The following is a 70,740-nucleotide window of genomic DNA, read 5'->3' on the forward strand; positions in this document are numbered from 1 at the left end:
CAAAGCAAGAGATGCCTTAAGGATCCTGCAGAGAGAAGCTGCATTAGGGTTCTTTGCCTCACGTTCTAGTTGCGGATTCCATCCTCACTTTCTTTTGCTGTAGCTTCTTCTCACTGACAACTCACTCTTTCTATGTCTTGAAAAAGGTGGGAGTGTTGGCAGGCTGAGCAGGGAATTGGACAGCTTGAATTCTCAGAGTAAATGCTGGGTCTGGGTGCACACTCATCACTGAGAGAGAACTGGTGCTGGTTTGGGGCAGGTGAGGGAGCTTGGCCCCATCACAAAGAGAGAAGCTTGCAGTGTTCAGCAGGGCTAGGAGTGGGCATTTTCAAGGCTGCAGTCTGGAATCTGTGTCAAAGGGAGCTAAGTGACGATTAATTCCTCACGCAGCTTCTGGGTGAGCTGTAGTTCAGATCATAGAGAGCTCCACTCCAATGCCACTTTGATCCTGCCAGGATCTTGCCCCCAGGATCATGGCCTGCTGGGTGCCTGAATGGATATTTGTGTCCTTGCCCAGGCTTTCCCTACACGCAGCGCTGCCGCCTCACCAACAGCTCCGCGGTGCCCCTGACGTTCCAGCTCCGCATGTCGGACGATGGCACGCAGCCGGCTGTGGACAGCGTGGATCAGATCCGCAGGGACACCGACCCGGCCTGGAGCAAGGGAATCCATTTCCATGTGGAGCCCAGGGAGTTCACCATCAATCCCAGCGGAGGCACCATCCTCCCCCAGGGACACCGGGACATCGAGGTACGGCAAGAGCCCAGCCACAGCCGCTGCAGCACCAGGGCTGGAGCTGCACTGCAGGGTGGGAGGGCTTTAGCTCTGGTGCCAGCTTGGAGCATGCTGGCACGGAGAGATCTGCACTGCTGGGACGCCTCTGCTGGCTGGCTTACTCGGGATGTTCCTCAAAGAGCACTGTTTGCTTTCCAAAATCATATGCCTGAGCTCACAGACCTTATGGTCAAGGCCTGAAACCATTCTTGTGTTTTTGAGAGCGATTGATTTGATTGCAATGGGGCAGAGCAAGGATGAGGGCAGAAGGTGGCTGTTAGAGAGATGTCATTGTATCAAGCAGTGAGCTTTTCTTTGTGGTGTCATTTCCCCCCTCCTGGGCAGCAGAATGATTTGTGTTCACTGCAGGAAGCTCCAGTGGAGACAAAAAACTCTGCAGCCATGTGTAGCGGTTCAAATTTATTGTATTGATTCCTTGTTAAGTGGTTTGTTCTGTGGTACCCCGTGTTCTCCCTGAGTTGGTTTACCCTTGGGTTTTACCCTCCCTCAAAGCTGTCCCTCATGCCATTCCCTGCCCCTTGTTCCAGCTCTTTCCCTGCCTGTCAAACCCAGCCCCTTTTGTTCCCCAGCCTTCTTTGCCAATTTAACCTGGAGCCAATCCCTGTCTGCAATGCCCCTTTGGAATTCCCCTATTCCTGGAGGCCCCATTGGCCCATGTGAGCCATCCTCCCCACCCTCCTACCCAAAGTGGCCCCAGACACTTGATGTAATCCCCTCAGTGCTCCCCTGAGGATTCCCTTTTGGCTTGCTGTTTGTATTCACCCTCTGATTTGTATCTGTACAAAAGCCCTTGCACGGGAGTGTCCAGGGCTCTTTTGGCTTTGACCCTTTTGCTTGGAATAAACCCTTCCTTGTGGAACTTCAAGACAGAGATCCTCCTCCTTTCTCCTCTGCCTGGTCCCGTTGGTGGCTTGTCTCTTGCGGCGTAGAGCAAGAGGCTCTGAGGGTTCTGCCTGTGGTCAGTGCCCACCCTGGGGCAGTTCTGAGGGTTCTGCCTGTGGTCAATGCCCACCCTGGGGCAGTTCTGAGGGTTCTGCCTGTGGTCAATGCCCAGCCTGGGGCAGTTCTGAGGGTTCTGCCTGTGGTCAATGCCCAGCCTGGGGCAGTTCTGAGGGTGCTGCCTCTGGTCAGTGCTCACCCTGGGGCAGTTCTGAGGGTTCTGCCTCTGGTCAGTGCTCACCCTGGGGCAGTTCTGAGGGTTCTGCCTCTGGTCAGTGCTCACCCTGGGGCAGTTCTGAGGGTTCTGCCTCTGGTCAATGCCCAGCCCGGGGCAGTTCCCCACTCCTGGCGTGGGGCCGGAGTTCTCAGAGCCAGCCTGGGGTCAGGGTCCAAGGGCAGCCATGAACTGCCCAGCACCTGCTGGGCCACACTTTGCCCTCAGCCTCCTGCTGTAAAGCTGAACTCGTTGTGGTCGAGTCAGATTTCCTCGGCATGGATGTCTTTGTAGTCAGATGAGAAATTGGCCCCTTAATTTGAATGCAGTGTTGCATGGAGCTGTAGTCTAATGTTTTAACGTAGCTGACCTGACATAGGAAGGGGACCAGGACACCAGGTGGTTCATCACAGGTCCAGTTTATTGAAGAAAGCTTCAAACACTTATACAGCAAATAATAAGCTTATGAATATTCTGTAAGCCAAGCAATCTATTGGTTAAACTATACCATTAACTCTTCCTCATTCCTTAGGGGTTACATCTCTCTTTTCTCATGTCTCTCTCACTATTTGTTATCCTACTACAGCTAGGCCCAAGGACACGCTATCTCACAGGTGCAGGACTTGGAATTAGCCACAGTCTTGTACTTTTCCATTCTCTAGTCTCCTAAATTTCCCAACACTGACCTGTGCCCTTATAGCAAGGTGTGTTTAACAAATGTGGTATTGCCAGAAGGCTTTTGTTACTCTGAGACTGTGCTCTACACATGGAGCAGCAGAAGAATGAAGGGCAAATCCTCCCTCAGGAACTGGAGGTTATCACCCGTGGGTAATGAGCTTTTGTAAGGAAGCATTAACAGTTCTTCTCTTCCACCAGGTGACCCTGTGCTCCAACACGGTGATGGAGTTCTACCGGAGATTGCTGGTGCACCTGGAGGGTATTGGCAAGGGAGTGGCATCCCTGATCATCACAGCCAGGTACCAGCCCTTGCCTGGCCTCCCCCAGGCACTGCCTTGCCCAGGCTGTGCTGGCTGCAGCTGCCAAGGAGAAGTGCTGCTGAATGTCCTCATGTTGTGCCAGCTGGACACGAGAACAGCAGTGCTTGGGCAGCAGCCCGTGGTGAAAAGCACGTTTGCTCACAGCCCAGCACGGTCCTGGGCCCTCTTCTAAAGGCACCAGGAATGATATCATTGATTGGCCTTGTTTTTGGTGCTTGAGGTGGAACAAATTTCCTGAGGGCCTCCTCTCCTTCAGGCTGCAAGAGGTGGAGTTGTGCTGGCTGTGAGCACGGTGCACTGGTTTGGGCCACACCAAGCAGCTGCTGAGAGTCAGGCTCTGCCTCTGTCCATGAGGGCACATGGCAGGGGAGAAGTGGCTCCCAGCAAGAGTGGGGAGGGCAAGGTGTGACAAGGGGAAAGCAGCCCTTGATGTGGCAGGTCAGCTCCAGTTTTTGTCCTTCCCTCTGCTTCCCGTTTTGAGCTTTAATGTTGTCAGAGTTGAGAGCAAAAGTCGTTGTTGCTGCAGCAGAATTCCATGCTGCTGTGCTGCTGTGGGTGTCAGTGTGATGCCCAGAGGGATGCAGCTCCCTGGTGCTGTTCCCTGTGCCAGGCAGAGCCATCCAGGCAGTGCCTGGGCTGCCACTGTGTACAGCAGGTGGAGCTGGGGCCAGGCAGTGCCTGGAGCTGTGCAGTGAAGGAGCCAGGGAGCTGCAGGGCCTGGCAGGGGCTGATCAGCCCCTCTGTGGGGCAGCTGCTGTCTCGTGCCCTCCAGGGCTGGGGCAAAGAGCTGAGTTCTCAGGCAGGGCAACAGCACAATGGCAGAGAAGGGAGTCAGTTTTACTGAGACCCTGGAGCTGTGTGTTCCTTGAGCCTTAGGGAGCACTGATCCTTGTTGGGAAGGCTCCCCCAGCGCTCGTGGGTCACTGGCACTGTTGCAGGAGTCCTTGCAAGCCTTCTTGGGTAAAGGAGGGGCTGAGGCAGCTGTGGGGCAAAGTGCTCTGCCTGGGGCGCTTGGCAGCCTCTGGCTGCTGCCTCTCAGGGTTTGCCCCTCCTTGACAAGACATGTGGGAATGGGAAGAGGTAGAAGGCAATTTATCCCTGTAGGGCTCTTCAATGTGCATTTGACAGTGACCAATGGGTTCTGCTCCATTTCACAGTCTTTGGGGGTAGGCATTCTCCATTCTCTCAGTATCTCTGATTGTCCTGGGGTCATCTCTTTGCCCAGATGTCTCGTTCCTGAGCTCCAAGTGTCCTCCCCAGTGCTGCTGTGTGATGAGTGCCACCTGAAGGTGCCCTACGAGAGAAAGATCCTCATTAGGAATCCCAGCCACCTTCCTGGCTGCTACGGGCTTATTCCCCAGGTTTGGCATCACATCCACCTCCTCCTGTCAAATATTCCTGAGGAGATTATTAGGGGAACAAAGGGTTTGGATAAGACCTTGCTGCTTTCTATTCAGTCTTAAAGATCTGCTGAGAGCAGGATCCTACCAAACTGTAAACTTTAGGAGGCAGTTTAAGCTCCTGAAAAAACAGTTGATGCTCTAGTCCTCAGGGTGTTTTCCTGTGGGAGATCTTAGAGGGTTGTGAAAAGCTGCTGCACCCACAGACACCAGTGCCTTTGCTGGCAGCCTCCTTGCAGGATCCCCTGGGAGTGCTAACCCTACAATTCTTGCATCTTGTTTGTGCCTTTGACCTTTGTCCTGGGGAGCTTTAAAGGTGTGTGTAAGTTTCTGTTGTGGTGGATGTTAAGGAGCCTACAGTTTCTTGAGAGGTCCCTCTGAATCTGCGTTTCATTGTGTCCCTTCCAGAAGCGCAAGGAGGACTCTGCTGTGCTCTACTCCAGCCCCAAGCCCTGTGGGATTGTGCAGCCCCAGAGCACAGCAGAGATCCCAGTTGTGGTGGCAGTGCAGGCCCTGGGCACTCATCGCACCAACGTTCTCATCGGCGTGTTCGGGGATGAGAGAAACCCCCTGGTGAGGGCAAGGGGAGATGTGAGCCTGTGTGCAGCTGCTCCTGGCAGGGTGCACAGGGACAGGGATTCTGCCGGGGAAAACAGGCACAGGCTGCTGGGGAGAAGGACAGGAGGGACGGGGGCACAAACAGCTCCTGCCTTAGAGGTGGGAATCTCAGTGTCTGACACAGAATGGAGTTGGGCTCAGCTGGAATCCAGGGGGCATTTGAGGTCATTATTCTTTCAAATGCTGGTAACTTTGGAAACATCTGTTTGAAAATGTCATCTCTCTGAGCGCAAGAGAGGATGTCAGAAGACTTGTGGGAACCTTGAGCTTTCTGTAAAAGAAAGGAAAGCTGGCATTTGAAGAGTGGTTGCAAGGACTGAAACTTCGATTAAAACATATGGAAATGGCAATGCCAAATTCCCCGGATGGCACCAAACATCTGAACCCGGGCCGTCGTGGCACTGCCTGTAAATCAGTGAACAGGAAGGAAAGGCAATGCAGGCTGTGCCAGGGAGCCTGAAGTTTGAGCAAACAGTTGCTTTTAACTATCAGGCTGCTTCCCTTAAAGAGGAGGGTTTCTCCCCACCAGAAGAACCAGTTGTTTAACCGTCAGGCTGGTCTTACCTAGAGATTTCTTGCAAAGATAAAACCTTTCGGACAGTAACTTTTAGTTTGAAAGGTTCTCTTAGCTTAATCCTTTTCAATTTGGAGGTGAACATTTAATTTTCTTTTTCCCCAAAAGCCCAGCATTTCAGCTGGAGAGTGGTAGCTGTCCCTAAAGAAATAACTTGAGCAGGGTTGAGCTGTTGAAGGTTTTTTAGGTTTCTCTGTTGTGGTTTGTTTTGGGTTTTTTAAAATCTTTCTTGCTTAATTCCTGGAACAGAGAGCACAATTACGGAGCTCAGGACGGCTGGCAGAAATCTCCCCAAGCCCAAGGCTGGCAGAGCTTGGCAGGATCCCAGCACCACAGCCTGTGTATGTATGGATGGAAGGAAGGATGGATGGATGGATGGGGAATGCGACCTGAGTCACCTGGGAGTGTTGTAAAATGTCAACCAACCCCCCAGCGGTGTCAGGGGAACATTCCTGATAAATCCCTGGTGGAGCTGCAGAGTTTCTGGCCTTGGGCACTGGGTGGGCTGTGCTGGCTGGGCACTGGCTGGGTCTGCCCCTCGGTGTCTCAAATCTCACCTTTTTGCTGCCTTCTCTGTCTTTTCCTCTCCCACTGTGCTTTTTGCATCCCCACCAGGTGTAAATGCCTGTTCTCTGTAATTGCTCAATGCGAGCAGTTGCAGCTGCTGCAGCACCTCAGTGCCATCCCTGGGCTGCCTTTAGAACAGACCTGCCCCAGCCTGGATTGGGAAGGGCTGGATCAAACCATTTCTCAGTCCAACGAGCCAGCACCCAGCCAGGGGCTGCATCCTGGCCAGGAGCTGCTCGTGCAGGTGTCCCTCCCTCCCTCTCTCCCACTGCAGGTCCCTGTTCATAGTTATTTATTTTCCAGAGATGAGCTCCACCCACCTAAATTCAAACCCCAGCCACCGAAGGAGAGGAGAACCAGTCTGGATTGTGCGGCAACTCGATGGAGGCACTTCAGGACTGGACAGGAGGAGGCAGCCAGAGCCCTGAAAGAAGTGCAGGATTTTACCCACTCTTCAGGAGCAGAGGTAGATTTTCTTGTACACCGACTGCTTGCTTTGCCTCCCCAGCCTGCCAGCACCAAGTCCTGCTCATGCTGAGCTCCCTTTTTGCTGCCCTGCTGTGCTGTGCCCTGACAGTGGGCTGGGCAGCAGGGCACGTGGCTGGACATGGGCTGAGGGGGAGGGAGAAATAGGAGAGTTTTCCTTGGAGAAGCTGGCTCAGATCCTACAGGCCTGTGCTGAGTGTGGGATTTTTTTGCCTTGTTTCCTTCCCAGTGTAAGATGAGGCTTTTCTCTGCATCATCATGGTAACACCTCCAGCTTCCCTCACAGAGCAAGCTGGGATTATGCTGATCTCCATGGACCCTCTTCCCAAGGCAGCCAGACTCCCTGTTTGCAGGGCTCTGCTTTCACCCAGAGCTGCTATTGCACTGCTGGCCCTGGAGCTGTCTGACAAAGGCAGACTTTGCAGAGGGGCTGTCTCTTCCTCCCAGCACAGAAAATGGCTTGTTTTTTGGGTGCCAGCACCAAGTCCTGAGCACCCTCACCTGCCTCGAGGCTTGGAGGGATTCAGGTGCTCCCTGGACGTGGCGCACACTGCCCTGGGAGCAGAGAAGGCAAGAGGGAATCTGACTCCCTTGCCCATTGTCAGTGTGGCAAGCAGGGCTGGAGCTGCCAGTGCCACTGGGGGCCCTCAGCATTGGCCACAGAGGGGCCTCCCATCCCTGCAGGCCATCGCAAAGTGCTGCTGGAGCAGCTGCTTGTTGGAGAGGCCGTGCAGGACACGTTGCAGGGCTGCCCAAGGATGCTGTGCAGCACCTGTGGAGGGCACTGCTCCCCCTGGAACTCCTCAAGTGCTCCACAGGAAATTGTTGCAGGAGCTTTTGCTGTAGCACCTTGAGAAAGAAGCATTTAAATCAGAGAGAGAGGGGAAGAGCCTCAGGAGTCAGATGAGCTGGGCTGGACTCCTTCCCTCAGCTCCAAGAGCTCTCACTCTGAGTCTCCTCCTTTTCTAAAAGCAGGAGGTTTTGAAACTTTGTAATGGCAAATTGTGCATCAGAGAGAATTTCTACTGCCAGGAGACATCCTAGTTCACTTTCATGTAATGTACTAATTAATGCATTGTGCTGTGAGTATGGGAGAAGATTTTCCCCATGGTCCCTGCACTGGTCAATGGCATGGATGCATGATGAGGTGAGGGTGATTCTGGCAGTGTTTGGGGAATAGGCCCCTCTGGCTACAGCTCCAAGATGCTCTTCTGCATCCATTTCCATGCTCAACACCTCAATCTCTCTTGTCTTCCATCCAGGCTTTCAATATCCTGCCACTGCCAGGTGTGCTGCAGCCAGGAGAGAGCCAGCAGGTCACCTCCACCTTCTCTGGCCACCTCAACACCACCTGCAATGTCCCGGAGCTGTGCCACATGGAGGGAGGCTCCACCTCTGAGGTGCTGGTGCCCAGGGCGGCCTCACGTGTCAGCTCCTCCCTGAGCCCCCAGGAGATCAACTGTGGCTCTCAGGCCTCTCTCAGGGACAGGTGAGTCAGCCTTCCGTGGGTTCCTGCTCTGCCACGGGTTATTGTCCCTGCAGGGCTTCCCTGCTCCAAGGCCTCTGAGCTCAGAGGAGCTGCAGAGCAAAGGCCAGCAGCAACATAGGGATGGCCACTCTGAGCTCCCTGGCTGCCAAGAGAGGAAGGACCTTCTTCTGTTGAGACAGAACATCATCTTCTCTATTTGAGTGCTGAGCCCTCCTGGCTTAGCTGCTCTCTGTGGGGAGCTGGGCTCTGGGCCTGCCTTGGCACCGCATTTAGAGGTGTCTTGAAGTCCATGGTGTTGAGTGGCATCTTCTTCATCATCTGCCTTCTTCACCAGAACAGTGGGATTGTGGTATGGGCAGGCGTGGGGCACAGAGCAAACCTTGCTTTGGGTCCTGCTCCTGCCACAGATGAAGTCCTTGCACTGCTGATCTGCCAGGGTTCTCCTTATGGTGGCATAGCAGCCAGAAAAACTCCTGTGCTTTAGGCTCCCCTGCAGCTGCAGCCGTAGGCAAGCACAGGAGAAGCTCAGCTCCAGCAAGGCAGCCCAGCTCAGGACACACAGGCCAAGTGTGGAGCTGGGAGTGGAGGTGCTTAAAGCAAGCCTGTGCATCAGGACTTCTTCAGGCCAGGCTGAAGTTGGTTTCATGGGGAGGAGACGGACGAGGCTGCTTCCAGTGGTTTCCATGGCAGCCAGCACTGGTTTGCTTGGTCCCAGCTGGGTTCCAGCAGGAAATCTGCCCGACAAGAGCCTGTCTTGCAGGAGAGGAGTTCCTGCAGCCTTTGCTTTCTGACTGATAGGATTGTTCTCATGAAGGAGCAGGCTAGGAGTCGTTAAAACCGAAGATCACGGGCAGAGACTCTCTAACTAATTAAAGTTAGACAGTGGGATGTTTATTAACACCGGCGGGCGGCACCAGAGCCGTCCCTAAAAGGCGTGACCGCGCTGTCCAAGGTTCTTTGCCCTCTCTTTATTTCCCAAGATCTTACACACAATACATCTGCACAACCCCAGCACCTCCCATCCCTGCTCTGTATTCAAATGAGGTCATTGGTCCTTTACTCCTGTGCAATTCTTCCCTTGAATTGGGTTGGTGTCTCGAATTGGGTCAGTGGTCTTAGGGGATGAAGTCAGGAATGTCTTCATCAGGTCTCTGTGACCCTCTGGCACCATCCAAGGTCCCCTGCTTAGTGATTGATTGACATCAAGCCCAGGTGCTAACCATTGTTCTACTGGTTTCAAGATGTTCTTATAACAGTTCACTTCCTCCACTTCCCTCTCCTAATGGTAAACAATAGAACAATCTGCTCCAGCTTAAGCATCTCATAATCATTAACCTATGGTCTGCCTATCTAACCTACATCCTGATCAATGGGAATTGCTTCTAACCCTCAGCTGAAATCTGAACTCTTTAAAATCATGCTTCATCTATGCCCAGGGAGAAGGGGGCTGAATGAGCTGAGTAAGAACTGTAGGAGAGCTAAGCAGATGTCAGCAATCTGTGCTCTGCTTTAAACTGGGAAGCCAAGAGACAAAGGGCGTTTCCAGGCACCAGTGCAGAGAGCTGCTGGATCAGCCTTTGGCAGGGGCTGGAGGGGTCTGGCTGTGCCTTCAGAGGGAGCTTGCACAGTCAAGACCTTATGATGGCAAAGCTCAGGTTTGGCCGGTCCTGGAGGTCCCCTTCCACCCATGCCCTCACTTGGGATGTTCCCAACCTCTGTGGGTTGAGGAGAATTCACGGAAATGGCCTCAGGGTCAAGGAATGAAGTGCAGGGCCAGCCAGGACGAGGGAGCCCAAGGTTCTGGTGGGACTCTCAGCCATATTTTCTGTTTTGTCTGCAGAAGGGAGCTGAAGGAGCCAGCTCAAAAGGTCGAGGAGGAGGCAAAAGCCTTAGAGGAGGAAGAGAGGAGGAAGGAGGAAGAGAGGCAGAAGAAGGGAAAGAAGAGTGTCTCTGTTGGCAAGCAACCTCCAATACCAGCAAAGGGGAAAACCAAGACCCGAGAGAATAAGGAAACCAAAATTCCAAAAAAAGAAACCAAAATCCCAGAGAGGAAGGAAAGCAAAGCATCAGAAGGGAAGAAAATCAAAGCATCAGAGAAGAAGGACACCAAAGCATCAGAGAGGAAGGAAACCAAGATGCCAGAGAAGAAGGAAGACAAAGACCCAAAGAAGGCGGAACCCAAAGCTCCAAAGAAGGGAGAACCCAAAGCCGTCAAGAAGGGGGGAACTGAAATCCCATAGGACTAAGCTAAGATGGAGAAGAACTCTTTATTCTTTATTCATACAACTCATTTTACACAGTTTAACAGACCTTGTGTGCACCTTTAGTTCATTCAAAGGTTTCTTATCAGTTAGTCGATTATTGGTTAATAAAATAGATTTTACTTGTGCATCAAATCTCTCTATTGTATTGTTTACCTCTTCACTGATTCTCACGGGACAAATTACTTTTTATTGCAGGTGCATTTGTTTTTCACCCTCAGAATAGAATGGTCACAAAGTCTCATTCTCAAAATAGCTTCACATGGGAACTTGTAACTGCTTAGTTGCACACAGAAGAGATGATAGGCCAGCTATTGATGTGGCTGAACAAGGCTTCATTTCAAAAGGCTTTTCTGTCGCAGACATTTTTTCACAGAAATCCTTTCTTTCAGTTTTCTGTGTCTTCTGGAAGGCTGAGGCCTCAGAGGAGAACATAAACAATTATTATCAGCTTCTGGGGAATGCAACAGGGGCACCTATTTTGATTGGTGATTGGTTCATGTTCCCATGTTTATAATTAAGGGCCAATCACAAAGTGTAAGCCAGGGGACTGAGTCCTTGGCCACAGCTTTGTTGGGATTCTTTTCTATCTCTTCCTAGCTAGCCTAGCTGCTCTGCAAACCTCTCTCCTTATTCTTTCTAGTATAACTATAATGTATTATATCTTATATTAATAAATTCAGCTTTCTGATTCAAGAAACAAGATTCACCGTCTCTCTATCACCAGCAGCGCCCACTCAGGCGCGGTAATATCTGGTGACCCGACGTGTCAGAGCAAAAATTAATTTAATAAGACCAGAGGAACAAAATTGCTGCACTGGGTAAAATCCTGTATGTGTGGCATTTGATGGTTGCTTTGAAGTGACCAAAGAAAGTGGATTCAAGCCAGGAGCTGAAGAACTGAAGATCCTGATTTGGACAGAGTTCACAGCCAAGGCTGACCACAACAGAACCTTCTTCTGGAAAACCATCAGGAAAGATGATGGAAAAGGGCAGCAGACCTGTGGAGCTGGCCAGAGCAAGCTGGACTCTTTTAGAAGGTACTGTGGGCTTTTCTATCCCTGATGAACCAGCCCTTCATAGCTTGTGGCTGTTCGTTTGGCAGACACATGCCTTGCCAGAAGACATTCAGTTCTCCGCTTCAGAGGAAAAGCTTATTGCCCTCTGGAAATATTGGTGCAGAGAAGATGGTTGCTTTTTGTCAGAAACAGATATCTATGGGTTCTTTCGATGGGCAAAGCTTTTTGGGTTTTTTACTGATGTCCTGTACGCTTTAGATGTTTTCGTCTGGGAGTGCATGGACTCAATTATCCAGTGCGTCTACAGTCAGGGACGCGTGTTGCCTTCTATCTACCCAGCATTTATAAAGCTTTTCCCAGTCCTGAAGCGCAGAGCAGCTTGTTTTCAATGGATCTCTAACTGTTATGGACAAGCTCCGTTTCCACCGCCCTTGGCAGAAGACCCCATGGGTGATGACTTTGGGCTTTTCGCCCCCCCCGCTTCGCGGCGCAGGGGGCTGAAACTTCGCGGCGCGAAGAAGTTTTTTTTACTCTTGCTCCGGAGCATGCTCAGATGGAGTGTTGTCCTCCCCCCCCTTCTCTCTTTCCGGGGGGATGGGAGTGGCCGCTCAAGCCAGCGCCGGCCTCTCAGACTCCGCCTCCTTCACACATCGGAGCGGCACCAGTCTCCGAGGCTTCCTCCACGCCCCTGCTAGAGCCGTCACTCCAGGAGGTCCCGCCCGCGGTTTCACCGGCCTCCCCGCCCCCGCCAGAGCCTGTGTCGGAGAAGGCAGAAGAGAACAGCACTTTCGGCGATTGACCTGTTGCTAAGCAACAGCGATGCCCCGCCGCTTCTCCCGGCCCCGCTGCTGCCTGTTTGCGCTCCGAAGGAGACTGCGACTGCGCCTCTGCAGCAGACCCCGGAGTCAGCGGCGGGGCACGGCGCCGGCCCCGTGTCGTGCCTGCCGCTGCTTTCAGGGCTGGGGGACGCGGCGGAGGTGGGTTCTCGCGCATCCCCGCCGCTTCAAGCCGAGACAGTCCCAGAGTCAGCGGCAGAAAACGGCGCTGAACCTGTGGGACTCTCGGAGCAGCCCGCGGCTGATCCCACGATCAGCGTGATTCCCTCCTCGGCCGGCTCCTCCGTGGCCAGAGTCACTGCCGCGTTCCAGGCCAGCCCCAGCGTCATCCACAGCCCCGTGGGCCCCCACCCTGGCCCAGCGCCCCCCATGGCCGGCCCGCCAGCCCCGGGCCCGCCCCAGGAAGCGGCCCCAGAGTCTGGTCTCTCCTTCAGTGGAGCGGGGGCTGCCCGCCAGCTGACTCTTGCGGCAGTCCAGCTGCCGGCTTTCAAGCTCGGCGGTTTGGGGGGTGGTGTTTCGGTTGCTGTCCCATAGAGGCTGCCATCTCTGCCGCCCATCTTGTGCCCTAGCGGCGAGGGGGAGGGGGCTCCCGAAAGTTCTGCCTCTGGTCCCCAGCCCGGTGGGGGTGGTGACATGTTGCTGTGGGAAACAAACATTCCCAGACCCGAGATGAAGATTCTCGGGGCAGCTTCTATTTCCCTGCTGCTGGCATGCCTCAGTGGTTTAGGGGAAAGGAAGCGTCTCACTACCCGTGCTGCCATTGTGCTGGCAACAAGGTTCAGGCCTGCAGGAATGCAGAGCCTTCCTCATGGGTTTGGCCTGGGCCGTTGGGCTCAAAAAATTCCTGGGCTGGTCCCACTGCGTGGCCTCCTTATGTTTTTGGGGACTCTGGTTTCTCCTACCGGTCCTGGTCCCCCTTTGTGAGCCAGTTTTGGGGTTCCTGGTCCAGTATGGGCCAGGGCCCCCAGGGCCTTTCCTTGTCTGGCACTGCTCTGCTCAGTTGCTGCTCTTTTGTTTTTCAATAAAAAAAAAAAAATTAAAATTAAATAAAAAAGATTGAAAACAGCGGGCAGCAGCTCTGAAGCATTGAAGGGCCAGAAAGGACATTCCACAAACTGTTTAAAAATTGTGTTATGACTGTCAATGGTTTTTTGATAACTATTGATGGGATTCCTTTTGCAGCAAGTTGTTTTCAGGACCAAAAAGGACTCTCAGATATTCCAAGGGAAACAACTTTGGCTCTTGGACTGTTCCTGAAACTCAGCTGCATGGACTCAAATTCTCTTTGCATTGTATTTTGCATTTTTCTTATATTGTAGCATTGTTCTAGTGATTTGTTAGTTATTGTATATTCTACAGGTAAAGAAATTTCCTGTTCATTCCACATCAGCATTTTTTTTTATTTTATACAATTTAGAAAAGTGAGATGTCACAGACATTTTTTCACAGAAATCCTTTATTTCAGATTTCTGTGTCTTCTTGAAGGCTGAAGCCTCAGAGGAGAACATAAACAATTATTATCAGCTGCTGGTGAATGCAACAGGGGCACCTATTTTGATTGGTGATTGGTTCATGTTCCCATGTTTATAATTAAGGGCCAATCACAAAGTGTAAGCCAGAGGACTGAGTCCTTGGCCACAGCTTTGTTGGGATTCTTCTCTATCTCTTCCTAGCTAGCCTAGCTGCTCTGCAAACCTCTCTCTATATTCTTATTAGTATAGTCATAATGTATTATATATAATATCTTAATAAATCAAGCCTTCTGATTCAAGAAACAAGATTCACCGTCTCTCTATCACCAGCAGCGCCCACTCAGGCGCGGTAATACTTTTCTTCTATCATTATTCTACCTATGACATCCCCCGGTGTGTCCTTGGACCCACATTGTCACAACTGACCCACGGTTCCATGAGGTTCCCCTGTGTCACCATGGTCACTGTCAGAGGCTGGATGAGATCAATGTCCTGAGACACTGTGGGATGAGCTGTCAATCAGTCACACAGTGGGTACAGTGCTAACCCAACCTGATTGCCTGTGTGATCAGAAATCCCACCTGGGGGAGGCTCACAAGGGCCTGGGGGCTTAAAATATAGAGCACAAGGTGAGCCCCTGGTATGGACTCTGCCCTCTCCTGGGGTTTGTGTCTCACCCACACTGGAACCCTAGGAGCTGTTAGTCATATATGTGTCTTTCTATAGAGCTTCTGTCTTTCTGTCTCTCTCTCTTTCTTCTTGTTCTAATGCTCTTTATATGGAACATTTTTGGATACCCTAACAGCTTACGTGTTTTAATGTTTCCAGGATAAATGGGCTAAGTTAATGAAGTTACTGCTATGATTAGTGTTTTATGTGTAATTTGATGTTGCGTTAAATCCTATTCCAAAGTTCTTGATTTTTTGCACTTTGCCAGTAGAATTTTGTGTCATTTTGACCTCTTACAAATATCTGGCTGGTGTTTTTCCTGTGCACCAAATTTGAGTAAAGGTGGCAGATGAATTGGTGAGTTGGCACGCAAGCCCTGAATGGAGCTCCGGGTGCGTGGAGGATCGGGGCAGTGTGAGTCGCGCACAATCCCTGCAGTGGGGGGACACGGGTCCCTAGCGGGGTTTAGGGTGCCCCGAGTACAGCGGCAGCACTGAGTAGAGCCAAGAGGGCCCCAGTGCCCAGGGTGGAACGGCGGTGCTGGGGGTTCAGGGTGCCGCCCTTCAGGTAGAAACCGTAAACCCACTGAAGGCCCCTGAGGGGATTGGGGTCACAGGGCAGGGCAGGGCTGGGCTTACAGGGCAGGGCAAGGCTGGACCTGCCCCTTCCTCCCCCACACACAAAATGTTTAGAGCCAACAATCTCCTCCAGTCTGTCAAAACAGGCAGTGTTGGAGGTGAAATCCCAATTGTGGCCATGGGCACCTGGCTGAGAAGGACAGTTCTTTTCCATGGGAAGGAAAGCACAGAGCCTCAAGGTTTGGAAGGCAAGTGAGAGCCTCAGCAGGCCAAGGCCAGCTAGATTGTCAGTAATTGCAGAGTTTGGATTTAGGGAATTTTGGAGGTGGAAACCCAATCTCAGCCATGGGCACCTGGAGAAGCAGGACAGTTCTTTCCTTAGGAAGGAGAGCATGGAGCCTTTCCCAATGTTTTGGGGACGGATGAGAGGTGACCCTTGTGAAACCACTGCCAGACAGACTTGTCCTGGCAATATTCCTATTGGAAGAATCCCTGGATATAAGGACCTCTGGAGGTGAAATCCCAATTCTGGCCATGGGTGCCTAGAGCAGGAGGACAGTTCTTTTCCATTGGGAAGGAAAGCACAGAGCCTCAGTGTTTCAGCAGCAGATGAGAAGTGACACTCAACATGCAAAGGTCAGTTGGACCAGTCAGGCAGTCTATGGGAGGCCAAAGCAGCCAGACTTGTTTTGTGTTCCCTTGGTTTTGTGGGGCTCCATATTGTCACAATGGTTCCTTGGATCCATGGGGCCCCGCAGTGTCAGAATGGTGACTTGATTCCATGGGTTCCAGCAGTGTCACAATGGCCCCTTGATTACAAGAAGACCTGCAGTGTCACAAAGGCCTCTTGGTTTCACGAGGCCCCACAATATCACAATGGTCCTCCCAGGATCACAATGGTCTCACTGATTCCATGAGGCCTCACAGCGTCACAATGGTCTCTGCGTTTCCATGAGTCCCCTGAGTGTCACAATGGTCTCTGTGTTTCCGTGGTGCCCCTCAGTGTCACCATGGCCCCTTGGTTCCATAACACCCTAAAGTGTCCGAATGGTCTCCATGGTTCCATGCAGACCCACGCTGTCACAATGGCCCCTTGTTTTGATGAGGCCTCTCAGTGTCACAATGATCCCTACATTCCATGGAGCCACACAGCGTCAGTACAGTCCCCATGGATCCATGAGGCCCAGCAACGTCACAGTGCTCTCCATGATTCCATGAGGCCCCACAGTGTCACAATGGTCCCTTGTTGTCACAGGGTCCCACAGTGTCACAATGGTCTCTTGGTCTCACAGGGCCCCACAGTGTCACAATGGTCTCTTGGTCTCACAGGGCCCCACAGTGTCACAATGGTCTCTTGGTCTCACAGGGCCCCACAGTGTCACAATGCTCCCTTGGTTCCATGCCCGGTGCTGCTGCATTCCCCCCTCCCCTTCTCAGGCCGCCCTGCCAGCTGAGAAATGCTCCTTGGGCCTCAGCCTTGGACAACAGCCCTGGGCTCAGCTCCTCTGCAGCTCATCACAAACACTGTCTGCTCCAGGCACTGCTGCTGCCCAACCAGCTCCTGGTTCCTATAGGAGCAGTCCTGGGACCTGTTTGTGTTCCCTGAGCGGCACAACATCCCTGTTCTCACACTGCCAAAGAAAGCTGCTGATGCCAAGTGCGGCCAGGATGAACCATTGCTGGGACTGAAGCCCCTCTCTTGGGGCCCTGCAAACAGCGCTCCAAAAGGAGCCCTTGGAGCTCTCCTGGGCCAGCCACTCCCTCTGAGTGGGGCCTCTCCCAGCCGGGAACTCTCCCGTTTGCTGCACTCAGGGATCCCGAACAACAACAGAGCCTGGGCCGATCCCCCCACTCCTCCAGGCTCAACCCTTCACCCGCTGGGGAGATGCCAAAGGACCCACAGTGAGCATTTCCTGCCCTCAGGGGAATTTCTTACAGGTGCCTTGCACTGACTCTTTGTGTCTGTGTGCACACAGGAGTGCCTGTGCTGGGGAAATGTGGCAGAAATGCTGCACTCTGAGGGGCTTGAGTGCCTTGGATAGCTGAGTCAGTCAGGCCTGTAGGGAAGGTTAAATCACAAGGCCTAAGTGAAGTTAAATGCTGCTGAGAGGTTTTCTTTTGCTAAGCAGTTACCTTTAGTATAAGTTTTATGTTAAGTTCAATATTGTTAAGTGTTATTCCTCTGTTAAATTGTGAAGTCATAGGTTTAAGTTAGGTTACATGCTGTTATACTCTGCTCTTTTGCTAAACTGTGAGGTTGAAAGTATCAGTTAAGGTTAATGTATAAGTAAAGTCCTGTTAAGTTTGAGCTCTGTTAAGCTTTCAGGCCATGTTCCTTTTATCCTTGCCCTTGCTGTCCTTGTGTCACTCACACATGCACACACAGGGACAGTTCCAGGTTAATTTCTGGTTTTATTGCCTGGATTCTGTTTGGTTTTGTAGTTGCTTTGTTTCCTTGGTGTGCCTGAAGTGTCCAGTCAGGAGCACAGTGACTCTTGCCAAGGAACTTTGTGCTGCTGTCCCTTAATATTAAATCTGGTTTTGGCTGATCCCTTGCCGGGGGTTTTTCAGCGCTCTCAAGGCCTCGTTTGTAACAGGGTGAAGGAGCCCTGGCCCTTGCTCTGGCCCTGGGGGACACAGGGACGCTGCCTGTCCCCCTGTCCCACCCCCAGGACCCCGTCCCCCCGTCCCCGTGTCAGGCTCTGGGGTCGATCCCATGGAACATCCTCTGGGGGAGGCTGCGGGGCCGGGGGACCCGGGGGGACAGGGGACCCCGCTGTGCACGAGCAGGGTTGGACTGCTCTGGGGGGAACTGTGAGGGGGGCCGGGGCAGAGTGACCTCCCCAGTGACCTCACACAGCACCTGTGATGTCACATTGCCCCTGTGATGTCACACTGCCCCTGTGATGTCACACAGCCCCTGTGATGTCACATTGCCCCTGTGATGTCATGCTGCCCCCATGATGTCACACAGCCCCTGTGATGTCACACTGACCCTGTGATATCACACTGACCCTGTGATATCACAGAGCCAACTCTATGTCACCCTGTGATTTCATACAGCAGTGCTGTGACATCGCAGAAGACTGATGTCACAAAGTCACCCTGTGATGTCACAATCTGGTCTGTGATGTCACAGCCTCCTCTATGATGTTACACAGCCACCAGGTGAGGTCACAACCTACTCTCTGATGCCTCAGAGCCACCCTCTATGAGAGCAGACACTGCTCTATAGCCTCACACCCTGCTCTGTGATGTCACAGCAAGCTCTGTGATGTCAAAGCCAGCTTTGTGATGTCACACAACCCTCAAGAACCCTTAAGAACTCAGTTCTATTGAAACACTGAAGTTTCTTGTATTTTGAAGAGATCCCTGTCAGGGACACCACAGGGAAAGTGTCCCCAGGCCCCAGGCAGAGCAGAGAACTGGAGGCAGTGATGACAGGTGGGGACAAAGAGAAGCCAAGTCTTGGTGCCCTGGGGCACAGCAGGGTCTGTGCCACCAAGGGCTGTGAGGAGACACCTTGTCCTGAGGCACGGGGGCCTCCTGGCACAGCCCCAGCCAGGCTGGGCACTGTCAGCCCCTTGTCCTGCCCTCAGCATCCTCCCCTAGCCCACATCCCATGGCCTCAAGGATCTGCTGGAAGGAGTCCCTGCGGAGCCTTGCTCAGGAATGGTCCTGGGGGCTCCTTCATGCTTCCAGGGACTGCAGGTTTTTCAAAGGACTTTGGGTTTTGCTTTTGCCTTGGAGTCTCTGAGAGCTTTGTGCAATCATGGCCTCTAATTATGTGTTGCAATTAGTCCTTAGAGAGGCTTTGTCAGTAACACCACTCAGTGGGGCTCATAAATGCTTCAAGGTACTTCAGTTCTTTTAAGGTATTTGGTGTTTCCCTTGGGATAGACTCTGGGAGATATTTGTCCAATCATGGCCCCAATTATCTGCGTTAATTAGTCCCTGGAGAGCTTTGTACTGACACGAAATGGGGCTCATTAATGCTTTGAGACACTCAAGGTGTTGAAGGTACTTTAGATTTTCTTTTCCACACTGTCTGAGAGGTTTTTGTGCCATCCTGGCCACAAATTCTCTCCTCCAAGGAGTCCATGAGGAGCCTGTGTTGGAGAGGGACCTCAGAGGGAGCCATGAATGCCTGGAGACACTTGGGGTGTTTCCTCTGCCTTTGACTCCTGGCAAGGTTTGTGCAATCTCCTCCCAGGCCCTGAGGTTCAAGGGCTCACTCCAAATGCACAGTGAGGCTCATGAGGATCAAGCAAGTCCTGACAAACCCTGGCTCTGCCTTGATTTCCCTCTGCTCCCGTGTAGTTCATTAGGAGGTTTTCCTTTGACAGTTATGGAGAAATAGTTCAAAGAGCTTCCAGGAAATATGTAGTCCTATTTTAAAGGGTGTCTTTTTATTGCTGTTCTTATTACACAAGAGGTGATTGCAGCATTCAGTGACTGATATTGATCCAGGGACTCTCCTAAGGAGCCCTGGCCTCCTCAGAGAAGTGGTGCCTTGAGCTCTGAGCCAGTGTGGACAACCTTGCTTCATATTCCCCAAGCCCATGGTCTCTCTCCTCACTCACCTGGAACCTGCTTTGCTTGGAGAAGTGGCTGCACACAGCCAAAGAGGGATTTTCCTTCATTTGTTTTTGAAGCAATCTAAAACTCCTGAGTTTCCCCACTGCAAACAGACATCCTCCTCAACTGTGTGCCAAGCCCAAGCTGCCACCAGAAGCACTCCAGACCTGCCCTGGGCCAGCTGTGAGGGTGCATCATCATCCCAACATGCAGTGGTGCCATTGCAAGGGACTGTTGCCATGGACACTGCAAGGACCCCACTGCTGGGTTTGGGTGCCATGGCAACCCCCATCAGTTCAGGTTTCCTTGGAAACCAGCCCAAGGAGCCATTTCTGCAGCCAGGTTCCATGGCCACTTGCCTGCAGAGCTGTTGCTGCCCTTGGCTGCCATGGCAACCCTGGGACAAAGCAGTGCCAGGGCTGTTCCAGGTACAATTGCAGTGACACTCGTTGGTGCCACCAGGTGCCATGGCAACGGCCACGGGGACCGGTCCTTGGTTTGGTGCCATGGCAACCAATGCCCAGAGCCGTTGTGATGGTTGGTGGCCATGGAAAGCTGCCCTGGGCCCTTGCTCAGGGCTGGTGTCAGTGCCCAGAGCCAGAGGGGATCCCTTGCTGGGGGCTGTGCCATGGCCACCTGCCCTGTGCCGCGCTGGCCGCTCTGGCACCAGGAACCAGCAGCCACCGGCACTGCCAGGGCCAAAGGCCAGGTCAGCCAGACAGAAAGGGGCAGGGCTGGGCACTGTTTCCATGGCAACCGGCACTGGGGGGACACCTGGGTCACCTGGCCTGGCAGTTGCCATGGAAACCCCCGGCAGGGACTGAGGGCACAGCCCCTGGCACTGAGACACTGCTGGGCCGGGTGCTGAGCACAGCGCTGAGCACGCAGAGATGGTTTTGTTCTTGCTGAGCTGCAGCACAGCCAAGGCCTGTCCTGCCCCTCGTCCAGCCACGCTGGGGAGGGGCTGGGGCTGCGGGGGAGCTGGGCAGGGGACACAGCCAGGACAGGGGACCCCAACTGAGCCCGGGCATAGCCCAGACCAGAGCACATCATGCTCAGGGTATTGGCAGGGGGGAACAGGGAGGAAGGGGGGAATTTTGGAGGGAGGGCTTTTGCCTTCTCAGGTAACACTTAGGCAAAAGGGGGCCCTGTTTCACCAGTGGGCAGGGTCACTACCAAAGACACAGACACCAAGTTAAGGAATTGTGTCATTTATATCATGCACAGCTGCAGAGATTTACAAAAGGATAAGCTCAGCAAAGCACATCATCATTAGCAAAGAATTATAAAGGAAGCTCAGCAATCCATCATAAGCCATCATTACATTTTGATGACCAATCCCTTGGTGAAACACTAGAGGTGTTTGTGGCAGACAAAGATTCTGGCTGACTATCAAGGTACACCTTACAGACATCAGCAGTACTTTAGTGACACCGTTCTTCATTTTTTTTTCTCAATCTCATTCGAGTTAGGAACAAGAATTCTGTTGTGCCTGGAGCTGGCACCTTTTTAATTCCAGAATAATGCCCCCAGGCCCTTTGCTGTTCAGCTTTCCCATGCTGTCTGTGGCTAACAAGGCTTGGGGGGCCCTTTCCCCTCTGGCTGGAAGGGGCTGGGTCCCAGTCCCTGAGGGGCACCCAGGCTCCTGGATGGAATTGCTGTGCAAGTCCCTCAGTGTCACAGCAGCCTTCACATGGAGCCCCGTGGATCAGAGCATTTTCCACAGGGGCCCTTAGAGCAAACAGGGAGATCTGGTCTGGCAGGATGTGTCAAACAGTATAAAAAATATATACATATTTTTTACACATATGTGTATACACATATATACCCACATATATATGTGAATATATTAATATATATATATATGTCTTTATATACTATAAATATGTATATAGATATTTATTATATCAATATTTCACTTGTACAAATGCATATTAGCTCAAGATTAAAACCTTCTGTTGCTCCATGTGGGAGCATTCCAATAATCATTGTTCCTTCTGAAAGTGCTGTTTCCTATGTACTCTCAACAAATTCATCTTTGTCTGCCCAAACCCACAAGGTGTTTTCTTTTTCCATTTGCAATTTTTGGATGCATTTGAAGCCATCCAGGGGTGCAGCTTCTTTTACCCGACTGCCCCACTGCTCACAAGGGGCTCCGACCTCAGCCCACTCCAGAGCCAGGGAACTCCAGGGAAGGGCTTCCCAGCTGGCAATTTCTGATGGGACTGATTCCTCACATTTACACTGAACAAGTGACATTTTGTTGGCATCTGGCCAGACTGTGCCCGTTTTGTTTTACCAGTGGGCAGGGTCAGCACCAGAGATACAGACTCCAGCTGAAGGAATCAGTGTCATTTCCTGCAGTTCAGAGCAGCAAAGAATCACAAAAGGAGCAGCTCAGCAATGCACCCAACCATCCCCACCAAAGATTGCCTGCAGTGATTAACAAAGATCCAGCAGCATTTACCCTCAGCCTTTACCATCTCCCAGACCCACACAGCAGCTGGGGAAGCTGTCACAGCCAAGGCTGCAGAGCCACTCCTGGACACTGGGAATTCCTGCAGGTGCCTCCAGCCCCAGGTGAGGCTCCAACCCCGCTGGGAGAGGGCCCAGCTCTGACAGTGCTGAATGAACAAACTGACAGCACTGCTAGTGTGGCAACATCTGCTTTCATCCTCCTCTTGGGTCCCTCCCAAAGCCTGGCCAGGGCTCAAGGAGGAACCAAGGGAGCTGACTTTGACCATACAGCCCCAAACAAGGCCAGATGTCAGATTTCATGGCCTTGTCTGGCTTCTAAATACACAAAGGTCAATACATGTTTCACTAAGGAGTGGCTACATCTATCACAGTGCTAATGACCATGCATATTTCATCAGGGAGCAGATACAAAGAGAACCTTTGCTTGGAAGGTTCATCCAGAGGCCACCTTTGGCTCAGGGCCTGCTGTCCAGGCCTCACTCAGGGCTGGTGTCCAGGCCTTGGCACTTCAGAGACGTGGTTTAGTGCTGGGCTTGGCACTGCTGGGTGACCGGCTGTACTGGGTGAGCTCAGAGGGCTTTTCTAACAGAAAGGATTCTGTGATTCCATTATTATATCCGCAGCATTCAGCTGGGGCTATTTTAGCAGCATTCCTTTGCTCCAAAAGTTCCCTCTTGCCCAGCTCCTGTGGCCTGAGGCTTCAGCTCCTTCAGCTCCTGGTGCTGAGCTGCTCATGCTGAACGAGACGGCTCGGAGAGAAGAACACAGTCCATGCAATCCCTTCTGGGACACGGAGAGGGGAGGCTGTGCAAACAGGAGCATTGTTTGCTGTGGCCTCCTCCTCTGCCCTTCACACCTTTCAGCGCTTTGAACCAGCCAAGAGCTTTCTCCAAGAGTGCAATGGAGCAGCTGCTCCTGCTCCCAGGCCTGGCTCTCTCCAGTCTCTGCCCTTGCCTGCTTCTGTCCCTCTTGCTGTGCCCTCTGTTCCCCCAGGGCTCGCTGGCTGCTGCCCAGGACTGTGGCACTGGCACAGATCCAGTGCTCCAGAGCCTCCTTTCTGTGCCCTTGCAGCTGCCTGGGCACAGCAGCCTTTTCCATCTGGAAGCTCCCCATGCACAGGGAGTGCCCAGCTCCGTTCCTTGCACAGCCTCCAGGAGCCCAGGGCTGCCATCTCCAGTCCCTGCTGGCCCTGGGGGCTCCCAGGTGCCTCAGGCTGCTGTGACACCGCTGCACACGGGAGGGAAGAGGGGCAGGGGCTGTGCTCAAAGTCAGCTCCATGTGCTGCTGCTGCTGCTGTGGGGTCATTTGTGCAGCCCTGGCCCAGAGTCAGGGATCAGATCCTGCCAGTCTCTTCCAGCCCTGGATGCTCAGAGTTTGGGCCTTGGAGCCCCAGGTGGCCAAAGGCAGCTGCTGCTGGTCCCTCTGTGTGCCCGTGTTCAGCAGTGCTGCTCCATCAGTCTGTGCCCAGCAACGGGGAAAAGCCTCAGCCCTGCAGGGCCAGGAGCTGCCGGGCTCTGCCTGAGCAGCTCAGCCAGCAGGAAGGGAGCTGCTCCACATGGGAACCAGGAGCAAAGGACGTTCCTTTGATAGGACATGTTTTCTATTGAAAGGAAAAAAAAGGAAAAAGTAATCAAAAACTATATGAAATGTGAAAGATAAAAAAAAACCCCAAGTGTGCAGTGAAAAGTCATCTCTAACTTTGAATTAAGAGGCAACTGATCTTTTGAAAAGAAAAGTTATTTACTTTGTAAATGTGCTGATGGCATGGATCCATCTTACTGACCTCAGCAGTCTTTTTAAAAAGTTTTTGGGGATTGTTTCCAATATTGTTATTTTAAATTGTGGTCGAGGCAAGAGGAAGTTTCTTTGTGCCCTTCCAGCTCCAAGCAGGACTGGGAATGGAAACTCTGTCAAAGCCCAAATCCTTTACAAGACGACCTTCCTTCTCAGCCTGGGAATGAGCGGAACATTCCCATTGAAACTTTCAGGGATTTCTTAGAGTCACAAAGTCCCTCTGACAGCTTTTTGCTCTGGTATGGAAGTGCAGAAGGGCAATTCTCCATCCACCAGCTCCAGACTGCACTGCCTCAGGAGCACGGCCCACTCGCCAGCTTTGGCCCACTCGTGGCACTTCTAGAGGAGGAAGAAAGTGCAATTGCACAATTCCAGCCAATCAAGAAGGAAGAATGGGACAGACAAAACACCCTGTGCAGATCCAGGCGTTCAGCTGGGACTGTGGAGAGTTTGGGTCCTTGCCAGTTGGATGTGTGTCCCCAGCTGCAATCTCTGGGCCTGCAGCAGAGTCTCACTCACCTGCCAAAGCAGAAAGCTCAGGCGCTGTGCTCACAACGGGCTTGTCTGATGCAGAGCTGTCAGAGCAATGTGAGGGCAGAGCCAGCCCAGCTGGGCCCAGGGCTGAGCCCAGCTGAGCCCTGGCAGAGCCCAGAGCAGCCTCAGCACCCGCAGAGCCCGGCTGCAAGGAGAGAAAGCAGAAACCGCCCGTCAGCTGAGGGCTCCTGTGCCCTTGTGCCAAGGCCTGCGGTGCCCAGGCCATGCTGGCTGTGCCCAGAGTTGCCTATCCCTGCTGCCTTTGGCACAGAGCAGGAGGGCAGCACATGTGCCCAGCCTGCAGCCAGCCAGGGCACATCCAGCCCTCAGCAGCTGCCCAGAGCCAAAAAGCAGCTGGGCAGCTGACTGAAGAATTCATTTTATCTGCCCCAGCAAAGGGGGAACCTTTGGTGCCCAGCTGTGCCATGCCCAGATCTGGGAGCAACCCCCTGCCTATAGACTCACCTGCAAATTGGACCTGGAGCCTGGCTTTGAAGAAGGTGCCAGAATCCAAGTCCATCATCTTCAGCTGGCCAGGCCAAGGAAGAGATTATCATCCTTGAGGTTGTCCTTGGTGTCTCCAGCACCAGCCCCATTTGGAACAGCTTCTCCAGGGGCTCCTTCTCCTTCCCTGGGGTCAGACCAGGCTGTCAGGGCTCTGCCCAGGGCCCCAGCCATCCTTGAACCATACAAACAAAACCAGGGGGATGGTGGCCACCAGTGCTTGTCACACCGGGTCTCCAGCTCAGCTCCAGCCCAAGAGCTGCATGTTCCCTTCTGCTGACCCCTGCTCAGAGCTACAGGCAGGACAAAACCAGCCTGGTTTGCTTTGCCACTGATTGCCAAGAGATGTGTGGAGCTGGTACCTGCCAGGCCCCTGGATCCAACTGTGCACGTGGATCTCTTCAGTCTTCTAGGGCAGGGGAACACCCTTCACCCAAGGATGACAGAAAAGCTCTTCTAAGGATGGCCTGTCCGAGGGTTGCATGGACAAACACCTCTTAATAACATCTTGGCACTCTGGGGAGAGAAACCAGAAATCACCAGTCAGTTGGAGAAGTTGCCCTCCTGTTCCCATGCCCAGGTCATGCTGGGTGTGACCAGAGCTGGGCCTAAACTTCCCCATGGATGCTCTGTTTGGAGGACAGCAGGAGAGCAGGACATGTGCAACCTCCTCAGCAGCTGCCAGAGTGGTTTGCCCATGAGCCCGCTGCTGTCTCCCAGCACTGGTATTCCCCCCGTGCCCAGAGATGAGGATCCACCTTGAGAGAGCCATCATGGGAACAAGATTCGCCCCCGGATGATCTCCTGGCCCCTCCTGAATGGGTGCTTCCCCATGACCAGGTGGCACAGCAGGAGGCCCAGGGACCAGATCGTGGCTGCCTCGCCGTGGTAGCGTTGGTGCTGGATCCACTCTGGTGGGCTGTAGGACAGGGTTCCTGTGGAACACAGACACAGCTCAGCAGGGGGCTGCTGCTGCTCCCAGAGCCCGGCCCCAGCATCCCTGGGCCTGTGGGGGCCGCCCCAGAGGCACACGGGGTGAGCGCTGCCCTCTCACCAGCACTTGGGACTTGTGCACAAACTCGCGGCTGGAAAAGAAGCCACTGGACTGGAAGAGGGCAGCACAATCCCTGGGAAAGCCCAACCATGACACACAAAGGAAAAACCCACCCAGTAGTGGAGAAAACCCACTCTCCTCCCCACCTGCATGGCCCCCAAAAATGTTAATAAGCCAAGGTGAACAAGGAGAGCGCAGCAGTCCAGCCCTTCCTTGCCTGCACACCAAACCATCTGGGGAATGGGGTCAGACCCCCCTCTCTGCTGCCCCCATGGGGGTTTGTGTCAGGCTGGCTGCCCCAGCTCCAGCCCCAGCCCAGGGCACAGTGGGTGCTGAAGGCTGTCAGCAGGGCTGGGAGCTGGCCGCCCTCACACCCCACCCAAATCAACTCGGCTCTAGCATCAATTCCATCCCGGCTGCAATAGGGGGAAGCCCCAGTGCTGGACCCAGGCTGGGCCACAAGATGCCCAGGAGCACGCCCTGCGAGGGCTCACCTGCAAATTGGGTGTAGGCTGTGTCTTGGAGGAAGGCGCCACAGCCAAAGTCGATCAGTTTCAGCTGCCCGCTGGCCAGGTCGAGCAGGACATTCTCGGGCTTGATGTCCCGGTGCAGGACCCTGCAGGTGGTGCAGTGCCGCACGGCCTCCAGCACCTGGCGGAACAGCTCCCGCGCCTCCTCCTCCGGCAGAAAGCCCCGCTCCGCCAGGAAACCCGAGAGCTCCTGGCACCGCTCCGGACGCTCCAGCACCAGCAGGAAGCTGTCGGGGAACTCAAGCCACTCCAGGAGCTGAATGACACCGCCACAGCCACCGGACACCTTGGCCAGCAGCACGATCTCCAGGGGTGCGCTGGTGCCGTCGGGCTGCGGGAGGAGCACGACGCCGTCAGTGGGGCCGAGGCCGTGCGGGGCTCTGGGAGCCCTCAGCCAGCCCGGGATGCTCTGCATGCCCCGCTCAACCCACGCCCGCTCTCCCCGCAGGGCTCACGGCGGCTCCCACCGCGCCGGGCCCCGGCTCCTCCTCGCCCGGCACGGCCCGGCTGCTGCCGCTGGCTCCGCTCACTCACCAGCTCGCCCCAGTGCCGGATGCGATCCCTCGGCACGCGTTTGATGGCCACCTGCGAGCGAGGGAGAGCAGTGGGGTGAGCTCGCCGCCTGTCCCGCCGCGCCCCGACCTTCTCCTCCTCCTCCCTCCTCCTCCGCCCCCTCCGCCTGCGCCCGCCGCCGGCCCCGCCGCTCACCGGGGCGCCGTCCGAGAGCCGCGTGGCTGCGAAGACGCTGCCGAAGCCGCCGCGTCCCAGCAGCGATCCCAGCCGGTACCGCTCCTGCAGGGCCTCCTGCGCCTTCCCTGCGGGCGGGACGCGGCTGTCAGCGCTCGGCCCGGGTCCAGCAACGGCCCCCGAGCGCCCCTCACCCGCCCCGGGCCCGGCATCCCCACCCGCCCCGGGCCCCGGCGGCTCGGGGCCGGAGGCTGCACTTCCGAGTGGCGGAGCTCGGGCCGGGGAAGCCGCAGCGGAAGCGGCGGGAGCGGCCGCGCCGCGTGTGTGCTCCGCGGGCCCCGGGAGAAGCCGGGGCCGGGGTCGGGACTGGAGCCTGCGTCGGGTCCGGGGCCGGGCTCGGGCCAGGCGGAGCCGAAGGGCGGCGATGCCGCCCCCGCCCCAGGCACTGATGCCCGCCCAGCAGCGCCACCGCCAGTACACCCAGAGCCGGGCGGAGGCGAGACCGCGGCGGGACGGCCGGGGCCGGGCACGGGGCAGCCCCGCCCGGGGCCGGGGGCGGGCCGGGGGCATGGCCCTGCCCTGCAGGGGAGAGGGAGGCGGGGAGAGGAGAGGGACGCTGGGAAACGGACACCGAGAGAAGGGTGCCCGACAGCGGGAAAGAGAGAGAAAGAGAAATAAAGAGACAAAGAGAAAGAGAAAGAAAAATAGGGGAAAGCGTGTTTTAAATTATCTGTTTTGCTGCTCTCGCCGCTGCTGTCGCCGCTGCTGCCGCCGCTGCCGCCGCTGCAACTGAAGCACCGGGGCCGTTCGTCCCCGTGTCCGTTCCCCGCTCGCCCCACGAGCCCCACGTTCGAGCCCCGCGCGCCCCGGGGACAGCCCCTCCGTCTGCCCAAACACGGGAACTTTGCAGCCTTGAGCCCAAATGCAGAGCCCTGACTCCTGCACGCTGGCACAGCGATCCCCTCGCTCGCTGCTGTGCATTGTCCTTGCTGAGGGTCAAACACTGTCGGGGCACCTTCCCTTGGGGTAAGATTCCTACCTGACCCAAGCACTGCACTTACATCTCCAGTGTTGCTTCCCTGTAAAAACAGGGGAAGGAAATTTGTGTGGCTCATGGTATTTTAGAGTGTCTAAAAATCCCTAAGTCAGCGATCCTAGAGGTGAGATGCATCTGGAATTACTGGGATGCAACATAGAAAAGGGGAGCATAGAAATAAATAGAGGAAAACACCTTGGATTGTTTCTTTTATTTCACATCTGGAAAGCTGTTTCAGTTTTCCAGGAGTCTTCTCCTGTCTGCTCTTCCCAAAAATCTCTCATGGAGAACAAGGTTGAGCTTCTGTCACAAGATTTTCCATCAGGAAATTATGCCACTGGTGAAATTTTCATTGTGACTGTTTGTGCTGGCTTAGGGCAAATTTAGGGAGGAAACCTCCAAAAGGGGTCTGTCTAAAAAACAAGTTCAAGCGGCCCCTCCCCCTACTAGTTCAGGAAAAGACTTCCCTTGAGAAAAGTGAAAAAAATCTCAGTTTTTTTAACGAGTAAAGTATTCACAAGCACGAAAAATGAATAATATTAAATCAAACTTCTCACAGTGCTGAAGAGATGGCAAATTCAGGAAGTCCTTTTTGTGGGTTGTAGTTGGCTGCCTTGGTCTCTTCTAAGTCCCTCTGGTGCTGGAATGCAGCGTCCCAGAGCTCGGGGGGCCACAGGTGTGAGCTGCTGCTGTCGGTGTTTGTCTGGGTTTTCAGTCCAGAGCAGGTGTAAACAGTTCCAAGAAAAAGGAAAGTCACAGTCTGAGGAACTTCTCTTCCTAAGCTAGCTAACACCAAATTGCTAGACCTGGGCTGTGAAGGCACCGGGAAATTTCCAAATCTGGGCACTGGCAGTCCCAGCAAACACCAGATCTAGGTGGAGTCATTGCCAGCAACAGAAATCTGCCAGATTTGGGCTCTGCTGGAACTGAGAAATTTCCAAATCTGGGTTCTGGTTACATGAAACACAAGATGTGGGGGTGGTGGCAGACCCAGTAGCAGGAAGCTGCCTCAGTATTACTGGGACCTGAGTGGGTCGCTGAGGGTGAGAGATGGACGGTGAATCTTGTTTCTTGATCAGAAGGCTGGATTTATTGATATATGATATATAATACATTATGACTATACTAAATAGAATAAAGAGAGAGAAGTTTTAGATGCTGTTGCTAAGCTAAGAATAGAAAGAAAGAATCTATAACAAAGTTGTGTCCAGGGACTCTGTCCCTAGCTTGTTCCTGTGATTGGCCCTTATTTATAAACATGGGAACATGAAACAATGACAGGTCAAAATAGGTGCATCCTATTGCATTTCACAGCAGCTGATAACAATTGTTTACATTCTCTTCTGAGGCCTCTGCCTTCCAGAAGAGGCAGAAATCTGAAAGAAAGGATTTATGTGAAAAAATGTCTGCGACACCTCGGCTTTTGGATTTCTGTGCCAGCAAATTGCTGCACTTGGGCTGTGCCAGAATAGGGAAATTTCCAGATTTGGGCACTGGCAGTGGCAGCAAACAGCCCATTTCAGGCTCCAGGAAGGACTGGATCTGGATGCCTTCCTCTTTTCTTTCCTTCTTTCCTTCCTTCTTTCTTGGGATCCTGCTGCCAACAAACTCCAGATTGGGCAGTGCTGGCAAGGGGAAATTGCCAGGTTTTAGCTTTCTTTGCCAGTAAATTCTGGATATGGGTGGTGCCAGATGAGGAAAATTTCCAGATGTGGGCACTGGCAGTGCCAGCGCACACCAGATCTGGGTAGGGAATGTGCCAGCACCGGGAAATTGCCAGATGGTAATTTTCTGTGCCAGCAAATTGCTGGAATTGTGCTGTGTGCCCAGGTGGCCAAGAAGGCCAGTGGCTCCTGGCCTGGATCAGGAATGGTGTGGCCAGCAGGACCAGGGCAGGGATTCTTCCCCTGTGCTCAGCACTGCTTGGGCAGCGCCTCAAGTGCTGTTTGCAGTTCTGGGGCCCCAATTTAGGAAGGACATGGAGAGTGTGTCCAGAGAAGGGCAATAAGGTTGATGAGGGATCTGGAACACAAGAGCTGTGAGGAGCGGCTGAGGGAGCTGCTGAGATTGTTTATCCTGGAGGAGAGGAGGCCCAGGGGAGACAAGGTGGTGTCAGGGCACGGATTGGACTTGATGATCTCCATGGCCTGTTCCACCCTTGCTGATTCTGGGATTTTCTGAAAGAATACTTGGAGCAGTTGCAGGATGAGCCCTGGGCCTCCTCTTCAGCAGCTCCAGCAGCCCAGGACCCTCAGCTTCTCCTGCCAGCCCCAAAGCCCATCCTGTCAGTCCTGCAGAGCCTCTGCAGCTCCTCCTCACTGCCCAGAACAGGGAGCCCCAGAGCCAGACACAGCAGCCCAGATGTGCCCCCCTGGCCTGGGGTGCCTCTGGCAAGGGAGCAGCACCAGGCACTGCAGGAGCCTGCAGACAATTGATCTGAAGGCCAAAGCTCCTTAGTTCCTTCTGAAAGAGCAGGAACAGTTCCTCATTCCAGAGTGGTGGAATGCTGGGCACCGCAGCTCCGGGTGAGGACTGGACACAAGTTTGCTCCCACTGAGTGCTGTGATGGGTTCTGCAGGAGCTCTGGGCTCCTGTGCTTGCCAGGCACAATGAGGAGAGAAGGAGCCAAGTGCACTGATGTGGGAAATGGATTTGTAGAAAGTTTTTAGGGCCTAATAGAAGGCCCACACAGTATGAATCTGTATATAAATCTTGAGACAAGAAACACTAACTTAAAAATGCCATGGAATAGGACAGATATTGTTGAGAGAGAAATGGAGCTGGAAAAGTTCCAAAAGATGGCCTAGCAAATAAGATTTTGGAAAAACAGAGCTATGGAAGATGCATTGTTGTGGGACCCACAAAGAGTATTTTTAAAGAATTGGCTTCAAGGCATCTACAACATGGCATGGCAAAAGGCTGAAAGACCAAGAAATGCTTATAATGTATTATAATTAGGAAGTAGCTGGCTTCTGATGGTGATGGTGTGAATTATAACATCTGTATTGTCTCACCATTCTCATGAGACTGAAAATAGAATAAAAGTTTTGAAAACACCTCTCAGTTGCCCCATCTCTAGGTCAAGAAAAGAGTATTATCCAACACACTGACACACCTTTGCCTCGAGCATAGCCCAGCCTGGACCAAACACACTGAAAGGTTTCCCCTGTGGCCCATGTCTCGAAACATCAGGTCTGCTGTTTGACAGCTCAGGTTGGTTTGGTGTCAAGGAGTTCCCTCAGAAATACTGGGTTTGTCTTCCTCTGTGCCTTCCCCTCAGCAGCCTTGGGGATGCTCCTGTGTGAAGCCATCTGTCTCACACAGTTTGAGACAACTTCAAACAGGATATTGTGCAAGAAGTTGTCTCCTCTAAAGTGTGCCAACAATCCCTTTCCAGCAATAGGAAATTATTACTAATGGATGGAAGTGGAAAACCCCCAACAGTTTATTATCAAACAGAATCCCCCATGACACGCGTTCCAAGAAGGCGCTGGGGTCTCTCTCGGAAGAACAGGAGCTGTCACGGAGCAGTTCCAGCAGCTGATGGAGGCTCGGGGACGCATCCGGTGTCGGCTTTCTCCCACGGCAGAGCTCCATGGGGCGGGCAGGGCAGTGAAGCAGCTGGGCTGGAGCCCCTCGCTGCCTTGTCTCCCCGGCGTGGCTCAGCTCACAGACTCTCGGGCTGGGAGCGGGGCCGCTCCGCTCCTGCCGGCACCGTGTCCCTGGGCTTGGACAAACAGTTTCCTGCCAGGAGAGCCCTGCACACTGCTCCACAGATCTTTCATAAAGGCCCAAACCAACTCCAAACACTCTGTCTGCAGCAGCTTTGCACAAAGGGCTGCAGCAATCCGGGACAGCTGCAAGTGAGTGTCGGAAGGCTCTTGTCTTGTTCCTGTCCGCAGAATTCTTGATGATCTGATGCAGTTTTATTCAGATGTAACATGAGAGCGGAGGTTTTTTGTTTAAATATTTCATGATGAGTAACAAGCTGTGGGAGCATGAGGTACAGGACTGACATGCCAAAGCATGAGCGTATCCTCCAAAGTGGCCAGTCTAATTGTCCATTTTATTACTCTTGTATTTACTCCACACTAATAAGGAAAACCAAGCTCTGCTTGGAGGCAAAACAGGCATGGGATACACTACAGTCCCTCGCAGGCTCAGCAGGGCTGGCAGTGACAAAGCAGGCCGTCTGCTTCACTGTGAACCACTACAGAGCTGCATCCCAATCTGGTTTAAGTAGCATGGTATTATTAAGAGCTCCTTTTCTGCATGAGACATAAAAAAGAGATCCCAAATGATCTTCATGCAAGCATGCAGTAAAGAACTGCTCTTGCTATCCTAACGAAGTGTTTGCTTTGGCCATTACACTCTTCCCATTCATCTTTTGATGCAGACACGTCAGGTTTTCTCTCACACCCCTGCAAGGCTGGCAGTGTCTGTTTCCCAGTTCCTGTTCTTCCCTAGGGATGGTGCAGTGGCTGCTTTGAAAAAAAAATCCCTGAGATTGGACAGCTTGAAGGAGCATGAAATGCTAATTAAGTGCTCATATTGGTAATACCCAGGCCTGCCCTGCCCAGTGCTCTGGAGCAGCAGCAGCAGGACCATGCATCATTCCTGTTGGTGGATGTTCATGTTTCTGATGTGCAAGAGCAATGACTTTGAGGAGGGACAAAAATGCCCCTCTTCAAACAGAGGGTGTGCAAGGAGATGTGAAGTTTCACAGCCTTTTACAGGATATTTTAGAAAGATCTAAGAGAATATTGTGGCATGGAGTAGGTCCCTAATTTTGTCTCCAGAGGAATCCCCAAAGGGCACATTGACTCTGCTGCTGATGGCAACCCCATAAGCTCATGGACCAATTTTCCCTGCAACGTTCCACCCTGCCTGGGCTTTGCTAGGCCGGGACTAGACCCAGAGCCAAGCAAACACAGGCAGCCAGGTGACATTGTGTAACATCAGAAGCTGGCAACTGTGGAGAGTCTGGTTCTAGCACGGCTTAAAGAAAGAGGCCATGAAGGTATACAGTTGAGGGAAAAGTAAAAGGTAGTTGTAAAGCATTTCCTAGGCTTGATTCTATAAATAGTTAGGCTCTCTCAAGCACCACTTTATAAACAATAAGATTCTCAGACAGTCTTCCCATAACAGGCAAACATTCTGTCCTTGGGCTCTCTGAGAACACTGATCCTGTTTTCAATAGACAAACCACAGGTATTGTAAACAAAAGGAGGGGTTAGAGTTTTCTCTGTAACCTATCGTGACCTTGGATTTTGCAATATGCATGAAGTTAATTAACACTGTTATATAAAGTGGCTGATTGGCTTCCTTCGCTTTCAACAGGCAACCACAAGGACTTTGCTGCCAAATGGTTACAGTTTGCACTGGGCCCAAAAGTGTTTTCTCCTAAGGCAAAGCAAACTGAAATGTGAAGTTTAAAAGCTTCAAATGACTATGAAAGGAAACTGCAGAATAATTTCTGGAAGGGCAGCACTGTCAATGATCATGCAGCCCACCAAGAGCTGGAGCTGAATCCAGAATTGCTTCTTCCAGCTGTGCAGGAATTCATTCCATTGGCAAGCACTGGTCCACGGGAACAAATGATCCCCTAGCTCTGGGCTGAATGGCACCCAGGCTGCAGTGCAGATTTGAGGAACCCTTGTCACTTGTTATTGGCCTCCCAGGGCACTCATCCTTCTGCAAACAAGGTGCAAACAACACAGCTGCACTGCTGTCCTGGGTAAATATACATACAGGTGACTTTGCCAAAGCAGTGCATCATTTCCCAGTGAAATACATGACCTCTTCTTACCTATGGAATTGTGATTGAAGACACCTGTGAGCCAGATCAGTGGGAGATTGCAAAGGAGCAAAGCTTTGGGATTTGGGCACACTTCTCTTGGTTTCTTTGCTCAGGCCTTTGGTGAGCACAGAACACACCTAGGTAGAAAACCTTTGACTAGACAGGATCTTTTGGATCCATTGTCCCCCAAACAGGTCAATGGTGGCCCTGCTGTATTGCCAAGTAACAAAGAGCAGCACAGATGACACAAAGAAAACATGGCCAAAGAGGAAGAGGAGAGGCCCAATGAGGAAAGGATGTGGTGAGACACTGGCACATCGAGTGAGCTGCACTCCCATAATCTCTAGGCTAGCAGGTCTTGGTCTCACATTCTCCTTTTGTTTTTTTTCAATTTTTTTATTTATTTACGTTTTTCATCATCAAAATAAAATATATAGAATTAAAAATATGTCATCAAAACTTAAATACAGAATCAAAAGACATTAATTCAAAACTACACCTAAAGATCAGAACATATGTACAGCTGTAACTATGAAGCCTAATGCATCAATCCTTTTCTTCAAACACTCTTCATACAGGCGGCAGGTTCTTCCTGAGCTTGGAGGAAAGAGAGCTCTTCTGGAGGGGAGGCGAGGACTTTGTGGGTGAGGGAACATCGGAAGTGTCCAGAGAAAACTTCTCGGTAAGACTGTAACCAGCCAGATCTGCAAAATGGAGACACAAAGTTTAACAGAGAGGCAAAGTTTAACAGAGGCCTCCATGCAAACCTAAAGCATCTGAAGCTCTGTATTTCATGGGACACATTTCCTGGAAATGTCCAAACAGCTGCACAGGGAAACATGCTCCTGCTGGCAGACACTGAGGCAGGCCAGGGCAAACCCTGAGCCACTTGCCCAGAGCTGGCACAGGCCCAGCCTGGCCTCTGGGCTGCCCTGGGACAGCAGGGAGCCCAGAGCCCTGTGCTCCCCAGGAATGGCTCAGCTGCACATGCACCCTCCTGCTCCTCTGCCTGCCCCACAGCTCAGCAGCCCCACAGCTCCAGGGGCACTGGCAGCAGCACAGCTCATTGCAGGGGCACATGCAGGGCACAGCTGTTCCCTGGCAATGTGCACAGCCTCTCTGGGCTGCCACAAGACCCTTCCTGCCAGCAGAGATTGGCCCAGCTCCCCCCTCACCTCTGTGTGAGGCTGAGCCATGATTGCCTTCACCTTGTCATTAATCTGGAGTTGCTCCAGGCCCCCCATGCCATGACTAGGAAGGGCAATGGAGAGAGCGGGGCAGATGCACACCCTTCCTTAGGATTCTGTCATTTTGGCACAGCTCAAAAGGCAAATCCAGAGGTGTCCAACTCAGCGCTTCCGCAGCCTTCTGGAGAACATCTCGCCTTCACCAGCCCAGCATTTTGGAGAGGTTTTCCCGCACATGTGGAGGCTTGCTGGCAGCACATTCCTTCAGCTGGGTGCCCATCACCTTGCAGAGGGCAGAGGCCAGCTTGGTGGCCACGGTGCGGACGCTGGCGCTCCGCACAGGCAGCGCCTTGTTCTCCAGGCAGGACCAGAGCACGGGCAGGGCGTCGCGCTGGGCGACTTCAGGGCTCCTGGCATGAACCCCCTGCACAAGCACTGCCGGGACAGAGACACAGCTCCTTACCCACCAGCCTCACTGCAACAAGGATCTGCCTCTGCTTCTGCTTCTTGCCAGCCTCTCTGGCCAAGAGCAGCAAAACAGCACCCAGAGCCCCTTGGCCCAGAAACGGGCAAAGCAGCTGAGCATCCTGGAAACAGAACCACCCACCCCTCAGCACTAACTGCTCTCACCAGAGCCTTGTCCCTGCGGCAGACTTCCTACCTTTACTAAATTATTTCACAATCTCTTTCTGCATGAGCAATGAGTGAAATGTCCAATTGCCTTTGATTTCCATTAAGAAGTTGTCTAAACCCGCACTGAAGATTTGGAAATGCACCATAGAGAGGAAATGGAGAGATTTCTAATAAAAGTAATTATTCCATTTTTGTAACTTTGATGTCAAGTGCCAAATGTCTAATCTGGCTCTTCCCTGTGCTCAGTGGCACACAGCAAAGGGCAGGGTTAGAACACACCTCAAAACTCCAGCCCACCAGAGATGGCTGCTGCCTGACAGCTGGATGAGAAGCATCAGTGGCCAGCTGGGGTCTTTGGCAGAATGCTTCAGGGGCTTCCAGCAAAGACCTGTTTCAAACCTCAGGGTGTCTTAGATAATTACCCAGACCCCATTGCCTTGGCATTTGGGCATCTCCACATTTTAATGCCACTTCCCCTCCCAAAGTTAATGGCACTTTTTCTTATATGTCCACTGAAATAGGGGCATAGAGAAAGAAAAATGCTACACAGGGGACTGAAATGTAACCAAAACACGAGTGTTTTCTCATACTGTCTCTGAAATCTCTCTGCCCATTTTCTGAACTGAACTGTATCAAACACGGACAAATATTTACTACCAACAGGCTCCTTGCAACAGGCAGATTTGGCTAAGAGATGAAAACCTGAAATGCTCTGGAGACCATTCTTATTTTCTGATCGGACAAAATGTTATTTAGCAGCAATTTAGTATTCTGTGGCAGAAGAGACTTGATTTTCTCTATGCTGTTAATCCACCAGCACACATCAACATTGAAAGAGCTCCTGCAAGTACCCAAAACCAATTCTGCTAAGCAGGAAAGGGTTATGGTACCCATTTTAAAATGGGAATTCATTTGAATTAAAATGCAATTAAAGACATCAGTGACTACTGAATGTGAGGAACAGCTGTCCGGTCCTGCTAAATCTCAGAGAGAACATCTGCTTTTTCTAAAGTAGTCCTAATTTATGGTTAATTCCTTTATTTGAAAAAGAGATCAAAAGAACTGCTAAACTAAATGCCCTATTGCTGGAGATCTACTTTATTCAAAAGCTCTTTAAGGGCCTTTGACATTCCCAATTGCTGAACATGCCTTTTTGAGATTCCTAATGAAGACACAAAGTGTATTAAACCTTGCATTCAAAGATGTTGGCATATTTAGCAGTGGATTTAGCCCAGTTAAAGCAAGGCTATCAATCATCTTCTCTGCTATATATTGAGATTATCCTTTTTCCATTCCTTGGCTCTGGCTGACACAGCAAGCTCCTCTGAGGAATCAATTATCAGCTGCATTTGTAGCATTTTGGACAGCGCTGACCCAGGCAGACACTGTTTGCACACCCTGAAAGGCTCAGTCCAAGGCCACTCTGACAGCACAGGCAGGGAGCCTCAGCACTCTGCTTCTGTCCCTGTGCCCCAGAGGCTGCCTTGCACTAAACCCGTGCCTCTGGTACCTCTGTTGAGTTCTGGCCTAAGCTGTGACCCCCAGGCCCTGCACGGTTCAGCCTCAAAACTTTCCAAGAGAAAAACAAGAATTCTGTGAGGACAAAACAAACGGATGCCCTGAAACAGCATTTGCCACCATTTCCCCTCAAAGATCACAGATGCCCCTGAGCTCCCCAGAGAGGAGCCAGCTGGGGCATTTTTAGCCCTCCCTTTGCTGGAGGTGGTTCTGAGATGCCCCAGTGAGAGCTCAGCCCCAGGCCGAGCGCCGCCCCCATCTCAGGTGCTGCCCAGCTCTGCAGCAGCCAGGGAAAACCTGCCAAACCCACCTGCCTTGGCCATGGGGCAGCAGGGACACGCTCAGCACCTCCTGGTTTGGAGGAGCTGCTCTGCTGTCTGCTCACAGGCATTCCCTGTAAATGCTCCCTGGGAAGAGCTCTGGGCTCAGAAGGGGAGGCCAAGCCTGTGATACGCTCGGTGACATCCAGCAGGGCTTGGCCACTCAGGTGATTCCATTGGTAGCTGAACTCTTTCAGCAGGGACACTTTATCTACAAGGGAAACACACGTTCCTGCTCACTTTGCTCAGGTCATAGGAGAAAGGGCAGGGCCAGTCCCATTTTATAAAATAAAGTACATTTCTGTGGATTTTTGAATCCTTTTCTTCTTTCCTTCCAGCCTACTTGGCAGGGTTTTAAATTCCAAAAGAAAAGCTCTCCTCTCACATTTGTAAATCCAAACTTGTCTGCTGTAGCAGGAGCTTTGTTAAAACATTTCACATCAGGGACCTCAGGAGTTCAGTCACATGGAAGCAGTGAAAAGGTTTTGCATCCCAGAGCACAAAGGAAGAGCCCCATACTTGGGTCACAGAAAGGCACTGAGTCAGGCAGTTCCTGAATTCAGAGAGCAGCTGGGGAGGAGAAAGTGGAAGCTCCTCTTGAAGACCTGCCTCTTCAACACTCCTTTTTTCAGACATATTTCCCCACTGCAGCATTCTCAGAGCTGACATAAATGTGTGTGGCAAAGGAGTTTAGAGCAGCCCTTGCCTATGTAGTTAATTGCTGTGGCCATCTTGCCCCATGCAAAACAACACGTGGAACAAGGCACCATTGACAGCTGGGTTTATACCTGTTTGTTCTAAAGAAATGAACTTGGTGAATCACAAGTTCCCCTTTGAACATAGAAGACAAAGAAGAAAAGTGGAAAATAGGCAGCTAATGCCTCTAATGTAGAGCCTCCCAGGTGGCTGCCCTGCAGAAGCTCTGATGGGTCAGTGTCCCTTCATGCCAACACCAAAGCTGTTCATTTGGGAAGTCAGACGGGGCCCAAGCAAACTCCAAACCCCCTTTGCCCCTGAACTGTAGCAGAGCTGTAGCCCAGGACTTGCTCTTCAGACAAGCAGCACAGAGCCAAGGGCTCCTGGGACTGTTGGGAAATGCTGATCCCATTCCAGCCAGTTGGGGATGGTGCATAAGGACTGCACCTGCACAGCCTCTGGCGGGTGTCAGCTGCAGTGTTCCCCAGACAAGAGCAGCTGTCGAGGCACTCAGCGCTCTCTTGTGCAGGAGAGACAGAGACGAAGCTGAGGAGAGTCCCTGCCAGGGCTCAGCCTGACCCAAATGAGCAATGGATTCTCCCAGTGCTTTCACAGCTGCCCCACGAACCCTGGGATCCTTTGAGTTCAGGTTCTTTGTTATTCTTTCCACCAAACCAATGATCACCGGGTTCAGGGCATCTTTCAGGGCCCCTGTGATTTCAGCCAGCACATCCAGCACCCTATGCTTCACTTTCTTGTGGCTGTCAGATATTCTCAGGACAAAATATTCAAAAATCAGCGGGCCGTGGTACCGGGGCAGCTGGAGCGCCGGGCCCAAACCCGTTGTGGTTGATGCCGTGGCCGATGCGGGTAAGGGGCAGGGCTGGAGGCTGCGGCCGCAGGAGCCACACGGCTGACGGCAAGAGGCGGACAGTGCTGGAAATGGGGAGGGGGGCACGGGGCAGGGGGCTGCGAGGGGCTCAGAGATGGTGTCTCTGGGAAAGGCTACAGTTCCGGCATTCCTCCTCCGATGCAGGCTGGCTCATCCCCAGTGTTACGGTGGTGCCGCTGCTCTTCTCAGCAGCGCTCCTGGGGCTGCGCTGCACCTTCCCCTCCCTCTACAGGTAAGGGCTGTGCCGGGGGAAGGCGGGGGGGTCCAGCACCAAGCCTGGGCACCTTGCATGGGGCATTAGGGCACCTCAAGTCTGAGGGTCAATTCGATGCCCCTTCCTGCGTACCCAGCAACATGAAGCAGAAACTCTGGCCGCCCGTTCCTGAGCTGCACCGTGCTCTGGGCAGCTTCCTCCAGGAAAGCAGCAAACACGGCCAGGTGAGTGGGTGGGCAGGGCGACTCAGCTGCTCCCGGGGGCAGCTCGAAGGGCAGCCCCTACCCCGTCCACTCCATGTCGCCCCAGGCCATGCCTTCGACAAGCAGCCGCCGGAGGAGACCGTCCTGCCCTGCCTGCTGGAGGTGCTGCCCGGCCCGCGGCGTGAGGCGGGCCCGCCGCCAGAGCACGCTGGGGGCTGCCTGTCCAGCACCGACATCGCCAACCAGTCCTACCTGCTCATGAGCGGCTGGGAGCCGCGGGCAGCCACGACCGCCCCCACCCCGCCATAAACTCCTGTTCCCCCCGAGCCCCCGCCTGGTTCCTCCTGCGCCGCCGCGCCCCCGGCCCGGATCGCCTCACCTTAGCAAGAACGCCCCGCCCTGGTCCCGTCCCCGGTCCCGTCCCCGGTCCCGCCCCCGGTCCCGCCCCCGGTCCCGCCCCCGGTCCCGCCCCCGGTCCCGCCCCCGGTCCCGCCCCCGGTCCCGCCCCCGGTCCCGCCCCCTCACTTCACGAGCGGAGCGCTCCGCCCCGTCCCGCGGCTCAGCCAATCGCGTTGCGTCGCGCGGCCGTCGCCGGACAGTGCGCGGCCGGTGGGTGTGAAGCGGCCAAGCGCGGCCCCGTCCGCCCGCCGTTTGAAATGCTGCGGGGCGGCCGAGCGGCGGCGGCGCCGCTGAGGTGAGCGTGCCACAGGGCCGGAGAGGCGGCCTGGAGGCGCAGTCCCGAGCGGGGAGGCTGTGGTGAGGCGGGCAGGGGAAGGGAGAATGTCGCTTATCGGAGGGAGCCCCAAAGAGCGGCTGGAAGAGGTGCCGGCTGATCAAGGAGCCCCGAGGAGCGGAGGGAGGGCGTATCGGCTGACGGAGTGTCCCGAGGAGCGGCTGGGGAGAGTGGGGGTGTGCTTTGGCGGGGAGGAGCGGCCGGAGCGCTTGCACGGTCCGGTGGGGGGAGGCCGGCGGGGCTGTCGGAGTAGGCTCAGCCCGGCCGGTGGGCACGGCTAACCCCGCCCGCCCGCAGGACCACGGCGCAGTTCCTGTTGGAGGCGGACCTGCACGGGCTGCTGAAGCTGGACACGCTGATCCCGAACGCGCCGCCTGCGCGATGGCAGCGCAAGGCCAAGGAGAGCGGCCCCGGGCCCAGCCCCGTCGGCGTGTCGCCCCTGAAGCCGGCCAATCGCTCCCACAGCTCCAGCAAGACGCCGTCCACCACAGCCGGTGAGCGCCGGCCACTGGCGGCAGAGGTTGAGTGTGGGAGCCTGGCCCAGGCTGCTTGTCCGTAGCCACGGGGCTCTGGGCTCCCTGCCACGCTGCCCTACCGGCTGCTGCTGAGGCAGGAGGAGGTGGGCTGTGCTCCTGACAGCCACCCACCTCCTTGCCAGCATGAGGGGCAGAGCTCTGAGCACTGGGGCTGGCCAGCTGCTGTTCGCCCAGCTGAGCCTTGCTGGCACAGCTGTATGCTAGGACGAGTGTGGGCAGGACTGTCAGCTGACAGCTTTACATCCTGTGAGCGTTTTTGTATCTTCCCCTTATCTCTGGACTCTGGAATTGTTGCACTAGACCCAAGGAGTTGCACCACACTGTCCCTAACCAACTTGGTGGCAGGGAGGAAAATATAAGTTAGTTGTGACTGTGTGGCATGAGACCTCAGAGTCCTACTTGTCTGGTGGGTGTGATGTGGAAGAGTGTTGGGTTTGCTCCCGTGAAAGCTCTAATACAGGCTGTTAAATAGCTGTAAGACAATATTTTCATATGTGAATGCAGGTAAATCTGGATCCAAAATTCAAAGCTACCCCACAAAGGCGGGGGGGATCGCTACATTCCCAAACGCAGCATTATGCAGATGGAGATGGCAAATTTCCTCCTAAGCAAAGAGAATGACCCTGCTGAGGATTCCCCTACCAAGAAGGTGAGCATGTTGCTAAGTTACAATTACTTCAAAAACCGCTACTCCTTCCTGCCCCTTTACAGAGCAGTGAACAGTAGGTTCTATCAAGGGGGCACACGGGACTGACAAGTCCCAGCCATCACTACTTGCAGCTCTGGGCTTCAGGAGCCTAGGATGAGACTGAAGCTGTAGAGACTGCCATGCACTCTAAGCCTATGCTGCCTCTGGTAGCAAAATTTAGCTTTTGACTAATGAGGCTTTAAAATGTAGCAGGCAACACAAACACAAAGCTGTGAGCCTATGCAAAGTGAAACTGCTGGTGGTAGCTATTCTAGGACAATGTCTGCACAGGGAACACTTCTGGAATGTTTTACACTGTCTTCTGAAATCTGTTTGTGAAGCATTTGGTTGCTTTGTGGCTGTGGCTTTTCGCACTGGCAATGACACTGAATTTGCCATTGTGTGAAAATGTGAGCAGGACGATGTATGAAAGTCTGAGGAAAAACTGCTTTGACCTGCCTCTGTGTGACTGACCCTTGCAGCACAGGCAAACATCTTCAGATTCTAAGAGAAGGGGACTTAGGTGTCTGTTTAAATTGCAGTGTGGGACTTGTTTAAATGCATTGCACTGAGGGTGATTTGTCTCTGTAGGAGCAACAGAAAGCCTGGGCAGTGAATCTGAATGGTTTTGATGTAGAAGAGGCAAAAATCCTCCACCTCAGAGGAAAACCACAGAATGCTCCAGAAGGTATGGTACAGGCTCTGTGTGAGCTGAATCAGCAGGAGAGATCAGGTCAGGGGAACAGCAACACAGAGGCTCTGTGTGTGGTCACAGGAGAAATCAACTGGTTTCTGAGAGCTGTGCAGGCTGGAGTCTCCTTTCTTAAGGCTCCTGAGGTCGAGGGAGGGCATAACAGTTACAGTGAATTTATTTAGGAGAGTTGCTATGACTGCCAGTTGGTCACCTGTTACAGGGCTTGCAAGGGTCTTCAGGGTGGAGAGAGAGACGAGAATCTTGACCTCATGTTCAGAAGGTTTGATTTATTATTTTATGATATATATTACATTATTACTATACTAAAAGAAATAGAAGGAAAGTTCCCAGAAGCTAGCTAAGCTAAGAATAGAAAAAGAATGAATAAACAAAGGGCTGTGTCTCAGCAGAGAGTGAGACCCAGCTCTGCCTTGAGTGGTCAGTAAATCCAAACATCCACCCGAGACCAATCACACATCCACCTGTTGCATTCCCCAGCAGCAGATAACCATTGTTTACCTTTGGTTGCTGAGGCCACAGCTCCTCAGAAGGGGGAAAAATCCTAAAGAAAGGATTTTTATGAAAAGATGTGGGTGACATTTCACCTATACTGCAGGTTCCAAACCTTCCTGAAGTCTGTAAGAGCATCAAACCCTCTGCTGTGCACTTTCTAGCTTAAACTGCAACTAAATATAATGGGATTCAAAAACCCAAGTGTTTGTCAAATTTGTTTCCATGAATGAGGAAATTGTAGCTCACCCCTGTTCAGCAGTTCATACTGCCCGTGATTTTAGTGCACTGCAGGCTTGTGAGTGTTTCTCTTAGGACTTTATTTTCACTCCAAGGGATTCCTAGTTGGGTGAGCAGCACTCAGCTGGGAGGAAACGAACTCAGGTTAACAAACCTGTTCTCCTGCACACAGGCTGTCAGAATAACCTGAAAGTGCTCTACAGTCAGAAAATGGCACCTGGATCCAGCAGGAAGAATAGCAGAAATATTCCCTCAAAGCCAGAACGGGTCATGGATGCACCAGAGATGTTCAACGACTACTGTAAGTAGGCTGCAGGGTTGAGTGCTGGGCATCCAGAACATTCTGCACTGGATTGCTGTTCCTAGGACAGTGTAACTGGGCTATCTGTATTATTTGGTGTACCCAGGCTAGCACAGCCCCCTTCTGGAGTGTCCCTGTGTGGCCTTAGCGGGACACTGGTCTAGGGCACAGTGTAGATGCCTTGGAGCAGGGTACCTGGCCCCAGCAGCTGGGCATAGTGACACTCAGAAGGCTGCCCCTCACCTGCACGTGTGTGTGTGCACATGTGCACCCACACCTGCTGCAGCAGCACGGGTGAAGGGCAGGGCTCTCTAGCCATCATGGTGTGACCTGCATTGCTCTTTCAAATTGTAGAACTGAATCTCATAGACTGGAGCTCCCAGAACTTCCTGGCACTGGCTCTGGACAACACTGCTACACAGCGCTCTCATACCAGGACCTCAGTGCTGCCTCACCTGAGGATTCAGAGCTGCCTCCTGGCCTTTCCAGGCTAAGGGCAGGTGCTCAGGACTCTGAGGTTTCCTAGCTTCTTGGGAGAAGGTGTTTGCTTCATTTGGACTTCTTGGGGTTTCATTGGAGGTGCCAGGCACAGGCAAATTTCATCTCCACTGTGAGCTCTTCATTCTGCTTGTTCCCATGAAGCTCAAATGCCACCCTGAGCTCATCATTCCTCTGGTTCCCGTAGACCATCACAGCCCTTCCATGGCCTCTCCAGAGAGGAGCAGCTGCACATCTTCAGAGCAGCAGTTGCCGGCCCGCATCCCATCAGGGAGGGAAAGAGTTTCTACCCTTGCTTTCCAAGCAGGCTCTGGTTAATGACCCTTTAAAGTGTTTTCCTGCAGTGCTCTATCATGGGTAGATCTCAAGTGAGAATCAGGTAGAAAGGGTCAAGTCGCCTAGGAAGGGGGACCTTGAAAACAGAAAGACTCTCTGCCTGCTTTTCCTGTCCTTGGTGCAGATTTGGAGGGTGTTCTGGGCATTTTGCAGACAGCCTCTCTGTAGGGGTACAAGGGCAAGGTGGAAGATATTGCCTAACAAGTGGTCAGTGTTAGGTGCACTCTCCTCTTTCTTTGAATGAAGCCAAACTAGGACTCTGATAGGATATTGCAGATGTTTAAGACTGTCTGCCCTGCAAATCAAGCCGTGCCATTTGGCGCTGGCAGGGGCTATGTAGAAATCACGAGCGGGCCGGGGCTGCTGAGGAACGCGCCTCGAGCTGTTTGTTTTCCAGCATCAGTCTCATTACATGGTTATGACAATGGGAAGATGCCAGCAGCTCACATCCCAGGCAGCAGACAAAGAACTTAATGTTAAAACTTACTTTAAAAGTTTTTTGACCAATTACACAAAGTAAAAGCATATTGACAGTAGTTCTATCCAATCACTATAAGCACGGGTACCTTTGGTTAAAACAGTGCTTGTGTATTTCGAAGACAATACCTACTAGTAAGCCTTAAAACACAATGCACTGAGCTCCATTATTAAGCTTCAACATTCCCAATATCTTGCTAGATAAACTTTTCTGTAGCTTGGAGATTTATTCTAGACCAGCGTTAATACACAGACCGTTGTTCTATTTGTCCTTGCTTTTCTGCAGTTTAAATAATTTTTCTGCTGACCTATCTCACGGCTGCTGCTTGGCTCTAATCACAGTTCTGCTGTATCTGAGACCTGCCTTTTGCAGCTTTCCCAAAACTCTCTAATTTTGTGGATTCCCTCAGAGGACTCAGTGTCAGAGCCTCTGGAGAAGCGTGGAGGGCAGGGCTCAGGCAGGCTGTGCCAGCGCAGGATTTGAACTCAAGGCACCAGGAAGCACCAAGGCTGCAGACAGGAACTCAACCCTTCTCATCTCCCTCCCTGCCAGAGGCAGGCTCAGAGCAGCCATCTGACCCCTCTCTAAACCAGTGGGGGCTCTGTCCTTACCAGGCTCCTCGGGCTCCTGGGGATTGTTCCCACAGCTGTCGGTGCCAGGCAAAGCTCCCTCTGCTGCAGCTCTGTCCACAGGCTCCCCTCCTGAGGACTCAGGGGCAACATTAATATTCCCCTTGAAAGAGAAACAGAAAGGAAGAAACCCTTCCCACCACTTACACAAAACACCTGGTCCAACAACTCCATGGCTCACACGCTTCATCCCTTGTTCCTAACAAGAACTCTGGGCCCCAAAGCCCTTCAACAGTCAGAAAAAATTGACTTCTCAAACACAGTCCAAAAGCTGTCAAAGCTGACAGTGACAGTGTTGAACATGGGGGTGACACTGAACACATGGAATGGCTGCTAAGGAAATCAGTTGCTGCTCTGTTCTGTAAGGTTGCATGTCTGACAGCACTAACATCAGTCCTCATGTCACTAATTGCAATGGAAGTAGCACTGTCTCCTTTCTTCAGCCAACACCCCAATCGGTGTAATGGTTTCAATGCCTCACCCAAGGCAAGTTGATGTAGAAATAAATTCAATGTACCTCATTTTGCAGGGCCCTAGGGTCTGAAATTGCTATTACAGTTTTCTTGATAATGATGGGCAAATCTTTTTTCTCTGTGTTTTCTCTTGATGGCTTTTTTAACGATAGGTGCTATCACAGTGAGTTGTCTGATGCTACATGGGCCACTTTAATTTTTGAGGGAATGTCCTGCCAGGCTCTATCTCCACAAATTCTGCTGCTAATTGATGTGGGGACTCATCTAGGTCATCTACCCATCAGCAGTTTCACCCTTAGGGGGCACTGGGGTAGTACAATTGCACCACAAACTGGAGTATCTGTCCTCAGGATGATGGGGAGTAACATTCAACTGTGGATCTCCCTGGTACTGAAACTCAGCACAAAATTCCATCACCAATGAACCAAGAATCCCAATTCTTGAGGTTCAGAAGGTGCTTTAAGAAGATCAGGGGCCCAGTGATGCCAGCTGGTTATGGGATTGGTCTCGTTGGCAGCCTCACACCAATATTTGTCACGATTGGGTATTGGCTGCTCCTTGGCTGGCACAGGCACACCGACCAGACGGGTTGCAAAGGATTTGTCTGGGCTGAAATGGGTCAAACACACGGTGTCTGAGCCTGCTGACTTGGCTAAAGCAAGGCAAACATTCATTTTTGGTTGATCTACAGGCACGTATGCATGCAAAAGCAAGCAAGCAAAACCAACAAGTGCCAGTATATCATTTGATCAAGCTCCATGTTCCTGTTCAGCTGTTTTTTGGCAAAAGCTTCCCCATCTATTTCAGTTCTCAAGCAAATCTTTTAGCGCTTGTTTAGGGACTGGCCAACTACAGGACACTAAACTGTCCCTCTAACCTTCAATTTTTACAAATTTGGATATCTTAGAATTCTCTGGAACACAATGGACACCACGCTTTTGCTGAAAGAGCTCTATGATACAAACCATTTTCCCAGTCCAAAAATCAACATCAAACTCCAGAATTGTAGCTTTCACAGGTTGAACGTGGAACGCCTGGCATGCACCGTAGCTTCTCGTGCGGCTCACGTCTGCGTGCTCATTTCCCTGCTGGTGGAATTGTCGGTGTGCTCTTGTGTATGACACAGTTTCACATCCTTCACCAGGACCCACTTAAGTCCAGCACCTGTGCAAATACAAGCATACCCTTTGCCCCAAGTGATTAGTGAAAATGGTCCTTCAGTTTGTCCTAACTCAAGGTTTCTGATCAAAACTGCAGGATTTTCTTTCAATTTTTCCTGTGTGCTGTTTGAAAAGTGCCTAAAAATTGGAGGATTAGTTCCTGCAAATGAGCTATTAAAAACAAAAAGACATATAAAGCTTTGCTCAACCTCATCTGGGGTGTTGCTTGGGCCACTCCCCGTTTTCTTGATGTAGAATGGTTTTAGAGTGTGGTGCGTCCTTTCAACAATTGCCTGACCTGTGTAGGAATAGGGAATTCCAAAATGTGGCGAACACCCCAGTCCATCAAAAATGTGGCCAATTTTTGAGCTGTGTATATGGGACCATTTGTTTGTTTTCATCTTGTGGGGGATCAGTTTGGCGAGCTCTGGGCCCAGTGACACTGACAAGGACAAAAGCAAAAGACGAGAGGCGCTCTCTCTTCCCGGGACCAAGTCCCACAGCTTTAATGGAGAACAGCTCCAGCAGAGAAAGGGAGTGTCCAGGAAAGGAAAGAGGATGTCCAGGGGAGGAAAGAGAGTGTCCTCCTCGTGGCAGGAGACTGTAAATGCTCGGAGAGGGGGGCAGTAGACATGAACTGCCATAGTTCAGCATAATAAATCACCACACTGTAGTCTTCTGCATAAATTGCTGCACTTGTTGCAAACAAAATCCTGAAATCTCCCCAAACACAACCGTGCAGTCCCAAATGACCACAATGTGGGAGAAAAATCATTCAACCCCCCTGTATACCCAAGCACCAGGTGTCACAGGGAGCACCAATCCCTGCAACTACAAAGTCCACACACACAGGCTCACCGGGAAGGGAATATCTCTTTATGAGGGGACAGAGAGCTCACTCTTCTCAGCACAACACACACCATACACCACATTGGCATCCACCCACATCATCTTCCTCAAACATTCACACACTGAAAACACAACCACAATTACAACACACAGGAAAAACAGCAGCAATAAAACAGGATTTGCTCAATTCACCCCCAGAATTGCTAGCAGGTCCTTATTGACACAGCAAATCCTTTCTGCCATCAGCCAGACCCAAGCCCAAACTGCACAGGCGTACGTTGTGCACAGGACATCTCTGTGTGACTTGTGAACAGCCCTTCCCCTGCATACGCCTTAGGGTTACTTTATACAGAGTTAAACGTTCCTTTCTCCACAGTGCCAGCAGTCTTGTCTGTCCCCCACGAGGAGCAGCCAAGAGCGGAGGTGCCTCCAGGAAAGGAATGTCCTGGCAGCGCCCAGAGACGTCCAGAGCCCGGATGTTCTCGCTGGAGCAGGGAAGCGTTCCTGCCGCGGTCAGCAAATGAGGTGTGGAATAGAACTCCCCACAGTTAAAGGTAGAAGGTGGTGTGTTTATTACAGCCAGGCACAGGAGGAGTTGTCTCCTAAAGACATGTGTGAAGAATCACTGGCTCTCTCTCTCATCTCTACTCATCTAAAATATCTTACACATTCATATAAATCCCAAAAAACCTGACACATATTCATTAGATAACACTGCCTACCCTCCTTTGAATTAAAATGTATTATAATTGAGTCCAAAGTTCCTTTGCATTTCTGCAGTCTTTCACTTCAAATGGGTTGGTGGGTTTTAAAGTGGGGAATGGTCTCCTTCTGATGAAGGCCAAGACGTCTTCCTCAATTTGACCTCTTTCCTTATGATCTGTTGGCAGGCTTTCACACCCCTTGGCTATAGTTGTGGTTTCGGGGCCCAGGTGCAGGCTACGGTCCTCTTCTTTGTCACAAAGAAATCCGCATCCCATCCCGCTTCTTTAAACATAGTAAAGACAGGCAAGTGATATATTACCCTAGCCTTAACTACCTTATCTGATAAAAATTAATTATCCCTTATTATTTCTACTCTTCTTGCTATGCTCTTTCCCCCTAACTAAATCTTGCTAAAATTTTAACTCTTCCAGTTCTTTTAAATCCTGGATTCATGGCCTCATCTCACACACCAGCCATGTGTGAGCCGATGCTGTAACTGGGAAATTCCACTCCTGAGCAGGAGATCCCAGGCCTGGTTCTGAGCTGGAAGGGTGAGAAGGATGAGATGCACGTGGTTTTGCTCCAGGGGATGTCCTGAAAGTGCACTGCCTACCTGCCCCTGCTGCCGAGCACCACGCTCCACCTCCTTCTCCCGCTCAGCAGATTTTTAGGAATCCAGGGCTTGGTATGTATTATTTGCTACTGCAACAAATAGAATGAATTTGCTTTGCAAGCCCAGTTTTGTCCTGGGTTATTTTCTGCATGGGTCTCCTCCTGAACCTGGGACAATGACCAGTAGGGCCCTACAGGACACTCCTGTTCTCTTGTCAGTAAATTCAGAGAAGTGATTTAAGTATCAAGAAGTCAATAAGTATCAATCAGTAAATCAAATAATTTGGGGGAATATTTAGCCTGTGAGTTTCAGCAAAGTATTGAATATGTCTTAGATCCATGGATAGAAACTAGTAAGTGAGATTGCTGGGTGTGCATGTGTTAGGGAAGTGATTCCCCACACACCCAGTGCTGAGATCAAGGATTGCCTCTCTTCTAACCCTGAGCTGGCAGCAGGAATTGGGCCCTGCTCGGTAACGTTCATTTTGAAGACTTCTGTTGAGCAGGTAAGAATGGTCAAAATGAAATCTTTTCCAGCTGTTTCCCTTTGGTTTACCTGTTTGAGGGTTAAAATTGTGTGCTGCAGGTGTCCAGGGTGTGTGCAGAGCAGTGCAGCCCCAGACACCCCTTGGCTTGCCCACAGGTTGTCATGCCTTGCTGCCAGGTGTGCCCAGCTGTGGCAGGAGAAGGAGCCCGCAGCGCAGTGGGCACCGTGCCCTGCCCAGCCGGGGCTCTCTGGCACAGAGCAGCAGCAGCGCCAGCGCCGTTCAACCCGCTCCTGCCTTGGCTTCCCCTGGCACACAGAAGCCTCTGGAAATCAGCACCGCCAGCGGCATTCCCAGCTGGGAGCAGCTGCTGCTGGCGGGCAGATGCTGCCAGTTCGACTGCTGCCAAAGGGGAAGAGAGGCAGAGATGTACCCGCACCGGAGCCCTGGGCATGTCCAATAAAGGTGCAAATATGTGGGGAGATTTGTTAGGAAGCATTTCAGCTGTGATGCCAACAGTGGCTTCTCTCCTGGTTTTGTGTGTTCTGGACGAGTAATGCAATGGTTGGGTCTGACAATTAAGAAGCAGATGTTATGTGGATGTTCAAATGAGTAGTGATTATATTGTAATATATCCTCCCATAGTCCTCTTTCCCGTCCCCCTTGTAACAGCCTGGGTAGTCAGGGCATTTGGGGAGGGCTGGCTTGTGACCAGCAGGCAGCGTGTAACAACACCTGACCTCCAGTCGGGATGCAGGAAAGTAATCTCCACCAATGGGCAGCAGAGAAAGAGTTGACTGACAAAACTTTTGGAGGGGCTGAGGGCATAAAAGGCAGAGCATCCTTTTTGTAGATGAGCACGTGGCTGCTAATCACAGAGACTCCCAATGATGCGACTTTTCGTTATTCAGTCCTTTGTTAAAGTTTACTAAACCTTTAAAATTTTAAAAGTGAGAGTCATTTCTCGCATGTGCAATGCTGTGGGCCATTGTCTTGGTCTGGTTTCCTTTGCTTGGGTCCCATCTGAGTGCTCAGTTGGGGTACAGGCTGTAGGTGCTTGGGGCAATCCTGGAGTTCCTCTTGGATCCCCTGAACAACAGGGTTTGGCCCATGAGGGGAATTTTTGCTGCTTTGTGACAGATGAGAATTTCCCAGGCTCTTTTGTGTTTTCTGTAGGGAAGGTTGGTTATTGCTTTGCATAAACTCACAGACCAACACAGAGCTGTCCCTTTGTGATGTCAGGGAATGGTTGCCCCGTCGTCATAGTGGCATCAGAAGGTTGCCTTGGTGCACGGAAGGCCTGAGTGTCAGAGCAGCCCTAGGCCTTGCTCAGATCAGGAGAACTTTCCTGGTCCAAGCATCTGTCAGTAGGCAGCTGCCCACTGACAAGAGGCTTGTTTTTTTAGTGTTTAGAAAATTTGCAGAAATGCCAATAATTAACCATCTGGCCACTGCAGCTTTTGCTGCATATGGCATTACTTATTCCATTTATTATTTCACAAATTTCGCACGTAAGTAGAGGCTTCCCTTCTGCTTAGGTTAGGTGTATCCTAACCTGGCTTTTGTATGTCTTCCTGCTCTTTCTTGGGGCTGAGTTTCTGATTTTGAAAGAGAAAGAGCATTAGGATGCCAGTGGTTTTCTAAAGCTCCTATCAAGAGGTCCAGCTAAAAGGGGGTGTCTGTAGCCACAGGGGCAGCATTTGCAGGGGAACCTGCAGGGCTTCCGTTCCCTGCACGGGAGAGTCTGTGGCAGCAGGGTCTGTCATTTCCTCAGGTTGCTGGGAGAAGCAAGACATTTTTAAAATGTAGACTGGCAGACCTTCTTTAAGGCTTTCGAGAAATTCTGCAGTTGTTGCCAGAATTCAGAGAAAGCTTCTTTCTTTTTAAATTTTGTCATGAAAGTATTTGACTAACTTGATCTTTTACTAAATGCTAAAATAGTTGTTCCCTTTGAAAGGAAGTGCTGCTGTGCTTTTCCACAATAGAACTGCGGCACCTCTGGGGGATTTTGGGGAAGCTTTTCTGGGCAACCGTTTCCTGCAAGTTAATCAGAATTAGTGCATGACACTGAGTGAAAAAAAAAAGAGTACCTGAAGGAGAAGATTTCAGAAGCTGTCTTATGTGTTTGGTAGAACAGGAGCATTGAGTGTTAAAAACACTTTGCATTTGCTTGATCGTATTTGTATTAATTTCCTGGCTAAACTGGCTGCAGTGTAGGCACAACCAAGAATATTGTCCTGATCTCTTGCTGGCTGTGTGAATGAGATGTGTCTCCTGGAGGGATGTTGTGAAATGGGAAATCATCTCTGTTTGGGTTGACTTGTTCTGTGGGATTCAGCAGCCCCAGGCAGTTTTCTTATGGCATCTGGTTCATTTTCCCTTCCCACTACAGGACACCTGAAGCATGTATTCAGCAGCGCTGAAGATCCTGAGGTGAGTGAGAAAGGAACATTTCATTAAGACTTGTAGAGCAAGCTGAGAGCTTGGCCAGTAGCAGTAGACTGTAGAGGGCCAGCTAGGAAGGCCGAAAGAAAAACCATATTCATGCCTGTAACAAAAATAATAAAGGCAGAGATAGATATTTTTAAATTTCCTTCTCAGAGTTTGAAGAACTAAAAACCTAGTTTTGAAAAGAGAAAAATGCTTGCAGACAGCAGATAGGGAAAATTTAATTAAGAGCAATTTCCTGTACAGTTGAATTAGATCATTTTAATTTAAAGAGAGTGACTTAGAATCCTATTCCTATCAAACTTTATGATATCCACTTGGAACATGAGGTGGTAGAACAGGAAGGCCATCTTGCAATGGTGCCTGCAGTATCTGAAGTGCAATGGGCACCTTTGTGGCTGGGGAGCTGCGTGGGCCCAAAGGACGCAGGGCTGGCGGCCGTGAGCAGCTGGAGATGAGGCAGCGTGGGGCCAGGGGGCCAAGAAGGCCAAGGGCACGGTGGCTGTGCCAGCAGCAGTGGGGCAGCAGGAGCAGGGCAGGGAGCGTGGCCTGTGCTGGGCAGCGCTGCGGCCACAGCTGGAGTGCTGTGTGCAGCTGTGGGCCCTGGGAAGCAGAAAGTCATGGAGGGGCTGCAGCGTGGGCACAGAGGGACAGGGGAGCTGGGCAGGGGGTGCAGCACAAGGCCAGGGAGGAGGTGCTGAGGGAGCTTTAGCCTGGACAATGGGGGCTCATGAGGGACCTTCAGGCAGACTTCCATAGATCCCTGCCTTGGATCCATAGAGCCAATGCTCAGCACGAGGGCTGTTTCCCTGCCAAACATCCCTTCACTGCATCCAAGTGCTTTAGACACTGGTGTGGGTAACACTTTCACATTTTGTTGATTTGTTTGTTTGCTAGAAGGAGAAGCCTTGTGCAATTTCTCCTTCTCCAGGGAGCAAGGGAGCTTTTTCCTCAGTCTTTCCTACACTTTTACAGCACTGGCAGAAATTCTGCTAGAATTTTAGTTTTCAAGAGGGCAGTTCTGGAGAGTGCAGTATTTTTGCACAAGAACACATAGTTTAGGGCAGGGATGTTGGTGCAGAACGAGCTGTTCTGTTGCCAGACCAGCCAGTAGGGCTTGCCCATCCTTTTCAAGTTAACGGCTCCCGTGTCTTTTGGCTGCCCAGGGAATCAGTGTGTGTTGTGTTTGGGAACTGAGTAGGAAATCAATGCCCTTGCATTCCAGCTGGTGCTCAGAGATTAGAGGAGCTGGGAGGGGCTGGGCTGCATTTCTGATTCCAGCCACTTCAGCACCATCAGTGTGGCCGAGTCCAAGCGAAGAACTTGCCCGAGCACAGACGCACAAAGAGAGCCGTTCCCAGTGCAATGCTCTGGGTCTGACTGCATTCCATAAGGACCTACATGCTCCAGATTCCCCAAGAGTGTGGGTTACTGAAGCAACAGGAGAGCAAGTTCAGGATGGCTGCTGGTTGGGGCACTGCTGCCGAGTGCTGATGTGTGTAGCGACAGAAAGGACAGGATTGATTCAGGGTGACCCCCACGTGGCGAAAAATGTGCTTTCACTCTATGATTTAGAAGTTTAAACAAATGCTTTATTAAGCTATGTTATATTACACTAGTACTATATTAAAACTATACTAAAGAGATATTATACTAAAAACATACGAAAGAAAAACTTGTGACTGTCTCCACACAGCCTTTTATCTAATTATCAAATCAGTCTAGACAACTATCACTAAAATCCAATTAACAAATCACTTTCAGTAAACAATCACTATAACACATTCTTCATGTACTAAAAAACAAGAACAGCAAGGAGAGATAATAATTGTTTTCTCTCCTTCTATGAGTTTCTCACTACCTTCCCTTAAAAAAACCTAGGAGAGAGAATTATATCTCTCTCCATTCAAAGAATGTAAATACTAGAGCACAGTAAAGAGAGATGATAAAAGTGAGATCTGTCTATCTATCTATTTTAATCTTCCTGGCTCTGCTCCAAAGCAGTGGAAGATGCAAAGCTCACCTAAAGGCATCCCTTCAGGAGAGAAGTAGAGACAAGTTCCATTGACTGATCCTGAGCAGGCAGAGATGTTTCCCCCTCCAGAGATGGTTGCTTTTTCCCGTCATGTTTTCCTACTCCAGCCTTTTCTGACCTGAAGCCTTCATTTGTCCTTTAAATTTTTGCATGTCTTAAGGGAGTGGAACTATCCCATGCTGTAGCTGGGGTCTGGTGACTCTGGTCATACATGCCATGCCATACATGACACATGGTTTCCTTCACTGGCATCCCCAGGGCTGTGTAAGTGCATTCGTTAATGGGGCCTTATGAGAAACTCTGTTACTGCTGGTCAGAATTCTCCGTTGACAAAAGAGGGAGAAGAAACACCTTGGTCCTCCTCCATATACTGAGGTGGCCATAGAGGTTCTCTGACTTCCATCAGAGATCTTTGCATGCATCCTTATCTCCTGAATGACCCGGTTTTCTAACAAGAGTGTGGATGTCAGGAAGGAGGAATGCTGGTGCGGGCCTGAAGAGAACGTGAACTCCAGAAGTGTCTCTCACAAGGAGTGAGCTCACCCAGGAAGCCCCTGCAGAGCCAGGATGGAGCTGTGGGACAGGGCGAGGAGTCAGTCACTACTGAAAGACAAACAGGACACGGCAGAAGCAGAGGGAGGCCCTCACCAGACCCTTGAGAAATGCCACCCCTTCCCTGTCAGCTGCCTGAGAGGCTGCTGGAGCTTCAGTCCCAGATGGCCCCTGATTGTAGGGCCAGGGTCACTTTGGAATCTGTGCCTCCCCTCGGGCAGAGAACGACCCAGGAGAGCAGCAGCACAGTGCTTTGGGAACGTGTGAGCCCAGCAGTCTGTGAGTCTTGGCCCACAAAGGGCGTATGGGAAGTTGAAACCCATCTTCTCTTGCTTTCTGTGCAGGTGCTTCTAGAGAAAGAGCAGGAGCACACGGCCTCATCTGAGCTGCCATGCCAGACTCAGGGAGAGCTGTTCCCTGCCCGAGGGCAGGAAGAGCAGCTCAGGCAGCAGGTGGAAGAGCCACAGGAGAATGGCCAGGTAAGCCTGACTGGCCAGGGCACAGAGGGAAGGGCAGAGAGAGGGGCATAAACCAGAGCTCTTGGCACTGAGGAGGCCAGGAGTCCCACAGGCAATGGAGGCACAGAGCCTTGCAATCTGCAGAGATCAGCCCTGGGACAGGAGGTTTGCAGGGGAGGCGGATGTGGGGAGGGAAGCAGAAAGAAGGGGCTGAATAAATGTGATTTGGAGGCTGCAAGAGGAAAAAAGCTGAGCCTGATGGCAGCTCTCAGTCCCTTGCTCTGCTTTTGTGTGTACAGAACATCAAGGCAGAGCCACAAGCAGAGCTGCCCGAAGCTCAGAGTGACATCATGGCAGTGAAGAGAAAGAACAAGGAAGACATGGGAAGAATTCAAGAGGAGAATCTCCACCAGCAGAGGGGCGATCAACAAAACCAGGTGAATGAAAGAGTGGCAGCCACTCCACTCATGAAATGTCCTCTCTTTTGTTTATTAGAGAACATGAAGGAACAGCTGGATGCAGAGCTTCAGACAGCTCACAGTATGATCAAGGCAAGGCATAAGCGGCTGGAGGAAGAAATGAAAATCATCAGAGAGAAACTTAATCGCTTCCGTCAGTCTCTGCAAAACCAAGTGAGTGAAAGAGGGATGCAGCCACTGCAGTCACCAATCTGGTGGTTTCTGCCCTTCTTGCCTTTCCAGTGCAGAGCAGCAGGGAGTGGGGCCATGCCTCTGAGTGCCATGCTGCTGTAGTGTGTGTATCACAGTCACTCTGAAGGACATTTCCTGGTGTGCTGAATCTCAACTGCTGCCCTGGACAGTGAAACTTGTCCTTTGGCCTTTTGGCCAGCAGTCATCCAAATTGATTCCTGCTGGCCTGTTCCTGCTCTCCTTTTTTCTTGAGGTGTTTTTACAGTGGAACTTGGTGACCCAGATGGAGGATTGAAACAAGCTGTTGTATCCCCTGTCAATCTGTTCTTTGCCTTTCCTCACAGTCGATGACTCCTGGCCGACAGGGACAAGCTGTAGTGTCTGACTGCTTTGTTCTGTTTGACTTGAGGTGCAAGTGTTGACATCTCACCGGGCAGCCTGCGAAGACTTGCAGGGAATGTGTGGCAATGAAGGACCCCAAGTTAGGAGTGAGGCACAGGAACAGTGCCCACCAGAAATGCTCCAGGTCCAGCACATCATGGGCTCTGAACCTGCTGCTGCAGCAGCATCACCTCGAGGAAGCCCTTCTGTGAAACCTGGGAACTCAGGCTCGGGCACATCCCGGGAACAGGAGACTGAGGAGGAGTACCTGGAGCTGCTGGGTACGTCTGGGGTGTTTCTTATCTGAGGGACAGTGTGTTGTGTGCAGGTGTCAGCAGAGCTGTACCAAATGCTCCTCCTGAGCTCGGTGTCACAGGGCCATTTAGGACTCCCCAGAGGCAGTGCTGTGCTCCGAGGCAGCGAGAGAGCTCTGGGTGTTCCTGCTGCCTCTGAGGGCACCTGGGACTGGCTTGGGTTTGCCTGAGCTTCCCTCTCTGCTAAAGGCTGAAGCAGGGATTGTTCTTGGATCAGCAGAAGGCTGTGACCTAGCAAATGATCTAGGCAAGTCCTGTGTGCTAGTGGCCAAACTGAACAGAATTTTTAGCTTCCTAAATTCTCCTTAGACTCCTGACTTCCAACCAGTCATCACAGCAAAAAAACTTCACAGAAATGGACTGACTTTGGAGTTTTGTCTTTTTAGTTGGGGATTTTTTTTGGGAGGGAGGTGGGGTGGGATTGCTTTTCTGTTGTTCATTTTTGGTGGGGGTTTTTTGTTGTGTTTTTCTCCATCCTGAAGGAGCCCTTCTACCCCACGTTTTACTGATGTCATTTTTATGACTGTTCCTGTTACCACTACTACATCTGCAGTTTATTTTCATGAGAATGCTATATTTTTGTCAAGAAGAGAATGCTATCTTTTTGTCAATAAGAACTACTTTGAAAGAACATCAGGTTACAGGACAAATAGAGAGCACAAGGTATTTTCCATGTGCCCCCAAAGAAAAAACAGAGACTTTGATAACAAACTTTATTTAATCTTCTAGTTTTATGCTTATCAAGATGTGTCCAGGAGACACATCCAAGTGGCGTGATCAGATAAAACTGTACTGCAGGCATTTCTCAGGAGAGAGCCTCCAGCCCAGCCATGGTATATCCCTCAGATCCATGGCACTTTTCCATACCTGATTCCCACTCTTTCCCATGACTGTTAGAATCCTACCCATTGGCCCAGGCCCTGCTCAGATCAGTCTCTAGGAAAACACATCAAGCCCTTTGTGATTCTGCAGCACAACCCAATGAATCTGCTTCTTGCCCGTAACAGCTGCCAGTGCTGTGCTCTCAGATAAGAGACCTGGTGGGGCTGAGACCAGAGCCCAGTGGATTCTGTGTCTGCCATCACCAGTTGGGACAAAAAGGGCACTGATCTGTGCCTGGGTGTGGCTGATCTCAAAGCCCATCCTGTTGTGTCCTGAATGGGGGCAACAGCTTGTCCGGGGCTCAGGCTCACTCTGGCTTCTTCCCATCAGTGCCTGTCAGTGCTCATGCTTGGGCTTTGCCAGCCTTGTTGTGGTCAGTGCCCTGTCCCTGAGGGCTGGAGGGACTGCAGAGGCTGGAGCCTTCCTTAGCTGGGAGAGGGGCAGCTTTGAGCTCAGCCTGCTCACAAACAGGTCAGGGTCCTGATGCTGAAAGCCCCGTCAGGATCGGTTACAGCTGGAGCTGCTCTGGTTTACAAATGGGACGGCATTCCTTTGGCAAACTGCTGGAAGGTGGGGAAGATGTCCTCCTCTCCTGGGATTGTATGTCCCTGTGCTTTGTTTCCTGTCAAGAGAACTCTTCAAAGGACTGTACAAATCAGTCTCTGTGCTGGCCACCTGTGCTGCAGGGCTGTCTGCCTGGTTGTGGTTGTTGTTACCCAGCCGACCACAAAGGGCTCAGAGCTCCAGGCGCTGGGGCTGCCTTTTGTATCTCCTGGAAGCTGGGATCTCTGCTTTAAAGTCAGCATCTTGCATTTTGTTTCCCTCAGGGAGAATGGTGAACACCACTGAAAATCCCCTGATGAAATACACGCATCTGAATTTTATTGGCAGCGGGTGAGTCCAACAGCAGTTACTCCTGCACAGCCGTGGGCCAGGTGTTTTTGGGGTGGAATGTCTATCCAGCGTGAAGTCAGGCCAGCTGCAAAGATGATCACACGGTGGGGATAGATTGTCCCATCTCTCAATGCTGCTCAGAATTTGTGAGTGGGCTCAGAAGGCATTGTCAGAGATGCCTTGCTACCGAGGTCTTGCCTGCATCAAGGAACAGGACCTGGAAGGTCTCCTTGTCTCTCAAGTGTGGGACAGCTCTGTGTTAATTTCTTTAGCATTTTGTATATGTCTCAAAATCATACTGGCACACTAATGAAAAGAGAAGAAACTTGCTTGCCTGAAAGAGCAACCTATGCCCTATCAAAGCTGTGAGATAACAGTTCCCAGGAACAATTCTTTCCCCTGGTTTGAAGAGGGAAACACTCTGTGGTCAGGATAGGAACCACACTGTTTAGACAGTGAAACTCAAGAGGAAAGACTAACCTCCCTTTAGAAATTGAACCCCAGTGCTTCAGGAACAGGCCCAGTGCCCATGCACTTGAGAGGAAAATGCATCATCTGCCTTCTGGCAGAGCCCTCCTGCATCCTGCAGGTTTTGACACTTCCAGCAGAGATCTCCTGTGTGGGCTGGCTTTCACTGCAAGATCTAAACAGCTTCTCCTTTCTCTGCTTCTGTTTTGTTTCTAGGACTTTTGGAGATGTTTTCAGAGCACTCGACACTGCCACAGGAGGAGAGGTAAATGTCAACAGCCCCTGCAGGCTCTGCTGCACTCGAGGGCTTTCCCCTCTGGTGTGAGCTGTGGCTGGAGCTTTGGGCAGAGCTGTGCTGAAAAGGCACAAGAAGCACAGACTGGTGCCAGCCCACAGAACACATTTGGGACTTTGTCCTCCTCAGCTGCCAGAAGGAAGGCACGGAGGGCAGCGGTTCCTTTCAGAGAAGGACGCGCTCACTCGCTCTCCATTGCTAAAACAAAGGTGGTGCCTGCGAGCACCTCACTGCTCTTTGGGGCTGCAGCTTCAGAGTCCTGAATTCTCATTTCTGGCTGCCAGCAAATCCATCTGAAAGTTACTGGTAGTTCCTTAGCCACCTGCAGTGCTGCACTTGGGAACTGCACGTAGGGAGAGATCTGCAAGGCGTCCCTGAAAGCCCTAAGCCCTGCCCATATCACAAGATGTATCCACAGAGTATTAAGGCATGGATTCCTTCTTCTGAGTCCCAAACAAAGCAGCAGAGAGTGCGGTCAGAGGTTTGTGGGTGATAACTGAGACACCGCTGTTACCAAGTGGTCAAGGCCAAATGTCAGTGGCCCCACGTGCCCTGTAACTGGCTCCCAAGGGAGCAGAGAAATGGGCTGTTGGAATGTCAGTTCCTGATTACTGCAGTGCCTAATCACAAGGCAGTTTGGCACAGCTCAGCTGTGTCATTGCAAAATCACTCGCTCCACGTGCCTTGTGGTCTCGTGCCACCAACCTCTCAAGTTACTGATTTTCAATGTCATTTTAGGTGGCAATAAAAAAAATAAATCTTCAAGGAGTGAGGAGGAAGGAGCTAACCTTTAATGAAATACTGATCATGAAGAGGTATAGGAGTCCCAATGTTGTGAATTATTTAGACAGGTGAGAGGTCATGGTCTTATCCCATGGATGTGTGCTTACATGAAGCAAACATGAGAGGTTCAAAACCCACTTTGGTCAGTGGCAGCAAGTAAAGCTGTTAATTTTTATTTATTCATATTTCTCTACTCATCTCCAATGGATGAGAAGAGAGTGCATCTTGTCTGCATGAGTCTTCCCTGGCACACCTAATTTGATAATTACTCCAAAATTATTCAAAACCTGGATCAGCTGTATCTTCCTAACTCAATAGCCTCAAAGTTCACTGCCTCCACATTTATTTGGGATTGATTTTTTAAAGTTTCTTAAGTGCAGATGAACCATCCTAAAGTGGATTGTTGCCCCTCTTTGCCATTGCTATGCATGCCAGGAAGACTAGGTGCTTATTTCCAGAAACACCATGCCTGACATGTTTTTATCTGGGCTGTTTCTAACTGCACTTTTCATTTGCTGCCCATCTAAGACATCTCCTTTTTCAAGGATGTGTCTTTCTCTATGAGACTGCACAGATTGCAAATAATGCACAGCCAAGAGGGAATGTCTATTCCTTTGATTCTGTCCTTGTCACAAAGGCATCTGGAAATAAGAAACCTGGAAGCTAAAAATCAACATAGCCATGCATGTTCATCTCTACCCCCTTGTTTCCTTCTTTCAGCTACCTTCTGGGCGAGGAACTCTTGCTGGTTATAGAGTACATGGATGGAGGTGTCCTGAGCGACATCGTCAGCCAGACCTGCCTGTCTGAAGATGAGATGGCAGCCATCAGTCGGGAGGTCAGCAATCCCAGCTGTGTTTCCAAGGGCTTGGGCAGGATTGTCTGGGAAACAGGGGCTCAGAACAGGGGAGGTTTCCTGTGCCGAGCTTTGTTTCTGTGTTACTGGTATGCTATGGGCAAGTAAAAGCATCTCAAGTGAAAGGCCTGCCAGTGCCCCTGCACTCCCTGTACTCAGTGCCAGTACTCTTATCTCCTGCTGTTGTATTCTCGCTCTGTCTCTTGTATTTGTATTTGCTGTTCTCCACCTTGCCTCTCTAAATGTTTGCCTGGAGTCTGTCTTCACTGCATTCCTTGCCTGTAAAAGCAAAGGTGCTGGTGGCAGGATTTGAAACAAACAGCAAAGAAAGAAGAGAGAGACTCGTTTCTCTCAGTGCTCAGCTAAAAAGGATAGGAGTGCAGCCAGAATGCTCTTTGCTTCTGAGCACATGCGCTGCAGCAGGAGTCATCCTGGCTGGTTGGCAGGGGACAGCCTACAACAGCAGGTGCTGTTGCTCTTTCAAAAGCTGACGTGCCTTTCCTAAGAAAGGTCCTGCTCTGCAAGTGTTGGAGCAGCAAGCTCTTCCTCTCAGCGGCCATTACTGTTCTGCCATTACTCCCCATTCCCCTGGAGAGGGAATCTTTTAGATTCTTTGTTTCCTTTCTTGTGTGATGAAATTACATCACTCATTTTTGCCCTTCTGTTTCTGTTTTCTTGCTCAGTGCCTGCAAGGACTGGATTTTCTTCATGCAAACGATGTGATCCATCGAGACGTGAAGAGTGACAACATCCTTCTCAGAACCGACGGTTCTGTCAAACTGGGTCAGTATATTCTTGGTCAGGTGCAGCGTTCCAGGGATGTGGGTGTGGGGCTGCTTGGCGTGACTGCCAGCTCCCCAAAAATGGTGCTGGTGGCAGTGCAGGGACCCCTGCTGCGAGCTGAGGGCACAGTTGCAACGTGCACAGAGGTAGAAGGAGCCACAAGCAGTCAAGAGTGGCCTTGCTCTGTGTGTGTCCCTTCCAGAGGGAGGGAGTTACAAGTCTAAAGTTTCCAAAGGACAAAAGCCACTGCTAGAGGCAGTGTAAAACATGGGGGGAGTTTTAAAGTCGCCAATGCCAGGAGATTCAACAGAGCAATTTCAAACTTCTGGTGGGGAATTCTTTTGCTTGCTTTCCTAACTGCACAGAATTCAGATAAAACCAGTATTTTGCTTTCTCCTCAGCTGATTTTGGCCTCGCTACTCAGCTCACCCCTGAGCAGAGCAGACGGTGCTCGGTAACCGGGACTCCTTGGTGGATGGCGCCTGAAGTGGTGACAGGTCAACCATATGGCCCCAAAGTGGACATATGGTCTTTTGGAATTGTGGGAATTGAAATGATAGAACAAGAACCTCCTTACTTGGGCGAAAGTTCTGGCACGGTAAGGAGCAAATACTCACTAATCCCACTGTCTTTCTCACCTGTCCCATGTCCTGTGTGCCACTGGACAAAATCCCATTGCCTTCTGCTGGAACTACTTCCACCAAGGTCCCCTCCTACAAATGTCCCTGCAACACATCAGCATCTGCTGGACTTTTGGTTGCATCAGTGGGGGAACTCAAGCCTTACCACATGCAAACAAACTCCAAACAAACTCCATTCTCACTCAACACTTTCCTTTGGGTTAGTGGTTCCAGTTCTTTTGTCTGTGTAGATGGCCTTAATAACAGGAAAAAAGCATCTTAAAAGTGTTGTTATCTTTCCAGAAATGAAGGAAGGATACCCAAAACCAACAAAGTTTCTAAAACCGTGGTCTTTAGAGAGGAACCTAACCCTGTGTGCAGTTTCTTCTCACTGGGAAACATGGGCATGAGGGTGTAATGCACAGAGTCTCTTCTGCTTCTTGTGCAGTGCTGCTGAAACACTCAGTGACCGTGTTTCTCTCCTAGCCCAAGCAACATTCTGCACGTCACCAAGCCAGAGCCTGGTGATGTGGAGAACCTGCCACAACCTCCTGTTTGTTTCCTGGCACTTTCTGGCATGGGCCTACCATTAATGCATTGACTTGAGCAGCCAAATGACTGGAGGGTGTCCATAGGGATGGAACCTCTCCTCCTTCTGACCTAGACAATTTTTCTTTTGCTGCAAAAATGGGAAGCTGAAATTTTCAGACTGCTGAGAGACAGAGCTGCAAGTGGCTCCTGTGTGCCCAAGCAGGCATTTTCATCCCAATACATTTGTGCAGGCATCTTAATGTGTCTGTGTTGAAGAGGAGATTGTAAATGTTTGTTTCCCTACCTGGGTATTAACTGATGGATTTCCTTTCTTTTCTTCCAATTCCCATTGTTTTCAAGAACAGCACAAAAAGCTTGATGAGTTTTGTTCTAGGGCACGTGCTCTTAAAGGACCAACAAGCACCGCAGAGATGCCTTTCATGTACTAACCCTTCAAATTAGCTAGTATAGCAAAGTCCCTCTTCCAAAAACCATCTCAAGCTGGCATGAATCCTCAGAGAAGCAAATGTCCTTTTGCTGATGTAGTTCCCACTAACTAGGTCAGGCAATGAAATCAGCTGCCAAGGCAAGATCTGCAGGATGGTGGAAAAGCTGTGGCTGCATCGGGGTTTGGGTTTTTGGTTGGTAAAGGAAAGTCATCTCTGGGTCTGTGCCAGGGCAGAAACTGCCACTGAAGAACAGAGGTTAAACAAAGGGATGTGGGAGAGCCTTGGAGATGTGAAAGCAGGAGGTGGAGCCTGGTGTCTCCTTTCTCTCCAGGCTACATACCTGATAGCCACAGTAGGGACTCCACAGCTGCGGCAGCCCAAGCTCCTCTCGGCTTTGCTGCGTGACTTCCTGAGCTGCTGCCTGCAGACAGACGAGGAGCAGCGCTGGTCTGCCAAGGAGCTCCTGCAGGTAAAATGTGAAGGGGCTGCAGGTGAAACAGGCTCTGAGGGATGGGCTCCTCCTCCACTCAAGCCCAAGGCAGCAGATGAGCCCCCTTCCTCCTCACCTCCACTCTTGCTGCTCTTCAAATGAAAATGGTGAGGAATCCTAGACTGGGCTGGGCTGGCAGGGCCCTGTAAATGTCCTCTGGTGCAAGTGTCCTGCAATGAGCAGGGACATCTTTAAAGAGATCAGGTTGCTCAGAGCCCTTTGCCACCGGAGCCGGAATGGTTGCAGGGATGGGGCTCCTACAGGCTCTTGGGGCAAGCTGTGCCAGGGTGGCACCATGCTCCGAGTAAACAAGTTCTTCCTTAGACCTACTCTGATTAGGTGCCCTTAGTGTTTAAAAATATTTGTGCATATCCCATTGTAACTGGTCCTGTTAAAAAAGATGTCCCGCACTTTCTTCAAAGCCACTGTGAAGTCTTGGAAAGTGGCAATAAAGTCTCCCTGGGGCCTGTCCTTCACAAAACTGAATAACTCCAGCTCCCTCTGCATTTCCTGTGAGGAGAGGTGCTCTGTCCTCTGACTGTGTCTGTTGCCCTCTTTTGTGATTTGGTGGAGTGTTCATTTTTATCTAATGGCAAAAGAATTGAAGCAGAGCAATGCAGGGTACAGAGACATGAAATGGTGGTGGAGGAACCCAAGGAAGCCAGTCCCAGCCTAGGGGTCAGAGATTTGGCTGTGGGCAGGAGGGGCTGTGGGGGGCTCACTGTGAGCCTCTGAGGGGCCCTGGTTGGTGCCCCCCAGCCCACCCTCAGAGGTTTCTGCCACGCAAACAGGGACAGCTGGGAGGGACTTGTCCCAGCCCCATCTGCTGCCTGGCACGCTCAAGCAGACGGGAACTGTGCCAGGGTTACTGCCAGGTTGTGTGGCAGAGAGGGAACTGCAGGGCCCAGTGCCACTGGGCTGGCCCTGCTGGGAAGGAAGGTGCCATCCAGCACACGAGGGGCAGGGCATGGAAAGGCAGACACTGCTTTCTGTCCCTGTGGGAATCAGCACAGTGCCTGTCTTTCAAAGGCAGGGACCTATGTGAGTCATTGGAGTTTCCTGAAAGGAGGAAAACCCAGGGACAGAAAGCGCCATTTCTAGAGCACTGGCAGGGCAAAAATCCCAGCATGATGAAGACATCACAATAAACAGATGAGTGGGATTCTGGGCCAGGTTTGCCTGTGATGGCAAGGTCTTGCACATTGGGGATGACTGGGGAGCAGATGGTCCCATTGCTCCTCTTGCTGGGTCTTTCCAGCAACTTGATGTATCCTGATTGAGTCCCTGACGCAATGAGCTTGGAAAGTAATGGTTCACTGTTCTTTGTTGTATTTTTTTTTTTCCGGTTGACAGCATCCATTTGTAACTTCAGCCAAGCCACCATTCATCCTGGCACAAGTCATCAACTCAGTGAAGAAGATGAATAACCCTAACCCTAAACTCTAAACCTAAAACCTAACCCTAACCTTAAATGCTAACCCAAACCCTAACCCTATCCCTATCTCTATCCCTTTCCCTTTCCCTTACCCTTTCCCTAACCCCAACCCTAAGCCTAAGCCAAAGCCTAAACCTAAACCCAAACCTGAACCTAAGTCTAAGCCTAAACCTAACCCTAAACCTAAGCCTAAGCCTAAGCCTAAGCCTAACCCTAACCCTAACCCTAGGAGACGAGAACATAGCAATCATGTCAAGATGTTATCTCTGTTACCAATTTAGAGTAGGATTGTAGAGTAGGGTTGCTAAAGAGATTTGTAGCATAGAATTATAGATTAGAGTTGTAATTAATAAAGTTTCTGAAACATCAGCTCACTTGGAAGATTCTCCTCCTTCTGACCCCTTCAGAAAATTCAACATTTCCTTCTGAATTACCAATTGTTTTTTATTGGTGCTAAGTCACACATATGGCTTTTTTTGTATGGTTTCATAAGCGAGGAGGGCTCTTCTTCATTCATCCTCTCCAGAGCACACTGCCTTTGGAATATGACCCACTGGCTGGTTATGGCACAGCTGTGGTATTTCTAGTTGAGGCAGACAGGGCAATGGCATTTGAAGGCAACACCAAAGGAAGAATGAGGCAGCCCAAACATCTTGTGCAGATGCAGGCCTTCAGCTGTGACTGGAGAGCAATGGGGTTCCTGCCACTTGGATTTGTATCCCTAAATGCAAAAATCTCTTTGGCTGGAGGAGAGCCTTGCTCAAGTGAGACAGCAGAAAGATCAGAGAGGGTGCTGGGGAAGGTCTCCTGTGGTGCAGAGCTGTCAGCGCCTGTGAGGTGAGAGCGGGCCCGGCCTTGCCCGGGCTGGAGCCCCAGCAGAGCCCCGGCAGAGGCCGGAGCAGCCTGAGCCCCGGCAGAGGCAGGCTGGAAGGAGGCCCTTGGAGCTGCAAGGGGCAGCAGCCGGGCCCTGGGTGCCTCTTGCTGGGAGCGGGCGAATCCTCCGCTCTCAGGGCCCAGGTGGCAGCTGGCTGCTGCCGAGGGGAAGCGCAGCCGTGCTGGGCACAGCCCGGCCTGGAGGCCATGGCCGTCTGGAGTGTGCCCAGGAGCAGAGAAAGGCCAAGGGCAGCCGCGGGCCGCTGGGCTGGCTGAGGATTCCTCCTCTTCTGCCGGCTGCCCTGCAACTCCTGGCAAAGGCCAGCAGTGTGTGCAGCACTCTGGGCACCGGGGCAGGGAGCCGGGCTGCTCGGCAGGCTGGAGCACAGGGCAGCTCCTTCAGGCCCGGCACTTGTGCCAGGGAAGCGAGGCCAGCGTGAGGCAGGGACAGCTTGGCAGGGCCCATCTGCAGGAGCCAGCGCCTCACGCAGCTCTGGGAGGAAGCGCCTGCAACCCTGCAGTTCTGCACTGAGCCAGAGCAAAGGTGTGAGATGCAGCGTGTTTGGCAGAAATTCAGGCCCACCAGGCCGGCCTCCTTTGTGCTCTGTGGTGCACAGCAAGCACTGTGCAATACAGCTCTGAGCTGCTGGGAGAGAGGCAGTCGGGGATGTGCCTGAGGTGAGTCAAGGGGTTAGCTGATAATGGAATTAGGATAATTGAAAAGTGAGCATGAGTCGAGAGGCCAGCTGGGAATAGAATTGGGATAGTAGAAGACTGCATGTTTTAGTTAAGATTTTCAAATGAGGTAAGAAGCTAAGTTAGTAATACAGCTAGCAGAAATCACGCCCCTTAGTTAAAGAGTACCAAATATATTAGGAGCATAAAGTTAGGAGTGACAGGGATAGAGGAAGCAATTGTGAAGAAGCAGAGACAATAGAAATAAGAATAATTGAACAGTTAGGAGAGGCTTGGACCATGAGCAGCAGGTCCAAAGGTCTTGCCAGCTGGCCACGGGAGAAGAGTTCACCATGAGGAAGACGGCTTTATTCCTCCCATACAACCACTCCCTCATATCAAAATCCCACCCACCCAGTTAAGGGAATACAATTGAGCAGCTGTAATAGATATTCAGTTGATAAAAATGCAAAGCCGGCAGGTAATAATTATGTATTATGGGCCCTTAGAAACCTAATGTGAAACCTTTTCTGTAGAAATAGAGCAGGAGTCTGCAACTCCTTGCACATGTCTTTGGAAACTAGTTCACATGTGTCCAGGGCTGCAATAAATACCCTTCTTTTCTACTATAATTAGTTGAAGAGTCATCTGTTCGTGCTTACAGGGTTATGCTGGAGTAGTGAACTGCTTTGCAAGGGAGCAGAAGAGTTTCAGCAGGCAATTTTTGGAAGAGATGGAAGGCTCTTGTGACTGAAGGGAAAGCCATTTGGAATGGAGTAATGATCCCAAAGTACATACAATTGTATCTTTGTGTCTGAATTTAAATCAGAATGATTATCGATAGCTTCATGCAATTTGTCTACAAATTTATCAAAGTCTTCATTCTTTCTTTGACGAATCTGTGCAAAAGACATGGTGTGTAACTTATCTGGAAGTGCAAGGATAGCATTATATGCTGGTTGGCTCATCTGTAAGACTTGATCAATGCTCCTAGCCTGGGCAGTGGCAGTAGCCCCGGGCCCTTTGCCAAGTAACTGTTGTGCTGTTAAACCATACAGAGGATCACCCTGCACTCTAGGTCTTGCTGCTTCTTGATCACACTTTTCCTCGCAGATTTTTTGAAACATCGCCTGCTGATGGGGTGGCATTCTAAGTCTTATTAGGGTATGCACATCAGCTGGAATAAATGTGTTAGATGGAAAAAATATACTGCAGAAGTGACTGTGCAAGTTGGGATTTTCAACCAAATTGTGAAATTGCAGCTCTCAACTTTTCTAAAATCTTCTAGTTGAAAGGTTCTCAAACTCTACTTGCAGCATTAGTTACTACAGAAAAAGCTTCTACATCATTGGAGAGAAAAGTCCCTTCTACACTACCTTCTGCAATAACTTTTTTCTACTTTTGTTTCTCTTTTGTGGAGATAAAGCTCGGCCTCCAATTCCTCAGAAAGCATTAGGGGGACTGTGCTATTTTGGGAAATTGACACTGTTTGCCCCTAGCATTCATCAGATGCTTGACATCAGGCACAAATTCCAACGTCCAAAACGTAGTGTGCATCTATTAGGCTCAGACTGCAAGGATAATGTAGAATTGTGGAATTGCCCTTCGGTTAAATTGGCATCACTTTTTACACCAACATTAGCTTCATCAAAGGCCCTTACATAATTCAAATGATTGGCTTGTTGGACAGGAAAACAAATTAACATTACATCTGCAATACTGAAGGAACTCACCACTGATGTAGGCAGCATACACCACACTGTGTTACAGGATAGGGCTGCTATAGATTTTTTGTTGCTAGCACAAGGAGATGGGTATGAAGATTTTGAAGGGATGTGTTGCATGAATCTTTTTGACCACTCTGAATCTATTGACAAGAAACTGTCATTGCTTAAGGAGAATATGAAAAAGCTGACAGTTGTTTAGAATTCTTTTGATGAGTGGCTAAAATCCTGGGGAATAACAGGCTGGCTCAAGGACTTAGTATGCTTTGCCATTATGTATTACTGCCTGTATTATGTATTCTTGGCTATGTAATTAATAAATAATTCTAGGTATTATTGTCTTTGTATTCTTTTTTCAATTCTGCTTATAGTGCCTTGCTTACTATGCTGTCTGCAAAAAGTAATTGACCGTACTATTAAATCAGTCTGGCTTGTGCAAAAACAAAAGCAGGGAACTGTTGAAGATATTTTACAGGTTGAGGAGTTTTGGTAAGACAATGGCCATATTCAGCCAATGCACTGAAGCCAGCCTGCTTGTAATAATGGACAATGAACACATTCACAAAGAATGAATTATGGACATATTCAGAAATGGGCTCGGTATATCCTTGAAAAAGGTACAAGAAGAAGAGTCATCAGGACTCAGCAAGTTTGTCAGCAAGCTTGGGAAAGTGAGCCATGGGTGGGCCAGACAACCACAGTAAGACACGTGAAAAATTAAGTGATCCAATCAGCATTCTATTTTAGACACGTGAACAGCTTGGATTAAGCAATCATGTATTAGCTAGAGACGCAAGGACAATAGAGATTTATTATAAATAGAGTCATTTAAAGAATAATAAATTTAACTTCACTGGATCATATTGGTCATGGTGTGATGTCCATAAACTTCCGCACTCCACACTTAAGAGTGTGTTGGTGTTGCCCAGGAAATGTACACATTTGGGGAAGTGCCCTTGGAAGAGAGGGGCTTGATTCCTAAGGAAACTGCTTCTCCAGGAGCCCCCAGTGAGACAGATGCAGGTGTCTCCATTTGACTCCCTGTGTTTCCTTCAGTCCTTGAGGCCCCTTGGACTTGGCAGAGGGGCAGGCCAAGGATGTGAAGACAAGCTTTGGCATCTGCCTGGGCCTGTAGAGACCAAGCCAGGCACCTGCGGCAGGGTTTGTTGCCCACCTTTGAGCACAGGTCTGAGACAGATCCTGTTTGTCCAGCCGAGTGCCCCAAAGCTCTCTTGGGGAGCTGTGAATTCAAAGGCCTTGATGCACACATTCATGCCACCTCCCCTCTCTGGTGTGTTTTAACTCTTGGCAAGATGCGTTTGCCTCGTGCTTGCTGGAGGCTGCTCTGCTCCAGAGCCAGCACCGAGCTTGTCTGTCCTGGGCTGGTACCGTGGAGAGTCCTTCCCCGAGCACTTGGCTGGGCTTGGGGTGTCCTGGGCTGTCTTAGACACTTGGGGCAATGGATTTCTTCCAATCAGAGGCACTATGGGTGGGGTGGGGGTAGCCCCAGAGCACTTGGCAGCGTGTGCAAGGGCCCTTGCTGACACGGCACAGCACGGTTACCATGGAATGGAATGGAACAGGACCCTTTGTGACACGTGGTGACATGGGTGCTGGTGGTGACGAGGCAATGCCACTGTGCTTTGGGCATGCAACAGGACAGGAGGTGACAGAGCGGTGCTGTGAGGTGTCCCCGCACAGCCGGCTTGTTGGTTGCTGACCCGGAGCTTTTCCAAGGCATTCCTCCTGTGGCTGGCCTCACGGCCAGACCTCGGGATTCGGTGTCTCGGAGCTTTTCCGAGGCATCTTCCATCCCTGCGGCCAGTGCCCTCGTGGCCAGGCCCGGGGACTTGGTGACCACTGTCGTTCACGAGGAGTCTCCTGTCCTTGTGGCAGGAGCCCTTCGAGAACAGAGTGCAGGACTTGCTATCCCGTAGCCTTCCTGAGGCTTCCCTGTTGCAGGTGCCTGCAAGGCACAACTGCAGCGCTCGCTCACTTGGGCCTTTGCCAAGGCATCTGTCTCGAAGGTGCCCTCGAGTTCAGACAGCGAGATGGCAGGCAGACTGCCCAGCCTGTTCAAGGGGCTTCGAGGGAAGAAAAAAAATGGCCCTGCAGCTGCCCCAGCGCAGCATCCTGCAGAGCCACAGCAGTTGCAGCCACTGCAGGACGGTGAGTGGTGGAGCTGGGCCGCAGGGCAGGTGCCTGCAGCCGGTCTGGCCCCATCCCATCCCATCCCATCCCATCCCGTCCCGTCCCGTCCCGTCCCATCCCATCCCATCCCATCCCATCCCATCCCATCCCATCCCGTCCCGTCCCGTCCCATCCCATCCCATCCCATCCCATCCCATCCCATCCCATCCCATCCCATCCCATCCCTGCGGACGTCCCTATGGACAGGATGGCACAGGGGCCGGGGCTGACCCCCAATGGCCATGCTCCATCCCCCTGGGCTCCCGGGGGCCTGTCCCTGCCTGGGGAGCGCAGGGCTGGGCTGTGCTCTCCGGCCTCTCCCGCAGCCCCTCAGCTCTGGCTGCGCTCGCTCTTTGCCAGATGCAGCCAAGGACCAGACTCATGAGCAGGAGCCCACTCGTGGCCATTTCCACCGAGCAGCGCAGGTAACTGCAGCCGTCCCCCCTGGGCAGGG

At 51.5% G+C, this 70,740-nt stretch overlaps 1 pseudogene; it reads right to left on the reverse strand.

The window, feature by feature from the left end:
• Positions 1-25,212: 25,212 nt before the first annotated feature.
• LOC131562134 (serine/threonine-protein kinase pim-1-like) lies at positions 25,213-39,447 on the reverse strand (annotated as a pseudogene).
• Between the last annotated feature and the right edge of the window lie 31,293 nt (positions 39,448-70,740).

Source organism: Ammospiza caudacuta, chromosome 10 (genome assembly GCF_027887145.1).
Source record: "Ammospiza caudacuta isolate bAmmCau1 chromosome 10, bAmmCau1.pri, whole genome shotgun sequence".
Classification (NCBI taxonomy): Eukaryota; Metazoa; Chordata; class Aves; order Passeriformes; family Passerellidae; genus Ammospiza; species Ammospiza caudacuta.